Source organism: Apium graveolens, chromosome 4, assembly GCF_009905375.1.
Source record: "Apium graveolens cultivar Ventura chromosome 4, ASM990537v1, whole genome shotgun sequence".
Lineage (NCBI taxonomy): Eukaryota > Viridiplantae > Streptophyta > Magnoliopsida > Apiales > Apiaceae > Apium > Apium graveolens.
The window spans coordinates 40709106-40781194 of NC_133650.1; the positions used below are offsets into that span (position 1 = coordinate 40709106).

The 72089-nt window shown below is 35.8% G+C and overlaps 2 protein-coding genes and 1 non-coding gene across 4 annotated transcripts; 2 read left to right on the plus strand and 1 right to left on the minus strand.

Moving 5' to 3' along the window:
• The first annotated feature begins 28708 nt into the window (after nucleotides 1-28708).
• LOC141717951 (glutamate decarboxylase-like) lies at nucleotides 28709-34006 on the plus strand. The gene is made up of 7 exons (XM_074520253.1): nucleotides 28709-28779; nucleotides 28856-29005; nucleotides 29329-29533; nucleotides 29767-29967; nucleotides 30299-30767; nucleotides 33071-33123; nucleotides 33281-34006. Exons 1-7 carry the CDS (start codon nucleotides 28751-28753, stop codon nucleotides 33794-33796), a joined length of 1623 nt encoding a protein of 540 aa, XP_074376354.1. The 5' UTR covers nucleotides 28709-28750; the 3' UTR covers nucleotides 33797-34006.
• A 1422-nt stretch (nucleotides 34007-35428) lies between these two features.
• LOC141717950 (uncharacterized) lies at nucleotides 35429-57620 on the minus strand. Of its 2 annotated transcripts, XM_074520251.1 has the most exons (11): nucleotides 57111-57620; nucleotides 54844-55597; nucleotides 53241-53847; nucleotides 50495-50666; nucleotides 38784-39144; nucleotides 38198-38308; nucleotides 37293-37644; nucleotides 36811-37036; nucleotides 36409-36630; nucleotides 35889-36036; nucleotides 35429-35804 (listed from the first exon to the last, which is right to left on the minus strand). In XM_074520251.1, exons 1-10 carry the CDS (start codon nucleotides 57530-57532, stop codon nucleotides 35889-35891), a joined length of 3375 nt encoding a protein of 1124 aa, XP_074376352.1. In that variant the 5' UTR covers nucleotides 57533-57620; the 3' UTR covers nucleotides 35429-35804. The 2 variants fall into 2 exon arrangements, with proteins under 2 accessions (XP_074376352.1, XP_074376353.1); XM_074520252.1 differs by having other exon boundaries at nucleotides 35429-36036.
• A 12141-nt stretch (nucleotides 57621-69761) lies between these two features.
• Nucleotides 69762-69868, plus strand: LOC141722556 (small nucleolar RNA R71). The gene has a single exon (XR_012575571.1). It is a non-coding gene; the product is annotated as a small nucleolar RNA R71 (small nucleolar RNA).
• Nucleotides 69869-72089: the final 2221 nt, after the last annotated feature.

A 72089-nucleotide genomic window follows, 5' to 3' on the forward strand; every position in this document is an offset into this window, starting at 1 on the left:
TTCTCATATCAGTGTTGTTTTATCATGGCACAGAAAAGGGTTTTATGAGCTTTAAACATGGTTATACGAAAACATGGTTGTATTAAAACATGGTATTGAGAGCAGTTTATGAGATAATTAGGGTGCACAATGGAAAGCAAGACAATGCATTTATTTAAACAAAGGGTACATAAAGATAGTTCTGGCTATCACAGGTTCTGAAAAAAGGTACAATAATATAGCAGGGTTAAATAGAGGAAAAACTGAAAAATATCCCCCTATCTACCCCTAACTTCCAACAACTACTACTACGATACCGATCTGAAATACAAAAAAATAAATGAAAAAGGGATCTCGACATCTGACCAAGTATCCCAAAGCCTAACGGCGCTGAAAAACAACAATCTACAGGTTCAACCAACAGTCCCGTCTAATCATCTAGAATCTCCCTCAACACAACCAACATCCAGTGAATGATCTTATGCAGCCTCCGGGCCTCAGCATCAGCATCACTAGTGGATGGTCCCTCATCCAATCTCCTCCTGGCAACCTGCTCCACCATCTTCACCCGAACTCGCCACTCATCATCCATAACTGAAGCATTCTGCCTAGACTCTCTGGTTAGCCTATCCACCAAAGCTCCCAACTCAGGAATGCGGGAGTACACAAAGTCTCAATCCTGGGCTAACTTGCCACCAACACTAACAGGAACAGTCTTAGGCATCACGGACTCTGGCTCAGGGGCAGGGGTCTCTAAATCTGGCCTCAAGGGTGAAATCTGCATAGGGATCTCACTACTCTCAGAAGGGTCCTCCTCTGGGTCTGAACTAACATACACAGGCTCCTCTAGAGAGAGTTGAATGGGTCCACAGGGGTACCAGTCAAACTAATCTCTGAGTCTGAGTCACTACCACTACTAGGATCCTGAGAGAAAACACAAAACAGCAACCAAGAAACAATGTTAGGGTTAAATAAAGCTTCCAGCTAACTCACATCCTAACTTCTAGTTTCCACTTCACCAATAAACATTTTCCTTAGACTATACCTAATAGTCTAACTCAACTCTATATGAGTCGAACTCTCTCGCGATATAGATATATTCCCAAAATACCCCTTTTAAATCCTAACTTGTCTTAGGGACTAGATCCTGTAGCTCTAATACCAACTTGTGACGCCCTCAATCTCGGGGTTAGGAAATGAGGACTCACACACCTCTAATCTAGTAATTAAATATGCATAAACCCCGATTAAATACTAACAGGATCAACAGGATAAAGTATGAGACAAGATTACAACTACCAATCATAAAATATAACTTACAAACCCAAAATATTATTAAATAAACAATATCGATTCCGGCTGGGAACCGACAGATAACCCATTATATCTTTAAACATTTCCTTCTAGGCACGAACTCACTCTTAATTACCACTACCTGCTCTGGCAACCGGAAGCCCTCAACACGGTAGGGACTACCAGGTACGCTCTTACGAGCAGTGTGCCTAAGCATGGCCATCTTCTTGCTTAACTGCCATGGTTAGATTAAAACAAAACAAATGAGTATAAAACTCAGCAAGTAACTATATAGCAGTTCTACAATATCAATTCACAATATGTTTTACCAAACTCAGGGAATTCTACTTTATTTGATCTAGGTGGCAGATTTCCAGCTTTTGGGTTAAAGAAAGGTTTTGAAGGATAATGTGGGGCTTTCAAGGAACAAGGCTCAATGCAGGACGAAAGCCGACATTCATCACAAATCATTAGAGGATCAGAATAGATCTTTCAAAAGAGGAAAGCAACAGTATTTCATTATATGGAATCAATCATATGATCAACAAATTCAAGAATCAGGGTTCTCGAGCTTTAAGCTTCACATTGACATAATCAACTCTTTTCAAAACAATATAAACCATTTTCATTTTCATGAATAAATTTTTACTGAACATATAGTTTCAGTTCCCTTTTTAAATAATCATTTAGAACCCTTGGTTGGATCATTTCCTCTTTCCATTTCATTATAATACGGGTGTCAGCCCGTACCGACCTCCATTCCGGTCTTTTAAGGTACCAATCGGCATAATTTCAGCCTTAAGTTGGACTAGCCCCACTAGCCTCTTACCATGACTGGACTAGTCCCACTAGCCTCTTACGTCCCAATCCAATCCATCAGGATTCATTTGTAAAACCTTGAGTTGGAAAAACGAATAGGTTTTCTAAAACTCATTTTATCATTACCAAGAATTTGAAATCATTCGGACTCTTTCAAGTCAAAACTCATTCTTAATTCTGATTTTAAGGAAACAAATTTCAGGGAGTAATTCAAAGATAAACAAGGAACAATTCATAAGGATTCTGTATCAAGGATAACAAGGCACTTAAGTTAGAATGATCAACATCTGTTTAGGGATCAATAGGGTGATCAGGAAAATAGGGTATCATTAAACAGGGTTAACAAGGATAATCAGAGGGTTCAATATAATCCATGGCTTAATAAATAACTTGAACAGAAAGAACAGATTATCAAAGGGTTGAATCATTAAGCTTATCAATAACTGTTTATCAAGAACAAAGGCAGGGTATCTCAAATCAATATCAAGGTTTCATAATTAAACAGTTCAATACTCTACATGGTATGAACAATATTCTCTTTATAACCATTTACACAAGTAATCAGAGTTACTTGCTTGAATTTGCTTTCCTGAAGGTTGAACTACTGCCACCTAGTAAATCCTTTCCTTTCCTAGCCTGAATGCCCTCACGCTCTGAATCTACAATCAAAACCAAAACCTTAATCAAATTCTCAACTCTCATTCCCGGAACGATCACTCGATATGATAACTCGATTATATCCTTGACTCGAGTATATGATTATAGCTTATACACATAAGCACATAGCACATAGCATATAGCATGACCCCTTTCTCGCAACTTTTATATCCTTATATACTTAACAATCAAAGCGTACTTGCTTAACCTTAGCTATTTCCTCAAATCACACTAGTATAACTCTTTTACAACCATAACTATCACTTATAGCTCTTAATATCAAACGATTTAATTCCCTTCTTAATTCGAATCATACATACAAAACACGACCACATATATTCAATTTCAATCTCATATAATCATGCACAACTAATGCAAATCACAAGAGTCATTTACTCATTTAACCTCATCTTTTTTTATCAAAAATCTGAATCATAAACACATTAAAAATCGAAATCAACACTTTCTTTTAATTATCAAAATTCCATAAAAACCGCTCAATCTTTATCATGTCATCAAGTTTTCACTAGCCATTAAACCAACTTAATTCCACCTTTTTACTCCTAAGACCCATTCGGGTTTTTCCATAAATCAAACATGCAAGAATCAATTTTGCCATGCAAGGTTATATATCACATTTCCCACTTGTTTTAATCATTTACTAGATCATTCCATTCATTTAAACACCAAACCATGCATTACCTAGTGACTTCAACTTAATCAATCCATTCAATCAACATGCATCCACTTAATCATCAAATTAATCCCTTTTTAAACTCATTTTCTGTTCGGCAAGAATCAAATTCACAACTCAAGGACTAAACAATGGCATGCACAACTTGATCTTCTTTAAAACTAACATGCAATCACTCTTTAGGCTATATAAGCTTAGTGTTCACTAAGTTCAACTTACAAAATCAAATTCCTCTTTTGATTAGCATAAATCCGAATTAAAAACTCACATGCAAACCTTAATTTTTGATTTTCTAAACAATAATCACTTACACACATCCATTTACTTCCTAAAACAATCAATGGAATCATCTTATCAATCACATATTCGAGTTTCAACAAAAGAAACAAAACCCTTTTTCAAGCTTTCAAGAAACCATAACATGCAAAGCATAAAAATCAAATTATCATATCATAGAAACTCCACCGGCTCTCCTTTGGATCATGGCCGGTGGTGGTCGAACTTGAGAGAGCTCATAACGGGTCTCCTCTCGAGTTTATGACCCAAAAAATGGAGAGAGCCGAGAGAGAGAGTGAAAGTGTTCGAGAGAGAAAGAAAAGAAAAGAGAAGGGGAAAGTGGGTGCACGGGAGGAAAAAGAAAAAGGGGGGAAGGGAAGTGGGTTTATATACCACTAAAAACAAGGGCAAACTTGTAATCTACTAATTCCATTTTATGCTCATTGTCCCTTTTCTTTTTACTCAAATGCAACAAAATTTAAATATAAAATATATCTCTCTCGGGAAGTCGAGAATTATTGAAAATGACAATTTTAATACGTAGGCCTCGAAATTAGCTTTTTGACCATTACTCATAATAGATTTTTGAGCAGACGGTTAATTTTATATGAATTTCGCAAGCTTGCTTTAATAAAAACATTTTCCACATAAAATTAATTTAAAAATGCAAAGACCATCAAATAAATCCACTCTTCTTTTTTTTAAAAGTCTCTGGGACTACTAAGAAGATATCAGAACAAATCCCATGTTTTTATCTTACTCTGATGATTTTATAAAAATGTGCGGAGGTTAATTAAACCTTTATTTAAATCACATAATCCCTAAAATGTCACAGAACACATAGTCATGCACACAGTCAAGCAATCAGACATATAAAATCACATAACGACTCCGGTCTGATCATAGAATTTATCCCTCTTTTATCCTTTTCTACGCGTATCGGGTCACGTTCAACCTGACGGCCCGACGCTCAGCGTTTCGATTATGCTTCTCATTATCATTATCAATCGACACGTCACTTAGGATGAAATACTTTATTTACACATTCATTTCATTCAATCACACATAATTCACATTTTATATTCTTTAACTCCTTATTAGAAAGGGTTCTGTTCTACCTGACGGCCCGACACCACAACTTAACTTCTAAGCTGACTCTTTAAATTGGAACGTTTTTATCTACGCTCCTATATTCTAATATACAGAAAAGACAATTAATCAGCACTTAGTCACATAATTATAATTACATCACATAACACATACTTTATTGACTTAATTACGTCACAAAATTCTCAGTCGTCACAGTTATTTCTAAATATCGCATTTTCTATGTCAATGAATGTTATTGGCCCAATGGTGTGACCTTGGTGAGTTCGGATAGCATGATACTAGTCAGAGCCTGCTATGACGACCAAGTTTATAGTGAATGTGGATCAGAACGGGAGTTGGTATCTTTGAACCCTTCTATTTCTTTCTTGAAATGTATTTTGTTTCCAGAGTAATTGTTTCATATCCCATAAGTTGCTTATTTTTCCTGTGAGAAAGTTGAGAACTCGGAGTAAACCCCTTAGGGTTCTGCTGGTTTAATTATAAATCAGATTTTCTACCTTCTTATTTGTAAATATCTATTTAAACATTGTTTTTTTCTTGGAGACTCTATCGGTCGATTGGGGCAAATAATGCATATGAGTTGACCATTTTTCTGTGTGACAAAAGGGTCTGGTGGGACGCCACCGATGTATGTTAGTGAGCTATGCGGTACTAAGACTGGCCATCTTATGTACTTGTATGGTTGTTCTCAGTTACACCTATATTTTCTTCATTGTTCAGTCTTATTCGATTCACTTGAGTTGGAAATTTCATTCGATATTCTGTGATAATAAATTTCTGCGATAAGATGGTCCTAGCTATTGAGAACAAATCAGAGTGATGGTCGGGAAGAACGAGAGTCCTATATCAGGATACCATTTAAGAATAATGGTAACCACGAGAGTTCAGGACCTAATGATTGAATTATAGCCTCAGGAAAAGTAAATAAATGGTTGATGGATTACTTGCGGGTGATAAGAAATCATCCTTAGATGAAGGGTTGGTTGAAACATGAACGATGGTGTTTAGTAGAGTCAGTGTTCCTTAAGCTTGACTCGATTTATCGGCTTGTCCTACATAGTGTGTGGCTAATATATTCAGCCGACTTTTATGGTATGTAGGATAAATTTAGTTGTTGTACCTGAGCAGTGATGGGAAGTTGATCAGTTGCTGTTATATTGAGGAATCGTGCTACGGTGTTTAGTTTCTTTATATTTTAGATTTCCAGAACTGTTGTTGATTCTGTTACTGTCATTGTTGCTATGATTTCTAACGCTGTTAATCTAGATTTCTTTGTAAATGGACCCCGATATTTAGGACATGGGTACTGTGATTGGGCAGCATTTTCCTAATACAGGTGCACCGTTTAAACGGTGATACCTTCTGTCGAACATTTTGTTATATTTTGAATAAACTCATTTATATATCTCAGGAAAATGCCACCCAAGAAAGCTACCCAGTCTAAAAAAAATAGTAGTAGTTTTACAGAGGGCCCAACTATAAATGAAATTTCAGATTTGTTGCGCCAGCATTAGTGACAACAGTTGCAGTTAATCCAACAGATTCAGCAACAACAACATCAACAAGAAGAGCTAAACCAACCTACTAGTTTTAAATCCTTTCAGTCTGCTAAGCCCCCAGAGTTCAAGGGTGAGGTGGATCCTGTTATTTCCAGAAATTGGCTTAAGGAAATGGAAAAGGCATTTACCCTCACGCATGTAAGTGATGAGCTTAAGACAGATTATGCGAGCTATTTTCTTAAGAATGAAGCAAATTATTGGTGGGAATCCACTCGTGCATTAGAAGGAGAAGGCCCTGTTTCTTGGACAAGATTTACAGAATTATTCTGGGAAAATTATTTTCCCGATGGTTTAAGGAATCAATTGGAAGTCGAGTTTCTAGGACTGAAGCAAGGTGAAAGAAGTGTGTTGGAATATGAGGCCACATTTACATAATTGGCCCTATTAGTTCCTGAGTATGTAAGTACGAAGATTTAGAAAGTAAGGAGGTTTCAACAAGGATTGAAGCCTGAAATTCGTAGAGGAGTTATGGCATTGCAATTCAAGACATACTCCTCTATGGTTTAGGCCGCCCTGATAATAGAATATGACTGGAAGTTGGCTATTAAGGATGAGAATGATAAGAAAAGGAAGTCTGGTGGTGCTATTGGCAAGGCAGATCAATAAGAATCAATTCAGGAATTTCATAATCAGTTTGGCCGAAGCAGGAGTAAGAGATTCCGGACACAAAGTTTCTCTCGGGCTAGATCTAGTGCTACTTCAATTGTTTCCACTCCAGCTCAGTCAGTCAAGTGAACAGTGGACTGCAAGTCCTGTGTCAGGAAGCGCAGTGGTCCGTGCAAAAAGAATGTGCGATGTTTCAAGCGTGGACATAAGGGTCATTATGTATCGGAATGTAATCCAGAAAATCCAGGAGTTATGTATCACAATTATGGAAAGAGTGGGCATATTGCAAGGAGTTGTAGAACGGGTATAAAAGATACTACATCCCAAGGGCCAACATCCAGCTCATCTAGAGATAGAACTTTCAAAAGAACCAAGAAATCAAGCGCTTAGAAATTGGACGTAGTTGCAGTTGATCTGACACCCTCCGAGCTAGAGGGGTTTGATGTGATTTTCGGATTGATTTGGTTGTCCTATCTTATGGCAAGGAGTGGTTTTAGAAGAAGCGAAGTGTAAAGTGTACAGAAGCCAATAGTAAGGTAAGTTTCTGGATGCAGAAGCAATATAAGGAATTCTTCCAATCATGCGAGAAAAGAAGTAATAAGCTAAGGATATAATATAGATCCACCATCTATAAAGATACGAAGAAGGGAATACTTAAGTTGGGGGAAATTTTGGGTAATAAATAAATGCCCTGGAGTCTCTGGAGGCCAGTGGAACGAAATAATTAGTTTGATAACGGTAAAAGTTATTAGAAAGGAAAGTGAGCATACTAGATATAATTCTCTGGGGTGCACTAGTGATGTTGCTGGGAAAGAGGAATGAAATTACGAGATTGTGTACTGATTATCGGGAGTTTAACAAAGTGACGAATAAGAATAAGTAACATCTATAAAGAATTGATTACTTATGCGATCTAATTCAAGGAGTGTGTGATTTCTACGGGATTGACTTAAGATACAGCTTGAGGACATGTCAAAGATTGCGATTAGGATGAGTTATGAGCATTGCAAGTTTTGGTGATATTATGTGGAGTAATAAGTGCATCAGTTATCTATAAGTAATCAAGGAACATGGTATATAAGGATTACTTGGATAGGCAAATTATATTTATTGATAATATCCTCAGCTATCTAAGGAATAAGAAAGTCTGTGTTGAATGCCCAAGGATTTTCCTACGAAGATTAGAAGGGAAGCAATTATATGATAAATTTTAAAGTATGAATTTTGGTTGAAAATAACAAAAGATTTTGAGTATTTCACTAACAACCATCTAAGCAAAGCCAGTATAGTAGTTTATGCCTCATGTAGAGAAAAATGATTAAATATGGTTAAGATTGCTAAGGAATCAGTAAAGGAATTGGAAACTGTGGGAATTGAAGTTGAGTATCTGAAGGAGATGAGAAGTAGTATATAAGATTATTTCCCAGCCTTAACTGATGGAAATGAGTAAGAAGCGATCGGATGTTGGAAATTAAATTAAAAATCAGTACTACCTATCATCCTTAGACAGAGGGTCAAAGTGAGAAGATGATTCGAACAATATAAGATATGTGGAGAGTATATATGTTGGGTTTAAAAAGGAAATTGAGGTAATCACCTACCATGGATTGAGTTTTTTATGCTAATAGTTACCATGTTAGTAAGGGAATGCTACCTTGTGAAGCCTTGTATGGACATAAGCGTGGGTCCTCACTCTATTGAGAGAAAGTGGGAATAGAGATATTGATAAGTCCTAAGCTAATTCAGTACATCAAGAGTGTAGTGGTGTTGATTCGGAAGAGAGTTGAAACAACTCGGGATAGATAAAGAAAGAAAGCGGATTTGTATCGAAAGAATATGAATATATAGAATTAGGATCATGGTACAGGTAAAAGTTTCACCTTGAAAGAAATTGGTTAAATAGAAGGGACGAGTAGAGTCCTAAATGTGTTGGACCGTTCGAGTATAAAGAAATATAGGTAAAGGTGTCTAGGAGTTGGTGTTGTCACTGCAGTTGCAGTTTATGTATATAATGTGTTCTGCGTATCAATATTAAGGTGATATGTATCTGATTCGAACCAAGACATTGATTAGGATCCAATGGGCTCTTATCAAAATTTATTCTGTGTGGAATGATCGATCCTAATCATGGATCGTTAATAGCGAGTTTGTAGGAAGGAGTTTATATCTATAATGAGTATGCCTTGAATAAATCCTTGAGTCGAAAAGACTACCTGGAAGTTAGAGTCAGAACTGCTTGACAAATATCCTCACTTATTAGGATTAAATCAGATTCTGAGGACAGAATCTTTTTAAGGGGGGAAGGATGTAACGACTCGTATACTTTTATATTTAACTAAAGTGTAATTATGGAATTAATAAATGAATAATATATGTGTATAGCTTATGTCAGCTCAGTGTTGTTTTACTTTTATCTATGTGTGTGAATTATGGTATCCGGGGTGGTTTGCGTAATTAATTATGGACTTGTATTGAATTGTTTTCACTTTTAAGAGTGGATTTAATACAAGTTTATATGTGTAAATATGTGGATTGTCTCTAAAATTGTTTTTATGACTTTATAATTTCAATATTTATTTTTTGGGATTTTTATAAAATTTAGAAATCAATATTTCATCAATTATTTAACCCTGTATGATTTTCTAATTTCATTTAATTGTAAAATCTGTATTTAATTCCCGAATTCTTCAAAAATTATGAAACTCATATTTATTAAAGTTTGGAATATTCCGAGAATTTTAAAAAAAAATTGGAAATTTTCGGGATTAATTTTACCCGCGCGTTGATTCGTTTAATTGTTAAAAAGCGGGTATAAACTGTGTTTCAAGAATTGTTTTAAAATTATAAAAATTATGTATTCAATTACTTCAGGATATTTCTAACATTTTAAGACTATTTTCATGATTTTCAGAAAACGTTTTATGTGCATCTCGGTTCGTAGATATCGAAACGCGGATTAAATAAAAGGCTTTCAGGAAGAATAAGGACACGTGTTAAGCTTACAGAAATTCATAGGCTTTGTGTACTGCTGGGATTGGCTGCCATCTGATAAGATTAATAAAATAAAAAAAATTATAACATAGAGAACTCTATGTCTCTCTCTCGACTATCACCCCGGTTCTATTCCTTTCTCTCCCAGCAAATTCTTACAATCCCTCCCTGTAATCTCCTATTTCCTTTCTCTTATTTTCTATTTTCCCATTCCTTCCCTATTCGTGGCAATTTTCCGTCACCGGATTCTTGTTTTCCGGCCAACATCTCCACCTTTCCGGCTGTTTGCGGTGGGTTCGATTGCCTGCTTAATCCTGTCGTTATACGCATACGTATATATATACTTGAGTGTGTATATATGCTTGTGTGTGTCCGTGTTCGTTTATTTCCGATTGCCGCCGCCGCCTTCCCTCGCTTTTCCGGTGAGGAGATTGTTGTGGTGCGTGGGTCGTGTTTGCGTATATGTCTATGGTTAGCTGCCCTGTACTTTCTTTCTGTTTCTTGTGCGTGCGGCGCGTATAGATATTATTCTTGGCCCTGTTTGTTTTTGCAGATTGTAAATGGGGAATTATTATATAAATTTTTTATGATAATTTTCTGCAGGAATTTCATTGACTGATTTCGTGAAATAAATAAATATTTGGTGCGGTATTATTAGCAATTAATCGGTGAAGTTCGTATGGAAACCCGAAATATTCGGGCACCGACGAATTTTACTGCCGTCGGCGATGAGCCTCGGCGAGCCGACGGTAGACCGTGATGATCGTTATCTGAGTCCTAGAATTTTTAAAATAAATAAAATTAGTTTTATATCTTTATTTTAGATCGAAATAGTTAACTAGTAAATATTGTAAAAAAAAAGAAGACGATTGAATTCGTTGTGATTATTGAATTGTTCAGTTGGTTGGGAATTTTGGGAATGGTGATGTATTGTAGTTGTTGTTGTTGTGAAACTTGTGTTGTGACGTCGAATTGCTTCGACGGGTAGTCCGATAAACAAAGAAGACGCTGCCCGATTTCCGGGAAATTAACCTAGGGAATACAGGAGTGTATCTGATGATTATCGGGACGTCAAGTGGCTATATAAATACATATGTATTTTATACGAAACTTGATTGTAAGATGTGATGAAATATTTTGTCAAAACCAATAACCCTAATTTCGTAAAATGAAGAGTATACGTATTTTCTGAAAACGAACACCGAACCAATTTTTGAGATTGTGAACCCTAATTGTTGCGTGTGTTATTATAATATACATAGTTACGAGTCGGGTTTGAATATCGTTGGGTAGAATTGGTATCGAGGATATGTCAAGCATACCTCGACACCTAACGTAAGGTATTTCGGCTCTGTAGGTTCTAGATGAAAAACCTGAAGTTGAAAGACCCGAGAGTTGGCATTGGACTAAAGATAACCTAAATCGACAAGCGCAGCGAGGTTCGAAGCGAAGGACCTGAGTGTTGAAGTCAAATCCAGGATAGTCTAATAGTAAGGCGATAATGCCGAGTGTCCAAGTCAGTCCAAGGTCAATCAGAGATAGTCGTAAGTTCTGCAAGGCAAGTACCCCTAACCATTATTTTATGGTTCAGTACATATGAATAGCTAAATGTTTTATTCTCGTAATGGAACAGAAACGTTTTAAGTTGTGTATCCCCTGTAGTTATAAATCACTGTTTTCAAATTATTTTGGGGAAAAGTAACTTCTGAAAGTACCTATCTCTAAAGTAGGATTAAAAATGGAAAAGAGGTTTTGAATAGTGTGCTGTGAGAGAATTGATTTTAACAAGAGATAGGTAAAAATGATTTTGAAAACTGGATAAAACGATCAGATATGGGATATATTGGGGCTAGAGTAGGCCTATTGAGGTGGCGTAAGCGGCTAATTCGGTTGCGCGCAATATATAACCGATTAGTCCAGCAGGTCAGAGACCTAGCTAGTCTCTGAGTTCCGGAACAGGTATATAAGATGGCAGTGAGAGCCGTCCAGTGTTGATAGCCTGATTAGCTGTCTTCACCTATCCGTAAGTATCTGATTTGGCTTTGTGATTCTCGTAACGGAACAAGTGAGTTATACAGTGTATTTGGAAATGAAAATGGCATGCTAGAATTAAACTCTGGTATGTGTACACTGCACACTACTGACGTTATTGTTTTACAGAGCATGCTAGTTTTGAGTATCCAATTTATGAATGTTTTACATGTTTTGAAAATGAGCTATAATCTCTGTTCCTATCACTGCTTTATTATAAACTGATTTACTTGTTATTCATATAGTGGTACTGTTGGGCAATTGATTGCTCACCCTCGCAGAATGTTTTATATATGTATTGCAGATGCCTTAGAGATTCTTGCGCGGTAGTCAGAGCAGAGTTCCAGCTCCTTTTGTGTCAGGCTCCTCTGAGGTAGTTGTGCCGGATTAAAGATGGTCTGTTGAGTTGCTGCGTTAGGTTAGTTATGTCAGGATTGGTTGCAATTAGTTGGGTAGTAATAGTTGTAACTTAAATCATACTTAAACCTGGCAAAGATCTTGGTAAAGGGGTCGTAGTTATATCTTATTATTGAACTGTTTATCTTATGGTTGTTGTTGATGACGTCAACTCCTGACTCCGGGGTTGAGGCCGTCACAAAAGTGGTTCTGAAAGGTTACAGGCATGGTAACATTTATGAAGCTAGACTTTCAACAAGTCCTGATGGTTTTGTAATCTGTCTATTGAGTAGAGCATCAATTGAAGAAAGTTGGAATTGGCACAAAAGACTCTCTCATTTAAACTTCAACAACATAAATGAACTAGTAAAGAAAGATCTTGTGAGAGGACTGCCAAAATCAGTATTTGCTCCTGATGGCCTTTGTGATTCATGTCAAAAGGCAAAATAAAGAAAATCTTCTTTCAAGAGCAAAACTGAATCTTCAATTCTTGAGCCTTATCACCTATTGCATGTTGATCTATTTGGTCCATTCAATGTCATGTCTATTGCAAAGAAGAAATATGATATGGTTATAGTGGATGAGTTCACAAGATACACTTGGGTGTATTTCTTGCACAAGAAGAATGAAACTGCATCTACTCCAACTGGTCATGCAGACAGCTGGATAAGTTGGTCAAAGATTCTGTTAAAATTATAAGAAGTGATAATGGCACGGAGTTCAAGAATTCAAACATGAAAGAGTTCTGCAAAGAGCATGGAATCAAACAGGAATTTTCTGCACATGGAACTCCACAGCAAAATGGAGTTGTAGAAAGAAAGAACAGGACTCTCATTGAAGCTGCACGAACTATGCTTGATGAAGCAAAGCTATCAACCTACTTTTGGGCTGAAGCTGTGCAGACTGCTTGTTTCACACAGAATGTTACACTCATAAACAAGCATGGAAAAACACCATATGAGATGGTGAAGAAAAAGAAGCCAAATCTGAAATACTTTCATGTATTTGGTTGTAAGTGTTTTGTTCTTAAGACTCATCCTGAACAGCTGTCAAAATTTGATCTAAAAGCTGTTGAAGGAATTTTTGTTGGATATCCACTTTCCATAAAAGCCTTCAGAGTCTACAATTTAAGAACAAGGGTTGTCATGGAATCTATCAATGTATCTTTTTATGATAAGAAGATTACTGGACTTGAAGATTTCAATGATCATGATCAGCTTAGATTTGAAAATGAAGATTTAAACTCTGATACTGTAAATTCTGATAACTTAAACTCTGATCCTGTAAGTTCTGACGGGTTAAGTTCTGATGTCATTGAAACTGTGGTAACAACTCCAAAGGAAAATGCACTTGTCCAGAGGGAGCAAGCTAAAGATCCTACTATAACTCAAGACTCTTAAGAAGCATCAGAACCTGTCACTAGCTCTTCAAGTTCTGATTCATCAAGTTCTGATGAGCCAAGTTCTGATAATTCTGGAAACTCTGATTCTTCAAATCCTGAAGGAACCAACTCAAATTCTGAAGTTTCAGAGAGCATAACTACAGGGGGAGCATCAGAAAATGCTGATGGAGATATCATGGATCATGGGGGAGGATCCAGTTCTAGAAATTAACTTCCATCTGCAAGGAAGTGGACCAAATCACATACACCTGACTTAATAATTGGAGATCCTAAAGTAGGTGTCAGAACTAGAACTGCAACATCAAATGAATGTCTCTATCATTCTTTTCTATCTCAGACTGAACCAAAGAAAGTGGAAGAAGCTATTCAAGATGTTGATTGGGTGCAAGCAATGCAGGAAGAGTTAAATGAATTTGAAAGAAATAAAGTCTGGACCCTAGTGCCAAGACCAAAGAACAGATCCATTGTTGGCACAAAATGGGTGTTTAGAAATAAAACTGACAGTGATGGCATAATTACAAAGAACAAAGCAAGGCTGGTTGCTAAGGGTTACTCTCAACAGGAGGGTATTGATTATGATGAAACATTTGCACCAGTTGCTAGATTGGAAGCCATAAGAATCTTTTTGGCTTATGTTGCCCACAAAAAGTTTAAAGTCTTTCAAATGGATGTGAAAAGTGCTTTTCTCAATGGAGAATTGGAAGAAGAGGTATATGTTGAACAACCTCCAGGATTTGAAGATCCAAAATTTCCAAATCATGTCTACAGATTAGACAAAGCACTTTATGGCCCTAAGCAAGCTCCAAGAGCATGGTATGAGACTTTAGCTCAATTCCTTATGGAAAGTGGATTTCACAGAGGTACGATTGATAAAACTCTGTTCTACCTAAACCATGGAAAGGACTTACTTTTGGTACAGATATATGTTGATGATATATATTTTGGTTCTATAAATGCCAAGCTCTATAAAAGATTTGCAAAGCTAATGCAGTCAAGATATCAAATGAGTATGATGGGAGAACTTAGCTATTTTATGGGACTTCAAGTCAAGCAAAATGAAGAAAGTACTTATATCAATCAATCCAAGTACACCAGAAATTTATTGAAGAAATTTGGAATGCAAGATTGTTCAACTGCATCCACTCCCATGGCCATTGCAACCAAGTTAGATAAAGATACTGGTTCATCAGTAGATATTACTAACTACAGAGGTATGATTGGCTCATTACTCTATTTAACTGCTAGTAGACCTGATATCATGTATGTTACCTGTCTTTGTGCAACATTTCAGGCTGATCCAAGAGAACCTCATTTAATAGCTGTGAAAAGAATTTTCAAGTACCTCAAGGGTACAGCTGATCTAGGATTGTGGTATTCTAGAGAATCAGACTTTAAGTTAATAGGTTACTCGGATGCAGATTTTGCAGGATGCAAAATAGACGGGAAAAGCACTAGTGGAAGCTGCCAATTTCTTGGAGGCAGATTAGTTTCTTGGTTTAGCAAGAAACAGAAATCAATTTCCACATCAACTGCAGAAGCAGAATATATTGCTGCAGGAAGCTGTTGTGCACAGATTCTTTGGATGAAGAATCAATTACTGGATTATGGGTTAGAATTTTCTAAAATACCTATTTACTGTGATAATCAAAGTGCTATTGCTATGACAGGTAATCCAGTTCAACACTCAATGACAAAGCACATCAACATTAGGTACCATTTTATAAGAGAACATGTGATGGAAGGTACAGTGGAATTGTATTTTGTTCCAACAGATCAACAACTATAAGATATCTTCACAAAACCACTATGTGAAGCTACTTTTACAAGACTGGTAAATGAACTTGGAATGGTTTCAGGTTCTTTCTCTAAATCTGCTTAGTTTTTGTTCTCATGCATCAGACTTTATGATCAGTGTTTACCGATTGTCTTATTTTCATGTAATTTGTGCTTAAACTGTTAATATATTAAATACTGATTATTACCTGATGTTATTCTATAAACTCTGATAGTGATTTGAATGTTCAGTGACTATTCAATCCAATGAGGATTACTGTGCTAGATGCTGACCTAGTAGTCTTTAACATACTAGAAATCCCATGTTTGAATTAGTTGTTTATGTGGAAATTCATTAACACAAGAAAATTCTAATTTTGAACTTAGTCAAATTTACTTTGTGTATCTTATTACTAAGTCACAAACTATATTCTTGCTTTTTATCTATCAAATTCTGATGTCAGTAAATCTTAAGGATGAACTAAATGCTGATAAGCCTCACTTATCTAAAGAAAAGAAAAGAAAAGAAAATTAAAGACAGGTACTCCTTTGAGATCTAGAGTAAATATATGGAAGGGAAGACCCAAGTGCATTGCTGGTATTAAGTAATATGCATTAGAAAAGCAAATAAATTTTTCTTAGTGACTTTTCACATTCTCTGATTACTGGAGAAATACTCTGATAATAGCATAAATTCTGATAGCAGTTGTGACTCACTTACACTGAGAAGTCACTGTAAAAAGGAATTTCAAAAGATGCATAAAATGAGCACAAACAGTTAAGGTGGACTTTTGCATAAATTCATTCTATAGTAGACTTCATTATTAATGACATATTTTAAGCACTTTTCTTAGTTATGCCTTATTTCTAAGATGTACTGAAGTTTATCAGACTTTAATCTTTATCTGATATTTTGCTATTGCACACACTATCACTCCATATGAATGATGAAAATTATTGTGGTGATCAAGTTGTTTCAGATAAACAGTTAAGTGTCATATGCATACATTCTGAGGACAAGTTCTGATGGAAGTTCTGATGATTAAACTCTGAAGAAACAAGTCAGTATTTGTATGAAGAATCACGAAAAACAGACATCCATTTTTTAGTACAGAAGCCATGTTCTGATGACTGTTAAAATCTGATAATAGTCAAGTTCTGATATTAAATCCTGATGGACACTCTGATGCTTACGTGGCATTATTCTTTACTTGACTTATTTGTGGTAAATACTGAAACGGTCATATTTAATCAGAATATAATTAGGTGAGATAAAACAGTCATAATCATTTGGGTTAGTGGTAAATGTGTTTGTCTTGAAAAACTACATGTGCACAGTAATTATTACTTATTTCCCGTGCCCATTAACTCTTGCTTCAACTATTGACTGTTCACATATTTCCTAAATCATTACACATCGGTCTAGGGAGACGCTCATTAAGTTAACTCTACACTTAATCATTAATCAGTCATCTAGTCCCTTGATATTCTATTGGCTATTTAACCGACATTTCATCTAAGACATATCATCTTCTATTCTCATACAAAATCATTCTCTCTCTTTTAATTCTCACTATTTTCCTCCTTCATAAAGATGGTTTTTGTAAACATGTTTATGAACTATGAAAACTTCAACGTCGAGTTCAGTTGTGGTGACTGGGAACAGGAATGGCACGTCACTGCCATTCCTGATGAGATATGGAACTTGGTTCCACAAGAGGTTCGGACAAATCTCTTGTTCTTTGAGATGGACTATCAACTCCATCTTGATTTCTTGGAAGAAGAACGGAGAGAGGCTCTTCTTCAGCAAGAATGGATCATCTGTCTTGCAGTGCTAGTTGTCAGCAGCAGCAGGAACTAATCGATAGCTTTCCTTCTTAGACCAAGGTTGTTAATGTTCATCATCTTAGACTAGGATTATCTTGTAATCTTTTGCATGTAATCTACAAATTTCATAAAATGTACTCTTTTGATATTTTTATGAAATTTCTTTTAATTGCAAGATTTAGTCTTTGTTTATCTCATATTATGTGCATGTGAATGTTCTCATTGAAGCCTGTTAATCTTTACTTCATCTACTTAAACTGTATTTATTGATGACTATTTTGATTAAAATTGTGGTTACTAATAATTTGTGATGATTTGACAAACAAATGTTGAATTCGAATCGACATATCCTAACCTACAATTGAAAAGTAGAAGCAATTAAGAAAGCTCAAGAGAAGAAGCATGCCCAAATCTCTGAGGTCCTGGCTAATCAAGCTTCTCAACAGGCTCAATTGGATGAGATCCAATCTTCAGTTGAATTTATTCTCTCACTCCTACTATCAGATGATGCCAAAAAGGGGGAGAAGATAGTTAAGTCCAAATGCTCTAATGATCAAATACTGAAGAAGAAAGATAATGAAGCTGATAGCAAGTACTGAAACTCAAAATCTGATATCAAGTTCTGATGAGCAAAGTCTGATGACAAAGCCTGATGTTTTGATACAAGGTGGAAGTCAAGATTCTTAAAAGTTCATGCAAACTCTGAAGATAAAGGGGAAGCAGACAACTGTCTACTACAAGGATCCCAAGATTCAGACACTTGATGAGGAAATTGCTAGAAGATTATTTTTGAAGCATAATCCAGGAATGGATTTAGAAAATCTCAAGGAGGGAGAAGCTAGATTTAAAGCTAAAAAAGAAAAATCTAAAGCCAAAAGCTTATGTTGCAAAGAAACCTTCAAGGCCTAAGGAAAAAGGCATTGTGATCAAGGAGAAGTCACATACTGAGGCATCAAAGCCCAAAACAAGATCACAATATGAGATTGATCCCAAAGACAAAGGGAAAGGAAAAGTTGATGAACCAACCAAGCCACTGGAGATAAAAATTCCTCAAATTCTGATAAAGCCAGTGTGCAAAATGGTTCAAGTTACTGATGATAATCTTTCTGAAGATAAAGATGTTCAAACTCTGAAAAGAAGGAAGATTTCTGAAAAATCAAAGACAACCTTTGACAAGGCTCAAGTTGTTCAGAGTGAAGAACTGTAAGCTATAACAGAAATAGCAAGTTCTGATAAAATCATCAAGACATCAACCTCTGACAGTGCTCAAGTTGATTTGGACAAGATGAAAGTAGCTGACAAAAAGAAACTCCTATGGAAAAATGTCAAACCATCAGATCCAAAGAAAAGCCAATTGTTATCTGATTTCATGACTGTTGGATTGAAAGCCAGAGAAGCAAAAGACAGAGCTGGACTAGGTTCTGATGAAGCTAAGATCAAAAGAGGAGTTAAAGTGCTGACTAGAGATCCATTTCTTTTAACTGATCAACCTCTTGAAGATGTTACACAGAAACACCTTGATAAGGTTATCTCTGTGCAAGTGGTACTGGATGCTCATGACAAGCACAATGTCAAGGAAAATCTGATTCTATTTCTTGAAGATGGAAGGACATATCAGATGTCAGAATCAGATGTGCTAAACAAATCACTGAAAGAACTTCAATTATTTCATTATCTTTTAGAGGTAAAGTCTGATATTACCAGGAGATGGTCAAACTTCATATTGAAGACCATCAGAGATAAAGCAAGAATTTCTGGTTCAAGAGTTACAGGTTTTCATTCCTAATATTGTTGAAAATGTTGGAAGTGAGATTCCAATGAAGAAGAATTCTGCTAAGCTTGAAGTGATTCTGAAAGGGAAATGTCTATGCTACAATGAAGATTCTTCTCATCCTAGAGTAATAAGACTGAATGATGGTTTAAAAAGAAACCATATCTCTGTTTTAAGGACTGTAATCTATCAGATTGGAAGTCAGAATGAAGAGATGAAGCAAGTCAAGACTACACTCTCTCAAGTCCTGAGGATTAAAGAAGAAAAGCTGATATCAAGCTTTGTCAAGAATCATTATGGATTCTGATTGACTCAGTGAGATTGGTAAAGGCTACAAGGACTGTAAGTTGTAGTTAGTTATCTAGTTAAACTCTTATTTGCATTTGTACTTAAATATTTTTGACATCATCAAATCTATTAACTTGTATATTTTGCATAATTTACAAGTTGAGGGAGATTGTTAAATATATTTGAGATGTCATGTCTAATATGATTCATGTTTAGTTTTCAGATCTTAACAAACAGGACATATCAAGACTTACTGAAATCAGGACTTACTGGAAGTCAGAACTTAATATCAGAACTTAAGGTCATATCAGAACTTAAGTGCGGGAAGACTTTCATATAAGGAAGGAAGCTGATTTACAGTAGAAGATCGAGACTAAAATAAAAGAAGATATGCATGGAAAGAGTTAGAAGACTGGAAGACTTGTAGAAGATATCTGATTGATATATTTTAGGAGACAGAATTGTATTCCATATCAATTAGGAGTTATCTTGTAACTATGTACTATATAAACACAGACTTAGGGTTTACACTAGATGTGTTATCATTATCGAGAAGATTATACATTGTAACCTAGCAGCTCTTAGTGATATTTGTTCATCACTGAGAGAGAACAACAGTTCTTATTATAACAGAGTCTATTCAATATACTTGATCTTTGTTACATACTTGTGTTAAACCGATTTGATTGTATTAACACTGTATTCAACCCCCTTCTACAGTGTTGTATGACCTAACAGACTCACTTGCAATGGCTTCGAACCTTATATCTCATGACCTTCCTTTCTCTCATTTTCTCTCTTTCCTTGCATAAAGGGCTCCACTAGGCTCAGAACCCTCACCTTCACCATCTAAGGTGGGGCTCCTCTCACTCTCTTCTTCCATTCTAAAAGAAATAGCATGCATAGTTTCACTTATTTCCTCTCCTTTTGCCTTGGAGCAACATAGCCTCTCACTCAAATCACTCCCTTCCCTCAAACCTAAGAGTGATTGGACAACTACTAAATCATCTTCACATGTGATACAATTTTAAATGTCAAATTGTGCAATAACATTCAATGGATGTGAAATATCTGTTAAAAGTGTAATTGGAATTATCAACGGATGATTGATGTGATGCATATCCGTTGAAAGCCAATCACTGATCAACGGATGATGGATATTCATTGAAAGAATAGAAGAAAAAGGAATAAAAGTTGAAACTACTATAGATTCTATAGAGATTGATTTGAGATTTTGTTGCACAGACTCTCCAATAGTTTATGAAAAAATTGGCAAGTGATCCAACAAATCATCAATAAGATGTTGATCACTTGCTTGAGATTTTGGCTCCTTCATGAATTTGAGAGATGGAGAATCAGGAATTGATGTGTTTATCATATCTACATCCAGAGAATTTGTTGGAGAATTTTGTGTGTGTTGTGTTTCGATTATGAGAGAATTTGGCTGTGACTCCATATTTATTGGAGCTACATCAATCTGACTTTGAGATGGTGCAGTAACTGAGTTTTTGACTGCAGTTGGCACTGTGTGTGCACCCTGTGACTCCCCTATAGATTTAGCCTTCTTCTTTCTAATGTAGGTTTGTGTTTGGTCAGTATCCCTACCCCTCTTTTTTTGTGCTTTTGGAGGAGAGCTTGTTTCAATAGTTGCATCCTTTTGGGAGGATGCAGCTAGAAATGAGGTTATTTCCTTTTGAACAACTATAGTCTTTCGGGAAACTGTAGTGTGGTTGGTTTGGGTGACACTAGCTTCACACACCTTATCCTTGGGGCTTCTTTGATTTCCACCGCTTCCATCACCATGCTTACTACCCTGTACACTCCCCTCAAGGATTGTGGTAGTTTTTACAACTGGTGTCTTTTGAGAGACGTTAGAGAGACAGTAAAATATATTCATCGTAAACTCAATCATTATTGATACGTAAAAACTCGTATTTTACTATCATGGAAAACATGGTATTTGTACGAGAGACAGTAAAATAATCTTCACAACACAATAGTATATGGAGTCTGGTTCGTAAACTTTCCTGGGTGCTTCGAGGTGAAGGGTCCTCTAGAGTTTTTCTGGAAATATAAAATCAAGAACATATATCGTTCCGTTATATTCTAATCGTATTTATCGTCACTTGATAAATACGCAATATTTACTATCCATTTTCATGACTCACTTTACCCTCATCATTTCAATAAGTACGAGTACTTGTTAAATTCGTTTTCTTTCATAATCTTTTATGTCCATTAATCTCTTTTACATTTTGTCCCTTGCCTCAACTCACGATTTTTAAGAATTTCTACTCGTGCGATCTCGGCTCCAATATTTTTATAAAATTAAAAATTCCATATTTTCACTTAAACTTTTTATGAAAGTTAATATATTCCAATTTCTACTCTCTGTAAAAATTTCATAATTTTTTAATACTTTTAAGTCGATCATTTCTATTTCCAAAATTTGTAATTCGTAGCAGTTTTATCGCGTAAATCGTTTTCACTAAAACGGGCGTAACTTTTGAACCGTAAATCGAAATCAAACGATTCAAGCACCTAAATGATCCTTACAAAAAGCTATCTCATTTTAAATTCTAACTTTTCAAGAAATCATGATTTACAATTTTTGTATTTCTGCAGAAAACTTAAGGTTACGATTCACTCATTTTATCGACGTTACCCTCGTGATTCGAGTTTCGTTTTCACTCTAAACTACTAATCAATAACCAACAATCATTATAATATCATCTTAACAGTTAATCCTCTCAAAAATATCAAGTTCTTGAGGCTACAATATCAACCTTAGCATATAACTAACTAGTCATCAAGAAATCAACATATCAACCATCGAAATTAGGTTTATAACTAAGATTCATGATTTTCTGGAAACGTAAACCTTAAACAAAGTTTGGGTAATGATTTATACCTTTATTTATAGCTAGGAAGGTGTTCTTATTGATGGATGAATCTTGGTGAGGTTTGGGTGTGCTTAAGGATCCTAAATCTTTCCATGAAAATTAAGAAATCAAAATGTTACTATTTGACACTATTCATCATCCCTTTCATGGATTATTTAACCATCCAAACCTTAATGAAATTATTTGAAAATTTTATATAACTTTACTTTGATATGTAGGAATCTGAGAATTAATTGGAGCATTTAAATAAGGCTAGAAGTTGGAGTTTGAGTTTTGATTCCTTGGTTTTTCTTCATGGGCCGAATGGGAGCTTTAGGAGAGAGAGGGAGAGAATTTTGCTTGCTTGCTTGGTTCGCTTCTTGAATAAGTGATATCTTATTTGTGTATATAATCCTAGATATGCATATCTTCATCATATCTTTTTGGCTATTTTTAAAGCTAGTTTACTAGCCAAGTACTTCAAGTACTATTCATGCTACTATTTGCCCAATCTAGGTTACTATGTTCTTAAATTGGTTACTATTTAGTTTCCAATCCTTGGTTACATTCTTAATAATTAGTTTGCATGGCTTGCATGAGAAGTTGCATGACTTGATACATTTTATTTATTCGCTTATGTATTCGTTTGGTCGCTAATTCATTTTCGTAATAAATCTTATTAAGGGGTTCGTGGGGTAAATCCTTTCGTATAAGTCCTTTATGCTTTGAAACCTTGTACTTGGGTTTTGATTAGAATTATAGATTTGTGATTGAAATGTGATTCTCGTATTTCTTGATGATTCGTAAGATAAGGTTGTATTTACAAAGTTCATTTTTTCGAAAACTAACGGCTTTTACATACACTCATTTGGTACGTATTGATAATCACATATTTTTGCATAATTTTTTACCTATTTATTGCTTGCTTTCATATTTTAAATAAATTAATTTGTTGCATTCTCATCATTTTGTAGATATTTGGAAAAATGAGAAATGTGAAGAAAATAGGAGAAAATGGCAAAAATGGAAGAAATATAATGTCAACAAGCAACTTGGAGAAAAAGCCAAAAGAAAGAGTTGGTGGAAATCAGGGTCAAGATTATCACAACACACCTCTCACTTGGATGGCTAAGATTCACCCAACTCTACCCTAAACCATATTTTTTAGCTATAAATACCCCATTTCCCCTTATATTTAATACTCTAGTTTTTATCCTAGTTACCCTAAATTTAGTAGTAGTCTCTCTTTAAATTTCTAAATCTAGTTTTTATTTCTCTTGTAGTTGCTCTCTTGTAAACACTATGTTCAATTAATGTGATTCAAGCCTTTTTATTACATCTTCTCTTCTACTTTTATGTCTTGTAATTTTTATTTTGGGGTTATGATATCTTTTAAAGTTCCACAAATTATATATTTAAGGATTTGAAACGAGCCCTTTAGTGAATTTTATTGTTAGTTTTTTTTATTATTATTATTATTTTCTTTTGTGTTATATTTTCAAGATCTACTTTTATTTTTCGGCAATTGTACTTCTCCATCAATAAGTTTGGTGTTCGAGGTGTTATTTCCGATTAATAGTACGTTTTATTTTTCATTTACCAGTGATTGTAAAACTTCTCCGACAGGTATAATCTATAGTCAATTCGTAATTATTATTAATTTTTGTTTGTAATCAGTACTTGTTTACTCGTTTCATTTTTACACGTGCTCGTGATTAATTTGGTTTCATTAGTTTTATTACCATATTAAACACTGCAATTTTTTTACCCATTGTTTTGCTCTGCGTACTGCTAAATTAGCTCTGCTCAATTTTTTTTCATGCTTTTATTTTCTTTCTTGCTCCGTTAGTGTGGTTTCCCTTGTTTAGTATAAACTTGATCTTAATTTGTTAGTTTTATGTGGTCCAAAATCACTTTGTCGAGCCCATTTTAGATGTTCCTGGCCAAGCCCATGTTCTATGCTCTTTTTCTCAATTTTTTACTTGTCCGTAGTTATAGTAGTAGTGCTAGTATTTAATGGTTATTAACTTCTGATTATTAATTGCTATGGCCATATTTATTGCTAATTAATTGACATTTAAGTGTAGTTAATATTACCCTTCACATTAGTTGACAAGGTCTAGTGATTCTTAGTTCAGTAAATTATAAATAGAAATTAGTTTAATTTCTTGGTTATTATTGTCCATTTCGTACCGTGGCCCAACTTCGTTTTTATGTTAGTATAGTTTGGGCCCATATTTCACGGATTCTGTAACAAGCCCATCTCCGGTCCATTTCCACTTGACCCTTTTCTTTTACTATATTAGTTAGTTTTAAAATAAAAAGATCCACTCCAAATCACTTGTTCTAATTCGCCTAAATTAGAAATTGAGGAGTTGGCGAAATGTATTTAATCTCTGCGGAACGAATCTAAAATATTGAAACGAGAATTGTGCGCTTGCAATTTTAAAATGTATATTTTTGGCACATCACATATAATCACAATATCGACTCGGAAACTAAATTTTTCCATGCATAACATAGTGTGTGCTAAAAAAATTTCCCCGACCATCAGTTTAATATTCATCGAACGTTTCACAAAATCTCAAAAAATTGGGTTATTACAGTCTTCCCCTCTAAAAAGGATTTCGTCCCGAAATCAAATAGAAAATAGGTGGGGATATCTTTCATTCATCGCGTCCTCTAGTTCCCAATTTGACTCTTCGACATTCTGGTTTCTCCACAAGATTCTGACCAGCTTGACAGTCTTGTTCCTCAGCACTTGTTCCTTCTGGTCCATCACTCTTACCGATTGCTCGATGTAGGTTAGGTCCGGTTGTAAGTCTATTTGTTCGTACTCTATCACGTGTCGCGCATCGGCATGCTATTTCGTTAGCATTGACACATTGAACACATTGTGCACTTGTTGAATATTAGAAGGTAAGGCGAGTTCGTAAGCTAGAGGTCCTATCATGCGACAAAATCTTGGTCAGTGGGTCTACAACATTATCAATAATATGTACTTTACATATATATCTCCTTGATCATTAATCTCATTAATGAGGTGATATCGCCTAAACACATGCCCAAACAGTCTTTTTGGTTATTTTGAAAGCATCAATATATTATGCTTCCATTATAGAATCATCAATGTTCTTACTGTGAACTATTCCAGCTAACATTACTTATATTTAAACAAAACACAAACCAGACATAGAAACATAATCATCCCTGTCTATCCAGAAATTAGGTTAAAAAACTAGCATCAGTGTAACCCTTTACAACCAGTTCCCTATCTTCTCCATACACCATAAATAAATCTTTAGTCCTCTTTAAGTATTTAAGAATATTCTTAACAACTATCTAGTGACCCTCACCTAAATTAAACTGTTTTCTGTTCGTCATGCTCAAAGCATACGAAATTTCATGACAAGTACATATCATTGTATACATTATAGATCCAATTGCCGAAGCATATGGAGCCTTTCTAATACGGCCCTTATCATCTAATGATTTAGGGCAGTTATCCTATAAGATCACTATCCCATGAGACATCGGGACATATCCTATTTTTGCCTCCTGCATCCTAAAATGATGCAATACTTTATCAATGTATGTACTGCGACTAGATCGATTAATCTCCGCAATCTATCTCTATAGATCTTAATGCCTAATATATAGGTAGCATCGCCTAAGTCTTTCATCGAGAAACTATTTCTCCACCAAGTCTTAACATCCTATAGAGAAGGTATGTTATTTCCTATTTGTTATATGTCATCTACATATCATACTAGGAATATCACATGGCTCCCACTAACCTTCTTGTAAACACATGGTGTTAGTATTTGTGCCCTAGAGACAACACTATTATGTTTATATTATGAAATATTTGGATTATTAATTATGATTCTATGGATTATTCTTTAATAATTTATTATATCTTTATATTCTGCCATAAAATGTTAGATCCTTGGAATATGATATGTAAATCTAGATCTCTAAGTACGTGACTTAGAAATGAGATTATGAGAATAATATTGATATTTCTAAAGGTCCCTAGTCAACTATTATTATTAAGGGACGATAATAAATACATTGAGACTAGTGTGTTTGTTGACTGATGATCACATCTCATTGATCATAGGTATGGTGATACTAAAGTCAAAACACAGACACATGTATTAAATACATGGTGCTGTATTGCCCGTTGTCAGATACTACATGTTTAAAGTGTCATAAGTTAATCTTACAGTGATGATGATGTATTGGTCATTTGACCTGAAATCATTATATTTCTATACGCTAATTAATATACTTTGATACTATTAAAAATTATCCTTAAGCGAGTAATAATAAAAGTAAATATTGGGTATATTATAAATCGTATGAGAAATATGAATAATCTGGATGGGATTAGCCCTCCTTTATTAAAGGAGTGATACTATTGGTCTCTTGATTGAGTAAGACTATAAAATGCATGGCCATGCTCAAATACTGATTTGTTTAATAGTTTACTAATTCATCAAGGAAAGAAGGATTAAACGTTAACAGAGGATGACACAATGCATGCCTCGAGTTTGATCAATAATATAAGGTTAAAGGGATTATATTACACTGTACATTATTCACGAAAGGTTTAATTGAATCACCAATTATTATTATTACTTGGGGAGCAATGATGTATTACTAGATGACTCTCATTGTTTATAATTTTATTATTAGAAAATAAAATTATTGACAACGTAATAATAACCTAAAAGGTCACACACAAAGAACGTTTAAAATGGAGTGTTATTTAAATTATGAATTTAAATATTTTATTATTGTTAATTCGAATTTAATTATTAAATTAATTAAGTGAGACTTGATTAATTGTATATATATTAGAATTCGAATTTAATAAATATATAAACCCAAAATCAGAATGGGTCCTTTTAGAAGCCCATAATGATTAAGTTTAGGCCCGAATCTCCTCTCTCCATATATATAAATTTAGATGTATATTTTTAGGATTAAGAAGTTATAAATAACGTTTTTAGAGAAAAACCCTAGCAACTCTACATCTTAGAGAGGCTAGAGAGAGAGAGAAGGAGGCAACCAAATCGGCTAGTACCGGCTCCGGTGATTGTTGGACGATCGGGCGTTCGTGTGGATCACTTGGAGAGCAGATCTTCGAAAGGAGGGTTGTTGTGTTGGTTCATCAAGATCAGAACGTTCATCATATTCAGAAGGAAAGCTTCATTAAGGTAAACATCTATTCTCCATAATTATCCGTTCATTATACATAGATCATGCGATAGGGATTCAAAATTTTTTATTTTTTCGTTGCGTTTTAATGCTCGAATCCCTAACAATGGCATCAGATCTATGTGTATAATGGGATAATTTGGTTACGTGTTTAACAGTTTTTCAATATATTAAGCATGAATCAGATATGCCATGTATGTATGTGATACAGTTTATGTGTAAGATTTAATATGCATGATGTTATGTTGATTTATGATCGAACTGTTATGTAGAGCTTTCTGGATGTTCACGTGATGTATATGCATATGATGATATGAGCACGTTATATTTTGTCATGACTGATCAGTATGCGATTTGTATGTTATGCATGATATCTGGTTTATAGATAGTGATCTAATCTGTTGGTCGGAGGGTGTGTTGACATGATCTATGTTACAAGGTATGTTTAGCATGTATATGATACATGCTTCTGAAACTGCATATGATGCAGTAGAGGCAGATACTGGTTTAGATATGATTTGTTGTTCCGAAATTGAGATTTCTGTACAAGACTGGTCTTCCAAAAAAAATTCTTTTTAGAGCTGACCCCAGCCGAAGTCTGCCGCCCCCGGACCCCGCCTGGGGGTTGCCCCCGAACCCCCGCCCGGGACCCCGCCCGGGGCTGCCGCCCCTGGACCCCGTTATATATTATTTTTCTGAAGTTCTTTATTTGTTTATTTGAATATGGTGCTCAACATTTAACAATAGAAATTTAAAAAAAAAATTAATTTGATTCTACTATGAAATGATTTTGGATAAGTGTGAGTTTACTGTGATTCTACTACGGAACCACTTTAAACTATTTTATCAAATTTCAATGATTTTTTAAATAAAAAAATTGTACAACTTTATTTTTAATCTAGTAATTAAAATTTGTAATTATATATAATAAAAATGAAAAAAATTATATATTTACATTTTTTAAAATAATAATTATGTACGGAGCCGTACATGAATTGCCCCCATAATATAATATAGAAATGCCTTGTGAACTTTTAGTTAAGGGGTTATTTATTTTAATATCGGAGATGTTCTGAGTACGTATTTTATTACCCCTGGAATAGACAGAAGAGGAAGATAGGTGGCAGCGAAGGCCCTTGTAAGAGCCACACGTGTGGTGGGAGAAATGTAATGTGTCCTATTTACGGAGAAATTGTGAGGTGAGTGAGGTGTATAGATTTACATACATATATAAGGTTGCATCCATCCATCCCTCTAACATTTATGTTTGAACAGTAAAAAAAGAAAGTTGCAAGAAGAAGAAAGAGAAAACATAAAAAGGAGGAACAAAAGGCAAAGGATGGTGATAGCCACGACGATAACAGACAGCAGTGAAGAGTTGCATTCTACATTCGCTTCTAGATATGCCAGGACTTCTCTCCCCAATTACCCCCTTATAATTCCTTTACTATCCTATACAATACATGTTTTTGCATTTCCATGTATCTCTATCTCATTAAGTAATCATAACAAATAACACTAGACTAATATATTTATGTTCTATTGTTTGGATTTGCTTGCTAGCTAGAATAACCTATATGTAATATATGTATAAAAGTAGGTCTCCATCTAACACCCCTTAAGGTTAACAACATAGAGTGGTCCTTGTTCCATTACGAGTAGGGGGGATAATACTTGTACAACAAAAGGTGAGAACATTTGAATAACTTAATTGAATGTGTGTACAACCCCCTTATATCTGGTGGTAGGTTTATGATGCCTGAGCAGCCTATTTCCAAGGATGCTGCCTATCAGATCATAAACGATGAGTTGATGCTGGATGGTAATCCAAGGCTCAACTTGGCCTCATTCGTCACCACTTGGATGGAGCCCGAATGCGATAAACTTATTATGTCCTCCCTCAATAAGAACTATGTTGACATGGATGAGTACCCTGTTACCACTGAACTCCAGGTACCTACCCCACTATTTATCACACTTTTTCTCTCTGTTCATCAGTCATAGGATTTTTCTTAATTTTATTTATCTTACAAAACCTTGTTATTTCTATTTATGATTTCTGTCAAGTAATCAGTAGCTGACTCATATATTTATATATGTATGATTATGGATAATTTTATCAGTATCGACTTACAGTGATAATGGATAATTGTGGGTCAAACTTCATAGCCCAATATTGTATGCAGAATCGTTGCGTCAATATGATAGCTCATCTATTTCATGCACCTGTGCGGGTAGATGAGACCGCCATTGGGGTGGGGACAGTAGGTTCATCCGAGGCCATAATGTTGGCAGGACTTGCTTTTAAGAGGAAATGGCAGGCTAGGAGGAAATCTCAAGGTAAACCGTGTGATAACCCCAACATTGTAACTGGAGCCAATGTTCAGGTGAGTTTATCTTCCCCCAGTTCTCCTTAACACTCCGTCATTATATATGTTTATACTTCCTTACTCCTACAAGGTATAATTTGGTTACTATTTCACTTATAAAAATTAAATATTTAGTACTCTAATTACTACTACTAATTACTAAACTGTAGATTAGCTATCTGGTTAAATCATACATTCATCACTATACTATTGGGGAGAATTTGAAGAGTGTAGTTTATTTATACATGTCATTCGTGCAATATTTATATTCTTTATGTACTGTTGCTCTTTCAAGAATGGTAGACTTCTTAATTCTCACGAGGTGCATGACAAATGATATAACGAACAGGTATGCTGGGAAAAATTTGCAAGGTATTTTGAAGTTGAACTGAAGGAAGTGAAACTGAAGAAAGGGTACTACATTATGGATCCTGTTAAAGCAGTAGATATGGTAGATGAGAACACCATCTGTATCGCAGCCATTCTTGGGTCTACTCTGACAGGAGAGTTTGAGGATGTGACGCTACTAGACGAGCTTCTGATGAAAAAAAATAAAGAAACAGGATGGGAAACCCCGATTCATGTTGATGCTGCTAGTGGAGGGTTTATAGCTCCATTTGTTTACCCAGAACTCGAGTGGGATTTCCGTTTACCATTGGTAAAGAGCATCAACGTAAGTGGTCATAAGTATGGCCTTGTCTATCCAGGTGTTGGCTGGGTAGTGTGGAGGAGTAAAGACGACTTGCCCGAGGACCTTGTCTTCCACATCAACTACCTTGGATCTGATCAACCGACATTTACTCTCAACTTTTCTAAAGGTAATTATGCCTTTTTTATTGTCTGATCTATGTATGTATTTGTTCTGTTCGTCTTAGTCATCCTTTCTACACAAGCCTTTATATGAATCAGTATGCAAGAGATGATGCAGTGAACTTGGATAGTAAATTAATGAATATACATTATGGGTGAGGTATGAGAATGTAAATTGTATTGGATATACTTCAAACTTAACGAGATGGGAGGCGGGTTAATAGTTATGCACAAACATATAAACCTTGGTACCATATTATGTAAGCAAACACAGTATTAGTATATTCATATCTCCATTTTTCCAATTTTAGAACACGGGCTCTGAAGGTTTCACATCCCTGTTTTTCTTTTGAGGTGCACAACCAGTGATTAGTCTCTTTAAGAGCATTTCCAACGGTATCGTAGGGTATGACTTATAAATATTATAAAAAATTAGGCTTTTTCGTGATTTAGGATAGTATAAGGCATGACAACTTCAACAACATTACTTACTTAATGCTCTCTATTGTAATTAGTATAATACTAATAGTTTTAAATTTAGATCCCACCTACAGACCTACTCTGTATCATTTAACATCTCCACCGGATTAGCTAAATTGTCCTTTCAATTCAAAATGTAAGGAATTTGGCATATTTTGTCACTCCAAGGAGCTCTTTAGTTCTATCTTAAAATTTTGACACGCTATCGTCTCCCTTATTTTTAAGGAATTTTGTCTCATCCCTTATATCATTTATATATCCCTTATATCATTTATATGAATTAAATATTCATTTCCCTCCTTCTCTAATATTCTCTTTCTTCTTTCTCTCTTTCCATACTTAACTTAATATTATAATAGTAATATAAAGAATATATATTTAAGGAGTATTGTTGGAGATACCTTCCCTTGTAATACCCTAAATCACTAATATCCTAATATTCTAGAGTATTTATAAGGTATAAATTTGGAGGCTCTCGAAGACCCTCTAAGGAACTTACCCCTCGCTCCACATTTTAAAAAATGAAGGAAAGCAAGTGTATGGTAAATAAAGTAATTTCACTTGCATTCATAATTGTACTCCCAAGTTTTTAAAAGGAGCGAAAACAAGTGTTAATTAATGCAAATCTAACAAAATTTCACTCCAAAACATTCACTCCAAAACATTCACACCAAAAATGGGATGAAAGTATTTTACCTTCTCATCACTTACTTCCTTCACTTAAAAAACTCGGGAGTAAGGCCTAAGATAAAGAAAGGAGAGAAGACATTAAATAAGGAGCCGATAGTTAGTCTTTTGGAGCAAAATTTTGTTTGGATCATTTCTTATATAATTCCTTATAATTAAATATGGTTCAAATGTAAAGAATTTGGATCAAAATTTTGTTGGATCATTCCTTATAATTCAATATAGTTCAAAGTATAAAGAATTTAACATAAAATTGCACTCCAGCTTGTGTGTCTTAGTAGCTCTTCACGTTAGTAAGAACATTCTTACCAAGGAACCACTAATTTTCCTTATATCATTTTTATCAATAAAAATTTCATTCTTTCTTCTTTTTACTTGTTTCCTCTTTCTTTCTTCTATATCTTTCAAATTTAATAATAATAATTATTATTATTATTATAATTATTATAACTATAATTATTATTATTATACTTATTATTATTATTATTATCATTATCATTATCATTATTATTATTATTATTATTATTATTATTATTATCATTATATTATTGAAGTTGAAATGCAAAATGATATACTAAATTACTAGGATTTGATATTTTATAATATTTATAAGGAGTCAACTAAAACACCGTTGGAATTGCTTGCTCGCTTGCTCTAAGACACTTAAATATGTATTATAAATTAATGGTGTTTTTCCTTTATTGTACAAACTTTTACTTTTCATCCTTGACGATGACAAAAAAGAAAACTTTTCATTCGTGAGAAATGGAAGCTCCTCCAGTTAAATATCACTCCATGTATCATATAGTTTCATCTAAAATAAAAATCATTAATTATTATGTTTTGGGCGAACATGAATTTTATTATTAAACATTTTATAAAATGGACTTGAATCTTGATTAGATGTTTTCATATTTCTCACGTCAAATCATAAAATTACATCACATTTGGTTGATGTGAACTTTTTAAGAAGTATTTGCAGGGTGGCATTTCCATACAGGACTTCATGTACGCCTTAATTTACTGTCATAGAATGGCTTTAACATTGGTGAATGTAAATCCCAGCATTTTTTTGTAGTTGTTGCCAACAAATTAAGCTATCTAAATTTTGTTGTAATTTTATGTGTGGGGTTAAATGTTTCAGGTTCTAGCCAAATAATTGCTCAGTACTACCAGTTCATAAGGCTAGGATTTGAGGTAATTATTCTTATAAAGATGTAACTTTGCAAAAATTGGACAATTTTGTGACAAGGAGACTTATACATGAAAATTTAACGTACTAACCTGACCAATAAATTTTGTCTGGATCATATATGTTGCTTTATAAATGAAAGTATGTTTTTTTTGGTATCAGGGGTATAAAAACATAATGGAAACGTGCTTGGCAAATGCCAGAGTTCTGAAAGATGGACTGGAAAAGATGGGTAGGTTTGAGATAATCTCTAAAGATGTTGGTGTGCCGCTTGTGGCATTCTCCCTCAGAAATAGCAGCAAGCACACTGTATTTGAGATCTCTGAGAGCTTACGTAGATATGGGTGGATAGTTCCGGCCTATACAATGCCTCCAGATGCAGAAGAAGTAGCTGTTCTTCGAGCAGTGATTAGGGAGGACTTTAGCCGTAGCTTGGCAGAGAGACTTGCTAGCGACATTGAGAAAGTCTTGAAGCAAATAGAGACCTTGCCACCGCGAATATCTGCCAGAGCTGCCCTTTTAACGGGTTCGGTGAATGATTTTCCAGAGGACAAGACTGTGGCCATGGGTGACTTTGAAAAGAGTGTTAAAGAGAGCCAAGGAGAGGTTACAAAAGAATCTAGAAATGTTGGAAGAAAGAAGGTAAGTGGAGTCTGCATTATGCCCTCAGGAAACTAGTAAATGCCTATTGCCCTGTCATTTAGTGTTGTTCGGTGTGTCTTAATTTCATTCTATTGCTCTGCCTATATGTTGTTCATGATATCACATGTGTGTAGTATGTAATCCAAACCACAGGAGTTGGTTTTATTTACAAAATCTTTTTGAATTTCAAATAAAACTGTTTTTTTCTGGTTAAAAGGATGGTTGAAGTGGTTTGAATTTAATTCATTGAAAATTACCGTACATGAGCTTGTTTTTCAAATATTTGTACACGCGTTTTCACTGTCCTATTATGAATTATCTTCTCTACCAACCAAAGGTGACCTCTATATTTTTGTTTTTATTTGTTTGCTAGAAAAGAGTTTTATGCTAAGCCTCATTTGTTAATTCTTCTTATTATTATTATAAACTCATTTGCAATAATTTTATATCAAAAAATTTAATATAAATTATTTTATACGATTAATATAAATTAAATTTTATACGATTAAATCAAAAATTAATATAAATTTGATATGATTTCTCATAAATTATTTTATTCCTTCTCAAAACTTAACTCAAAAATCAGATTATCTGAATTTTAAGTATGAACTTGTCAAATTTTGATCAATCTATTTTTTAAGGTTAATCTTTTCTCATCAATTTTCCCCCAAAAAAATTCATAAGTCGTTAGCATATAGATGACAAAAAAAATTTAAACAAAATATAGGAGCTGATTTATGTACGTAGAGCCGGCAATTTCATACGCGACACGAAAATAACGGGTTTGGTTTGACATTTTTGATACACGAACACGAAAGTATATTTTCGTATATTTTCGTATGAATTTAGTGCCGGTTTTGGGTTTACACTTGGGTACACGAAACGAAAATGAACGAAATAAATAAATATTTAAATAAATTTATCAAAATTATATGAATACATATATCTTACAATAATATTTTACATATAATTATTTTACATATAATATGTACATAAAATAGATTTAAATTTAAATTTCATAATAATTGAATACACTTGAGTCATTATGACTTATTAACCTAAGACTCGACTAATAAAAACTTAATATTTAAATATATATTTTATTTATCTTTATTTTTATTATTAATTTTAAATTACATAAAACACGACACGAAACGTACACGAAATGAAGGTATACGAACACGAAATGAAACGAATCCTTAATGGTTCGGGTTTGGGTTGGACATTCATGACACGAAACACGAAATTACACGAAACGAACAAATTATCAGCTCTATATGTACATCTCAAATCTATTTATATATATTCTTAAAGGTTAATATTGTCCATATAAAATTTAGCCATGACCCATTTTTTTATACATAAAACTTTATAAGAAAATTTTTATGAATACCACATTTTTAATGGAAAACTCGGAAACCACCTATATTCTGCAATCAAGATACTATGAAATATATTATTTTGTAAATTATATTTTACAAATATCACTAATTCAATAAAATTGTTAAAAATCATTTAAGTTTAATAAGTATAATGTGTATCATCGGTAATTTAAACAAACGTTCTGCAACATAAACATGTTTCATAAAATAAAACATATTTTAATATTCTACATGTGGTACATGTATGATATTCAAGATTTTGAATAAAATAATGATCTCTGTAAAATATAATTTACAAAATAATATATTTTGTAATACTTTTATGTAAAATTTTAGTTACAGAACATAAATAATTTCCCTAATCTCTAACAAAAACGTAATCTAAAATCTCAATAGAATTTGACTCAATAATACAAATCTAGGACTCCAATTAGTGGACTCCTGTGGACCCCATGAAACTTTAGTCGTATACAGTTCTTCTCTAAAGACTTTTTCTAGTTATCTAGGGCTCTTTATAACGGGATCGGTCACTTGACCCACTTCTGTAACAGAACACACATATTGCACTACTTTCAATTCGAAGGAATCTTGATTTTGCACTGTTCCGTGTAACTTTGCAACAAGAGTTAAGAAAGCTCAAGGCCTCAAGCTACAAGTGACTCCTACAACAGGATTTAAGAAACAAAGTGCTTAGTTCATTATTGACAGACCTTGTTAGACGTTGGATATTGCAATTCCATGTATACCTAAAGCTCATCCTGTAATAGAATCTCATATATGTCCGTCCTCAAATTCAAATCCTTGTCCCGCATCACTTCCTGGAGATCTGACAGCTCTTTAGCGGTTAATATAGAGTTCAGTTTGAGGAAACCATCAAGCCAGAGCTTTTTCGACCTAAAAACATGTTGAATAGAGTTAAGATCAGAATAGCTTTTTACTAAAATAAATCTTATTTAAACAAACATAATATACGAAAGGCATCTATCCATCCAAGAAACCAAGCATTACTTTTATGGACACAAGATTACCACGTTCTCTTTAATAAACACAAAATTTAGTTGTTTCGACTTTCCCTTTAAAATACTTCGTGAGTCTCATTTCACTATCCTGAAAAAATTAATAATCAAATATGGATACCTACCTGAACAAAAGAAACAAAACAGGGAAAACATCTCCATTTTATATATGATAGACCAGGCTTATTAATTCATCTAAGATGTGTCTCGCTTGTTTTCATAATATTGAAAGAAAACACCTACAACGTACCATGGGCATGCATGGATAGCCCGAAAGTAAACTCTCCTAGCTGCAGAAGGATCGCATGCAACATCCATCTCATATGATATATAACAACGCCAGAGTATTATAGAGTTACGCGTATTGTCACTTGCCAGTGCTCTCTCAAACAGGCCATGCACACGATGATAGGAACTTCCTCTACTTATTTCAAATGACAGTGCAAATAACCAAGCTATCACGGATGGCTTCCTGCAATTTTTGACATGAATATGACATAAAAGAAAAATTGATAATCAAATTGTCACTGGTTACATTTTTGTCGGTCTAAAAGTGTTGATCTAAGCTTTGAAATTATGATTTCCTTGTCAGTAAATGGAGGAGATAAAGAAGTTGGTAGTCAATAAGAGACGGAAAATAGACACAACTTACTTCTGACAGTTGTCATCTAATATCAGTCGCATTTTACTAGGTGTAGTATGAAGATGGCCTATTTCAATAAAATTGCTGTAGAGTTCTGGACTGAGAGAATATAACTGCAACCCTTGCAGAATTTTACCCCACACGTTTGATAATTGAGAATGCTCACGATGTTTCCACAGCATCCTCACGTAATATTTGAACAAGATCTCAAACTGATGACTGTACACTCTTCTCTCTGCCATCATAAATGTATGTCAATCAACTGCTAGAGATATGAGATATGCTGTGAATTTTTAGAATTGAGACTGTGAACTACTAGAATAGAAAATTTTGACATTTCTGGAGAAAACATGAAATTCACAACATGATGTCCACTTGCTTAAATGAATTATCAACATGTGATGCCTAACATGCATAGCAGTACTCAAAATGAAGACTACTGCTTTAAAAAAACTAGTAGGCAGTTCATACATAATATATTAGCAACGTACCAGGAAGGACCATGGAAAAGGCTTGATCAAAAACTTTACTAGCCGCTGTCCATCCAGCAGTCAACTCTTCAAATAAGGCAGCTGAGCATATCAAGGCTGTACAGCGATCATCAGTGACGATATGTGCCCCCATTGACCGTATCGCCCGAATTCGTTCTTTAAATCCTTGACGTGCTCTCAACTGTTGCAAACTTGACAGCTGACATGTAAAAGGATTGTACTTCACTCCACTTCCAAAGCAATATAAAATGTGCATTGCTCGTAATCCTGATTCTGAGCTGCTATCAGAACTGTTTGCAAGTTCCACTTCAGCATACCATAGATATATTAAGAATGTATATGACAGGGATTCCTGTTTCACATTATAGATAAATTATGTCATGAGCACAATTGTGCAGCATATAAAATACAGGGAGTATATTGACAACATGAAGTGCCGAAGAGTATAAGATCCTGTTGGGGCCTTCCTTTACTACCTTAAGGTTTTAGAGTGACTGGTTACTTAACAAATAATAATAGTAACTTATATTACCTTTTTTATTAATCATTAAAGATCCACCTTCACATAAATGAGTGCATAAGATTTCAGAGATATGAATATGCAAAGCAATTAGTAATTTTAAATATAAGAGATAAAAGCAAAGAGAATGATGCCATCACAACTATATTCCCTAAAATTTGTCGTTCATGACGGTCTACTACCAACACATACAGTTTCTCGATGTATGTCTCCACAAAGCTTAATAATCATTATCATTATCTCATTTGAATCGGATTAGGTAAAATTTAACATATTAAACTTAAAATAATTAAGTGAAAATTGTATTTAGTAAATGTACGACTTATACATAGATTCATATATTCACAAATAAGCACGTTAAACACTGAGATAAAATGAATCTTACTGGTTTAACTGCTTCGCTAGAAGATAATGCCATGTCAAAGACCTTTCTTGCATGATCAATGTTCCCAAAAACTGCCTCCCTGCGAGCATAAACTCCACACAGGAGCGCATCCTATATGAACAATGTTCAGAAAGAAAGATATTAAGGGAATCAGTTACAGCCTTTAACTACAAAGCATAACAAAAGCAAGGCAGTTTAAGGCAGACTAGGTAAGAAGCGATCAAGAAGCAATGAGAACTAAAATAAACGATCAAGCTAGCCACATCTTTTTTGTATCCAGCAAAAAAAAGAACCAAGAAAAATTAACAGCACTAGAATAGAAAAAAACATGGAGAATATAAAGCCCTCTGCTGCAAGATACGACTTAAAAGGAATGCAACAATATCCCAGAAATAGAACATGAGGAAAGGCAAAGGGCTTCCAACATTTATCCAGTAAAAAACACCTCAGGAGCAACCAGCAGGAGACCCAAAAAATCTTAAAATTTTATGTTTTCCATCTCAAAGAGAAAGGCGTGGAACTCTTAAGACCTTCAGCAGAGATTCAAACAGAAGACAAGAACTTTAAAAGTAATACTAACATTTACCTGGCGATTTTTCTTTAATAGGCTCTTTGCTAAAGGTCGACAAGGAGTCACCGAACTGGATAAAGTGCCCATTCTTGTATGTGATAGCTCATCAGCAACCAGTGCTGCTTCTTGCAATAGGTGGTTTTTAGAAAATACACTCAGACAAAGTAAGGTAGCGTTCAGAAGAAATTTCATCATATTAGTCCTCATGGAAGTATCCTCGGAGCGATCCAGTAGACATTCCAAACTGAAACTCTTTTGAGTGCTCTCTACTCTAGTTAAACCTTCATGAACCTTCCTCAACTTATCCAACATTATATCTGGCAGAACCTCTAAGCTGAGTATTTTCTCAACCCATGCTGAACTGTTTGTGGAGGTCCTGCAATTTTAGGGATGCAAGAGTTGAACCATGTCAATAAGTTTATTTATTTTATGAAAAATTTAAGGGGGCAAACACCAAACCACAGAGGGAACAACAGATGGGAACAATATGTAAAGTTTGCATTTCACAGAACAATTTAGAGCATCTCCAACGTGACATTATAACAATAAAATGGTGTAGAAGTTCACACCATTTTTGGGAACACCGTTCATTTGAAGTAATTTTAACATCACATTTGTTTATCAAAATTCACATTACATCCTGGCACTCTTCTAACTGAAATATATATATACATACATATATATATGTATATTTAGGGGCCTGATTAAATAGAAACTACCTTAAAATAAAAACTAGAAACTAGCCTAATCAACTAAATAAAGCCCAATCCAACTTAATGCCAAACCCACTTGTGTTCATCAGCATCACCTTCTTTATCTTCCATTACAATCAACCAATCACTCCCTCAAATTATCGTCACCATCTCTAATCACCCTAACATCTCAGATCTACCCACGCCATCTTCCGTTTTCTTCACACCGTCAATTTGAAATCTTCAAATTGTCAAATTTAACTTTTAATCACTGTTTTTACATAAAATCGCTAACTTGTTTAACATGAAATGATGAAAATGTCAGGTTCTCCATGACAATATATGTGTTTTTAGGTATATTTTTGGTATTTTCAGGTTTATAAGTGCAGAAAAGAGAGATTAACAGCTAATAGAGAGAATTAAGAACAGATTAGAGAGAGATCAGCAGAGAAACAGAGAGATTCAGAGAGATCGTAGACAGAAATGAGAGAGAAAAGAGAGTTCTAAGCTAGAAACCCTAGAGAGGGAAAGTTTGTTATAGAGAGAAAAAGAGATTGGTGGAAACTTATTGCATTTTCATATTCAACATAATGAAACAGAGGTCCTCTTTATAAGTATTTATAGACACTGCTGACATATAACTAACTAACAGTAAAAGACACTACTACCCCCACTCAAGTAGCACAGACCATCCTATATACCATTCAGGACACATTACTTTACTAGCACACTACTAACACCATACACCATACTACTATACTGCTACTATACTAATGATCAGTAATCCTGACAACCCTTCCCCCATAAGTTTGAACCATGTCCCCATGGTTCACTTCTTGAGTTAAGTCTGAAGGACCAGGATCATCATGCATCCTTGACAAAGCATCAGCAACAGTATTGTCAGTACCCTACCTATACAAAATAGTATTGTTGTATCCCATAAGCTTGCTGATCCACTCTGCTGTAGAAGATTACTAATCTTCTGCCCAGCCAAAACTTCAATGCCCAATGGTCTGTCTTGATGTAAAAATGCTTGTCCATTAAGTAGGGAGACCGCTTTTTAACAGCTGCTACCACAACCATCAATTCCTTCTCATAAGTAGCCATAGACTTCCCTAAGGCCTTACTGAAATAAGCCAGAGGTTGTCTTTCTTGAGTTAGGACAGCCCCAATTCCCGTATTGCAAGCATCTGACTCCACTGTAAATTCTTTAGTATAATCTGGCAATCTAAGAATAGGGGTACTAATCATAGCTTGCTTCAAAGTTGTGAATGTAGTAGTGGCTTCCTCAGTCCAGTGGAGGTTATCTTTTTGCAACAAATTAGTCAAGGGTTTAGCTATGATTCCATAACCCTTGACAAATTTTCTATAGTAACCACTTAATCCCAAGAACCCCCTTAAGGCCTTCAAATTTTGAGGAATAGGCCAAGCTAACATATCAGCAACTTTAGATTGATCAACAGCCACTCCTTGTCTAGAAATCACATGTCCTAAGTAAGCTACCTGGCTTGTCATAAACTCACATTGGATCCCTTAGCAAATAGCTTGTGTTGTCTCATGAGCTTGAAGATCTGCTCTAAATGTAGTAAGTGATCTTCAGCAGACTTAGAGTAGATGAGGATGTCATCAAAGAAAACCAGTGTGAACTTTCTCAAATGTGGTCTAAAGACATCATTCCTCAAATTCTGGAAAGTTACTGGTGCATTTGTGAGCCCAAATGGCATCACAGTAAACTGATAATGTCCTAAATGAGTTCTGTTTTTTTCACATTTGTTTCCTGCATCACAGTAAACTCAAAATGTCCTAAATGAGTTCTAAATGTTGCTTTTTCCACATCTGTTTCCTTCATTCTCACCTGATGGTATCCATCTCTCAGATCTAATTTAGTAAAGCATTCAACCCCACTCATCCAATAATTCTTCAATAAGAGGAATTGGAAATTTATTCTTGATGGTTAAAGGAATTTAGCTTTCTGTAGTCAATACAGAATCTCCAAGTGTCATCCTTCTTCTTAACCAGCAAGATAGGAGATGCAAATGGTGAGCTACTAGGCCTGATTACCCCAGATTCCAGCATTTCTGCTACCAGATTCTCAATTTCATTTTTCTGGTCAAAAGAAATCCTATAAGGTCTCTTTAAGTCAATAGAATGTTCAATATCTCTTTTTGGAGGTAATACAACTGGAGGTTGAAATATATCATCATAATCTGTTATGAGCTGCTTCAGCTTTTCTCCTTCCTTACCCGTCTCAACATCTCCTTCTGTCTGATGAGAGAAAATAGAATCACTCCTGTTATCCACAACATCTAACACAAATATCAACCCGTTTTCCTGTCTCTGGCAACTACTCATACTGATGAGAGAAAATAGAATCACTCCTGTTACACTCATACTGACTCACACTTCAATTGAGTAGCAGTTTTATCATCAATAAAACTATGAGTACTCCCTCCATCAATGAGTATAGAAAAGTGTTTTTTCCCTTCATACCAGTTAGTGTGATGGTTTGACCATCCTGGACTCCTCCAATTTTATTAACTAAAACAGCCATGGGCTCATTAAGGTCTGATTCAATCTGTTGTCCTTCCTTTGCATCATGTGAATCAGCTACTTCATTATCTTTTAGAGCTATTTAATTTTCATCCTTTACCACTTGTCCCCGCAAGGTGGATCAGATACTCTTATCTTTTGTTGGCTTCCAGTTATTAATAGCCTTCCTTTCCATCAGCCTTGATTGCTCGTAACATCTAGCTTTCTTGTATGCATGCTCAACTGTATCTGGCCCAAGCAGTTGTTTAACCAGTTGTTTAACCACTTGTACTTTTTGTAATCCACTGACAAAACACTTCAAGAAATAGTCTTCTGTTAGTGATGGTACTCGCTCCTTCAACTGGTCCATATACCTCTCAAACTCATTATAAAAGTGTTCCACAGATGCTTAAAATTCTCAAAAAGTAACTCATGTTCCTCTTTACTGAATCTTCACATAATTCCTTTGGAAAATTGTTTCCAATTTATCAGAAAATTCTCCAATGAATACACCTGATACCAATTTTTGGCACTTCCTTCTAAGTGCATTCCAGCAATAGCTACCTTCTTTCCTTCCTGAACTCCATAGATGTCAAAATACTGATTGCAGTCATGTATCCAATCCTTCACTGCTTTACCCTCATCAAACCTTGGAAACCTAAGCTCCAAGTACTGTAAGTTACCAGAATCTGCCTTATCAACAATATTGCTTTTCCTATACTTCTTTTTACTCTGAGAACCAAAAGATTAACAAAAGCTTCTTCACAGTCATGAGTCTTCATTTGTAACCATTCCACCATCATTTTCCTGGCTACTTCAATATTAGCTTCCAACTTCTCTAACTTCTTAGAGGTTTTTTCCTTATTAACCTTAATCTATTGCTTAACTAAAGATACTGCTTCATCAAAAGCCAGATCTTCTATTCTGCAAACAACTGAGTCCATTTCTCAAAAACCTGGAGTGCAATCTTCGTACTGCTAATCAACAATCACTACAACTCCTTCAATACTCACTACTCAAGACTTGTTACTACACACACTTCTACTTAACAACTGAGATCACAACACCTCAATTCAACCAATCCACACCAATACTAACAATACTAACACATAACAGAGTATATAACTACTAGAAATGTACTAAACTTGCTGTTTGTTGTACTTTTCTCCTTTAATACCAACTGCTTTAATATCAACTGATCCACAAGTAATCACACACAAACAGCTGTCACAACTACAACTTAGCTAATACTTAACAGTAAATTCACATATCTAGAGTATACTGAGTGATATTGCAAAGGTCTGAACTTTGATGGGAGATTACTGTAAATCTAGGCTCGATCTACTCGGATTTGAGTGCTCAGCATGATAGAAGCAGTGGTTGATCTGATTATAGAGCTCTGATACCAATTTGCCAGGTTCTCCATGATAATATATGTGTTTTTAGGTATATTTTTGGTATTTTCAGGTTTATAAGTGCAGAAAAGAGAGAATAACAGCTAATAGAGAGAATTAAGAACATATTAGAGAGAGATCAGCAGGGAAACAGAGAGATTCAGAGAGATCTTAAACATAAATGAGAGAAAAAATAGAGTTCTAAGCTAGAAACCCTAGAGAGAGAAAGTTTGTTATAGAGAGAAAAAAAAGATGGGTTGAAACTGATTCCATTTTCATATTCAACATAATGAAACACAGGTCCTCTTTACAAGTATTTATAGACACTGCTCACATATAACAAACAAACAGTAAAAGACCCTACTACGCCGACTCAAGTAGCAGAGACCAGCCTATATACCATTCAGGATACATTACTTTACTAGCACACTACTAACACCATACTATTATACTGCTACTATACTAATGATCAGTAATCCTGACAGAAAATGATCGGAGTTGAATGTACAGAGTATTGGTGGATGGGGTTTTGAAAGATTACTGCGAAATAGGGAAGATATATGTAAATGAAATTTATAATCATTAACAATCACCGATAACCACCATTTTCCAATAAAAATCAACAGATCTGAAATTTGAACATGATATATGAATACAGATAGCAACTGATATGAAATAAATCACCAGATCTACACCTTTATCACTAAATTGTACGACGACAATCACTAATTTATATTACACAAATCACCAACTTGTATTATGAAAATTACCAAGTAGTATATACGAGACATATACTTACGATCATATATTTTTTACAAAGATAGATCAAAATCATTAATCTTCTTGGCCGGAGAAGCTAGTGATTATTTATTGCAATCAGGGGGTATAATTAATTTACTAAGAAAGAGAAGTGATGGAAAAGTGTTATGATGAGAGATCGCTAGAAAAATTAGTCGGAAAAGAGGTGAGTGAGCTTGATCGGAGATGATAACTGGATGATGAAGGAAGAGGTGGGACGTCGGATGATGAAGAGGCGGGACGCACTGTTGTCACGTACTAGTCGACTAGTCGCCGACTAGTCGACAAGTCGACATGCCTGAAAAAGTCGAGTAGCGACTTGTGAAAAAGTCGTCCATGGGTTTACCCGGATCCGACCCGGAACCCAGCCCGAAACCGGCCCAAAACCCGTACCCGATTAAAAAAAAAGGTTTTTACATATATAGATACACTTTTTGTCCTAAACACAGGTATACACTTACGCGCCGACACCATCTCCGTCTCTTCTTCTCGTCCCTCCGGCAAATCATCTCCATCTCCAGCAGATCGATTCCATCTCCGGTAAGTCTCTTCTTCCCTCCTCTCTATTCATCTCTTCTTCTCTTCTCTGTATTCATCTTTTCTCTCCCCTCTGATTGTATGTATATACTTGTATATATATACAAACATAACACAGTCGTTTCTTTTCATTTTCACCGTTTTTTCCTTTTCGTTTCTTCCCGTTACTTGTAAAAATTATTTTGATTTTTTTTCTTTTCACTTCTTTTTCGTTTCTTTTTTTTTAATTATTTTGATTTTGATTTTGATTTTGTTTTTTAATGATTGTTTTATCCTTTGCAAATTATTTATTGTAAATTTTAAAGCAAATTCTCCTTTATTTTATAATTAAATAAATAACTTTTTCCTTTTCGTTTCTTCCCGTTACTTCTAAAAATTATTTTGATTTTTTTTTCTTTTCACTTCTTTTTCGTTTCTTTTTTTTTAATTATTTTGATATTGATTTTGTTTTTTTAATGATTGTTTTATCCTTTACAAATTATTTATTGTAAATTTTAAAGCAAATTCTCCTTTATTTTATAATTAAATAAATAACTTTTTAACTGTAATTTTTAATTTTTAAATTTCTCCTTTATTTTCACTACAAAAATCACTGTGCTTATTTGTAAAGCAAAAGAATGTTGCACTGTGCTTCACTAAAATTACAATAATAATTTATTAGAATTACAAGCTTCTCTGCATTACTTTCACTCTGCCCCTACCCTCTGCTTCACTGCCTTCCTCTGCTTCACAGACAGAACACACACTTTTTAACACACATTACTGCACCTGTAATTAAAAAACACAGTGCACATTAGTTAACTATTTTTAATTTCAAAATATTTTTTGCAGGAACAAATGGACACCGAAACTGAAAGTACGTGGAGAGAATTGGCTAAAGATCCTAAAAGAAAAGCTAGTAGATCAAATGATCCGGGATGGAAGTATGCATATTATCCGATGCCAGAAGTTAACAAAGACGTTAAATGTATTCTTTGCGGGAATTCAAATCATCGGGGAATTAATCGGTTCAAACAACACTTGATTGGTGGCTATCCGGATATTTGTAAATGTCCCAAAACAACCAAAGAAATTGCGAAAGAAATGACTGAGTTTGTTCAAAATAAAAAGAAGAGGAGTAAGAAGAATGTGCAGATTGTAGAAGAGGACGGCAATGATGATGAAGTCCAGGAAATTCCTTCAACTGCAGCCTCAAATACTATTCCAAGTTCAAAATTTGGTGCAGCCTCAAACAAAGGAAAGGCTGCTGCCCAGCCCTTTAGCTTCAAAAAACCAGCAGTGAGCAGCAAAACAGTAGCTTCGATGTCATATATGAAGACCCCGGAACAGGTTGTTGAAGAGAGGCACACCAAGGGAGCAAGTCAAACCACTTTGGAAAATCGCTTGACAACTCCGGAAGAGAAAGCAAAAGTCCATATGCATATTGCAAATTTTTTCTATGAATGTGGTATTCCTTTCAATGCCGCAAACTCTAGGAGTTATGAGGTGATGGTTGAGTCCATTGGCCAATATGGACCGGGTTTGAAGCCTCCAACATATCATGAATTGAGGGTGCCTCTACTTAAAAAAGCAAAGGAAGAAACAGAAAAATTGAAGGAGAAGCATGAGAAGGCTTGTAAGAGGTATGGCTGCACTCTTATGTCCGATGGGTGGACTGACAGACGAGGAAGGAGTCTCATTAACTTCCTTGCCAACAGTCCTGAAGGCACTTTCTTCTTGGGTTCGGTGAATGCTTCAAGCGAATCACATGATGCACAAATGTTGGCCAACTTGCTTGAAAGCAAGATAAAGGAAATTGGTGAGAAAAATGTTGTGCAAGTTGTGACGGACAATGGGGCGAACTACAAGCTAGCCGGTCAGATCTTGGAGATAAGGATGCCTACTTTGTTTTGGACTCCATGTGCTGCACATTGTGTTGATTTGATGTTGGAGGATATTGGCAAAATTTCAGCATTTAAGAAGACAATCAACCAGGCAAGAAGATGCACTACATTTATCTATAGGCATGGGCGTGTTCTTGATGCTATGAAGGAGAAGACTACTGGGAGGGACCTAATCAGGACTGGAGCTACGAGGTTTGCCACTGCTTTTCTTACATTGGATAGTTTGCAAAAAAAACAGGAACCATTGCGTTTCTTGTTTTGTGGGTCGGATTGGACCATGTCAAAGTTATCAAAATCAGAAAATGGAAGGAAAGTTTGTGACACTGTTCTCTCATCCGTCTTTTGGAGTAATGTTGGAGATTGTGTAGATGCATCACTGCCACTTCTTCAAGTGTTGCGCATTGCTGATGGTGATGAAAGGCCTCTTTGGCTGAAATTGCAGCTGCTATTGATTATGCAAAAGCCGAAGTTAAGAAGAAATTTGGAGGTGGAAAAATGGCAATCCGGAACAAAGTGGTGAAAATCATTGATGATCGTTGGAATATTCAAATGGGAAAACCATTACATGGAGCTTCTTTGTTTCTTAATCCCGGGAGATACTTTGATCTTCTTGAAAACGATCCCGACTATGTCTCACGACTTAGAGAAGATTTCAATGATGTGCTTGAGAAGATGGTCAAGGATAGGGATACAAGGAACAAAATAAGTGATTATGCGGATGCCTAGAAAAATACTCGGGAAAGCTTTGCAAGGGAAATGGCAATTGAGCATAGAAAGTCAAAAAGTCCTCGTAAGTTCATTTCAAAGCTTTGTAAATTTCATAAAAAAAAGAATGCTTATTTTGTGTTATTCTTGTTTATATATTAGTTGATAGGTGGGATGCATATGGAGGTCGTGCGATTGAGCTTCAAGCATTTGCTAGGCGTATTGTTGGTTTGTGTGCATCATCTTCCGGTTGTGAACGCAATTGGAGTACATTTGAGTTTGTAAGTGCCTCGTCTTTTTTAAAGTGTTTATTACTTTATTGCCAATTTGCAATTATTTCTCCTATTGTTGGCCTAATTACATTTAATTAATTTAGATACATACGAAGAAGAGGAATAGGTTGGAACATCAACGTTTGAATGACTTGGTGTATGTCCAATACAACCGGAAGATTGATTCAAGATTCAAAAAGAGACGTGAGCTAGGAAGGAAATTTGATCCACTTGTATTTGAGGACTTGGAAAGGGCTAATGAGTGGGTTGGCATTGAGGATAGGTTTTGGGAAGCGGTGGATAAAGCTTCGGGTGCATCCGAATCACTTGAGGGACGTAATTTTCCGAGGAGAGCTAGAGGTGGTTCCACTCTAACCTATACTCGACGGAACACTAGTTCGACACAAAATCGGATTGATGAAGAAGATGAAGATGAAGATAATATTCCTTTCGATGAGGAAGTGGAAGATGATTATGGTGTCCCACCCGAGGAGAATACCCGAGGAGAATACCCAAGGAGGAGATGGAGATGATTCCGAGATGGATGATTATGAAGCATTATTGTTTTTGTTTAGTTGATTTGACTCTTTAGTTATGTTTTTATTTGATTAGAGATGTTTGACTTTGGGTATTTGAACTTATTATCTATTAGTTTTTACTTGAACTATTATTTTAAAGTTTGTTTACTTATATTATATATTATAATTACTCTAAATAGGATATTGTCGACTATTTACGACTTTTTACGACTAGTCGAGTGACTTGTCGACTAGTCAATTCCACGATACTCGGGCTCGACTTGTCGACTTAACAACCTTGGCGGAACGTCGAAAGTAGAGTTGCTATAGTGGACCAGGGGAGGGGTGGTTGTAGATAGTAATGTAAATATGTTATTTATGAATGGTTCTAGTTTTTATTTTAAGGTTGGTTTCTATTTGACCATGAGCATATATATATATGAACATTCCTTTTTAATGTAAAAGATGTGTAATGGTTTGGTTTTGTTATTGGAAATAATGCAAGTTCTACACCAAAATAGTGTGGAACTTGCACTATTGAGGTGTAAAGAATTGGAGATGGTCCTTAGAATACTTGAGCTTAAGCACAAAACGAAATTGTGCATGGTGGTTACAACTACATACCTATCCTACCACCATACTCGTTCAGACGTAAAGACGAACGACACTCTACTGCCTAGCCGAGACGGCTAGGCACTCGCCTAGACGATCATTAGGCGGATTATACGGTTACTATTGGATATATTTTATATGTACATACATTTTATATATTATAATTAAATAGAGTAGCAATAATTAATTTTAAAAATGAAACCTTATAGAGTAGGGAAAAGAAAAAAAGTTTAATGCATACAAATCAAGCAACTACTTTAGCTAAACTAGATAAACTCATCGAGGTCATTTTATTAGCCTTTGTCTTGAATTTGGTATTTCACCATAATCATCTTCGGTATATTCATCATCGTTGTAAAAGAGTAAAAGAAAAGAAAAGAGAAGAAGATGAAAAGAAAAGAACAGAAGAACATACATATATACATATATGTATATATATATGTATGTATGATTAGGGTTAAGTAGTGAGAGCTGTAGCAAGTGAGTCATCTTATAACATAAATATGAAACTGGGTTAGACTAGGCCTAAAATAGAATGGGCTACACTAGGTCAAAATCGGCCCATGTCAAAATAAGACCGCCTAGGCAAATCTGGACGGATTAGGCTGTCTCCTAGCCGCCTAGACGACCATAGGCGTCACCTACCCACTAAAAAGGAAGACGGGTTGGACGTCTAACCGTTTTTTGCCGCCTAGTCGCCTTAACAACTATGCCTACCACAAACATTGATATACAAGTATATTGGAAATATTTCAGTCCGGATGAGAGAAAGATTTATACTTATTCTGATAATAAAGAAGTGTTTAGAATTGGAAACTAAGAAACACACTCGTCGTAAGTAAAAAAGTACACCATGATCTAATGCAAGTGATCATCTTAGTAACTTCGAGCAGAATCCTTCAAAATAAATTAAACTTTGTTGTATCTCATTACAGATACAGATGTATAGTAGCATAATATTTATAAGATCTTCTTGGGTAGTTTTTCTGTTTTAGTTAGCAGTAATTTAAAGTATCAATATAAATTACCTTATATTTTATCCATGCATATATGCAACACTATCTTATTCTACCTAATCAGTCACCTTACCTTTTTTCTTCCAAAAATTTTAGATCTACAATAACTATTCAAGGAGTAAGTGGAGAAACTTCGTATAAATTTGAATCTACTACCAGATTGTGGAGATATATCTGAGTTGGAAAGATTTTAAGAATCATACAGATGTGTAATGATTAATGAATTTGGACAAAGAAGGCAAATTCATCATTAAAGATACAAGGTAAGCTGGTATTGATGCATGAACCAAACAGGTACACTACTATAGCATCTGAATGTAGTAATTAATAAAAAACTCAAATTTTGAAAAAGACTTTGGACTGATGTAGTAATGTTTGTTTCCATGCATAATAAAACAGTTAACACAGACCAATATTATCATTGCAGTTTACGTATCTCTTTTCCATTACTGACAAATTTTCATTTGATATCATGATTAACCAGATTTAACTTAAAATGTAAAATAGGCTAGAATATTTTACTAAAAGCAATTACCCTATCCCACTCCTTTGCGTAAAGAAGACCCACGAGAAAAGACTAAGGAAGGCTTATGATGAAACACATGATACCTAATACCCATAAAAACTATGGTACCATTATAAAATTTGAATAGGCAACTTAACTCCATTTATACAAAAATTATTTCAAATTTAATGAAGATGTGCACAGCTCGGACGAGCAACGTAAATAAACAGTAATTCTAAATAAACATTGAAAATTGATTACTAACCATTGGGATATCTTGCCACCAAAAAAATCAATAAATTGGTATAATAACGACAGACGGGCTTCCTCTGAGGTCAATGAAAACAAGAATTCACTGATATCTTCAAATAATATAACCCTTGAAATGTTTTCATCAACTTCACCATCTGATATTCCATCACCATGGGTATTTCCAGCTGCTTTCCAGAAATTTTTTGCATTACTAGCATTATAGAGAATTGATATACTAGATAATACAAGATTCCACAGGCATAGGAAAACAAAACACTAAATTCAAGTAACAGATATGCACTTGATAAATTTAGGCAGCTACTTGGGCGTAAAATACAAAAAGCTTGAAGGGGTGTTCTCTTTAGATCTTACAAGGAAGTGCAGCAGTTTTTTGCATGTTTAATATTTATGTTTTAAATTGTTTCTGTGTTTTTTTAGTCTTGATTTGTTTGTAGCAATGGGTTTCATCGGCCATAATTGAGGGCTCTAGTAAAATTTTAAGAGGTCAGCCTAGACCAGAGGCCTCAATCTCTTTTTTCAAAATATTAGAGAGAGAAATAAGTATGTACTCGAACAGGTTAAGTATGTCATAGCGGATAAGTTCATGTTCTTCCATTTAATAATTAAAAAGCAAGGAAAAGAACACACTAAAGATCTTCCAACGAATTGTCACGTGGTAATGACATAATGTATATATACATATTAAGCAACAGAAATGCTAGTCTAGCTATGCCTATTATTCATAAAGTTGGCAAAAAAAGAGAATTAAAATTTTTTTTGATGTGTCATATAGAAACCAAGAGAATTATCATAATCATAAAATCCAAATGGTTTTACTGGTATTCTACCAAACTAATCTGTTTATTCTAAATTTTCAACACTCCCCAAAGTTGGTACATATGCTCTCATCCCAACTAGCAGAAAATAGTGTAGGAACATGGGGGGCATGAGATCCATGGTTGGGGAGAAAAATAACCAGTTTAGTTGAGCCTCCCACACTAGACTCGAGACGCAAGTGTGAATCTAATTGTTGGATTATTAGTTTAAATGGAACTGAAACCAGACATGAATATGGGGACTCAGGTCACTCAGCAGTCAGCATATAAGTTTGAAATTATATACAGTATTATTTATTTCACCTTACAATACATAGTGCCTTCCGCTAATAAAACTTAAACACGTAGTTACAATGTCAAACCCATAGTATAAAAGCAAACGGATAGCATGGAAACAGTCATAAATGTTCCTCACTCTCTATATCCAAGTTGTTATAGAGCCTTACATTATCATTATGAACTTAGAACCTAGGTTGCTTCATGAAGAAGTGTATGGTATCACTACGAAAGTTCCGAGTCAGATCTCATACCCACGGCCATGTCATGTCTAATCGACAAGGAAATGAAAACAAAATTAGAGAGTCCAGGTAACGGTGCATAGAACAACACCAAAAACCTAGCCATCTGGAGTGGCAGGTGGATCAATGTCGTTATGGACTGTTGATAAATGTCGAAATTTTTTGTTTGGTCATTCTGGACAAGACTATCCGCAATATTAAGTCTCAATGGTGATATTTGAGGGACAACTCAATATCATAATAAATATCTAAGCCAGACCGTATTAAGTAGAGACAAATATAATATAGTAGGAGTATATAATAAATGCAAAAAATCACATGCAAACTCACTTATTTATTAAGTCTCAATTTCAAATTCTATGATATTTAAGTTGGTAGCCAGGAAACTAAAATTATCATTGAAAGGAACCTTTTATATAGATTATAGAACTCCAAAGAAAATTTACTAGAATTCAATAGTCAAGATATTGCACTCCTACTCGGGTCACCACTGCATAATTAGTTATTGACCTTTCCGATTTCCACAGTGCAGAGATCAATACTGTTAGAATTAAGCTTTGCTTCTTAGTATTTTAATAATTGTTTAATGTTGACCACATCTTTAGGAATTAGGATTAGTATAGGATCAGTTTAAATATTTTTGGATTGTTACAGTTTTGTTAGGGATAAGATTGTTTGATAGATTTTGGCTTCATATAAAGCACACCAATGATGATAATAAGACGTATGAAAATAACGTTTATATTTTTCTCCTGTCTTCTTCCTCATGTTTTAAAAACACCTGAAAACCAGCAAATGGTATCAAGAGCTCTCTTCACAACAGACCTGTGAAACACCATGACCCATAACCCATGCCATGATCCGTAACCTTAACCCAATCATGATCAGTAACCATAAACCATGCCATGACTAAGAAGTCATAAACGACGACCAAAACGATAAAATCACAACATATTAACGAATGGAGACAATTACAATTTTTTATGAGGAGTATGCACAATAACAACATATTTTTGGAAGTACAAAAGAAGATGATAAAGAAGTCCAAGGAAAGACAGGCTACTACACAGGTGCAGGAGCATGAAGGTGATGATTTGTTTTGATGGAAATTAAAACATCAAAGCAAGGAGGGGAGAGTTAAAATTATGCTTTGATTTTAATATTTTTATTATTTTAATAGTAGTTTAATTTTTACCACGTCTTTAGGAAATAGGATTAGTTTAAATATTTTTGTATTGTTACAGTTTTGTTAGGGATAAGATTGTTTGTTAGTTTTTTTCTTTATATAAAGCACGCCTATGATCATATTAAGATATATGAAGTTCACGTTATATTTTCTCTTCTTCCTCATGCTGTTTTATACACCTAAAACCAACAAATACCACGGCATTTGAAAGAGTTTTACCGGCTTTTGAATGAAGAGGCATCCATTGGTCAGTATCTCGTAACATCTCTTCTCGGGACCATCTAGTCCAAGTTGCAGCATCTTTGACCTCATCACTGGCTTCTGCATCAGCATCAATTCCAAGCATTTTCAGCAAAGTGGCAGCATCTTTTTCTGGCTCGTCTCCACTCACCTCAAGTTCATCATCAAATTCCTCCACTTCTTTAATATTCTTGCCTGTAATTTCCCGACTTCCATCAACTTCTTTAGTTCTCAATGGTTCCGACCAACCAGTCCAACCACCTTCATTTATTTCATCTAAGTCTTCATCAATAACTTTCTGCTTCTGTTCTTCCGCTTTCTCGAGCCAGGTTGACCAGCCAAGAGCCCCATCTTCCCCAACTCTAGCACCATTACTATCCCAGAAATACTCAAATAGTCTCAATTTACTCTGTTTCGAAAGAAGTAGAGAAGGACAAAACAAACAATATTCTATTTCTGCCTGTAATAAAGCTGTAGCCAACTCTTGATAACCAGCTTGCCACTCAAATCGGCATAGATTCACAAATATATCAACCAGATGAAGTTCTTCTTGAATAGAAGCACTATCATGCGAACCTCCATGAACCTGTATCAAAACGAGTGGATAAGATTATTAAAAGAATGTGATCAGTAATTAGCTCCATGAACCATACAAAAATAGAGAATACATAATCAAAGAAACAGGTGTAATAGAGTCTGGAAGGCAGAGAAGAGACAAACTCTATCGGTAGTTTACCTTGTTTTGTTTAACAGTACTCACAGTACGAACCCCCGAACACCCATAGACCACAGTTAACATCTGAAGATCCAGATTTGCTCAAATTTTGTTCCCGTGTCATGTCCCAGTACATTTATTTAATAAGGATTTTAAGCTTTGTAATTAGACCAAATCAAATGTCCAGTATAGTATACAAATTTTGGGAAGTAAAGATGAATAGACCAAGTTATGTTACACCCCCCTCCCCCAAACAAAAAAATACACAAGCACCTATCCTTGATGACATTAAATCCTGACAAACATAGAGCTTTCCATAGGACAGTTTTAAGTCACCTTCTCAATTAGCTTAGAAAAAGGAAAAAACTATATCCTTAATTTAACAGTAGGAACACTCTGCTGATTTGGTGGGTATGCTAAACCACCTCAAAATTTGCAGCAATAATCACTACCCTACCACAAAAGTCTTAACACAAGGCCACAAAAACAAGTGCTGGCTAATCCGGTTTGTTATACGCATGCTCTAAGTTGCTATACCTATGTCAACAAGCAAACATCTGGAGAATGACGAATAAGAAGTTACTCTATCATCTATTGCATTGCATTAGCTACTTCAACTAAATATCATAATACCTTCTGATCTTACTCCACAGACCACTATCTTAACCTATCAAGTCGTCTCAGGCACTAGTCAACTATCAAATACATCTCAAATTGACGAACAAATCTCATACTAATTATCTGCATTAAGTTAACAACAGAAAAACATGTTTTCTCAAATGGTCCTATTAAAAATGAGTAAATGGGCTTTTTAAAAGATGGGAACATTGCAGATATTAATATACATAAACATCAAAATTTGAGAACCTGCCTATGCTGCTTGCCACGTGTAGAAGATAAAGCTCTAATTGCATTGGCATATATTCTCCTCATTTCAGGAATCTTGAATCTAGAAAATTCTCCCTGAACAACTTGCAAAAATTCTTTCCACAACTTCCAACTCCCAGAATGCTGCACAAGTAATTTCTCCCACCTACTGATCAAGACATCTGTGCTATCTCTACTGCGATATGCAGTTAAAAGACGAACTAGTAGCTCTTCATTATCCGGATTAACCTCAACTGCCTTCTCCAGTATACTAATTTTTTTTTCAAGGGTCTGCAACCGAACACCTTTTTGAGGTTGCATACTTGCGACTTGGTCTTGGAAATTAGCAAAATCCAACCAACCCTTCTCACTGTGAGGATATTCTCTTGTCAATTTGTTGAACTCCTTTGTTTTGCGTAAAACTGTATCTTCCCATGACTCCTCAATTACTGATGCTCCTAATAATGTTCTACCATCAGAATGTTCACAAAAAGTATCATCTGACAATGGAATGAAATATTCAATAGCCATTACACATTTTTCAGGTGCATTTATCCGCATTCGCTTGAAATACTTATGCCGTTCCACTGCAGCGTACCTAGCCGACCAATAACGACCTACAGATTTGAGTTTTCTATCCAAGACATTTATATCATCTCCATCAAATTCCCATCTATTCTGAGTCCAGTGATGCTTTTGATGAGTTGTACTGCCAAATGTAGATGGGTGAGGCTTGTAGCGTGCAACATCCATTCTGCATACACGAATTATATTGCTTGTTTTAGCGGACAAATAACATTACATTTCAGGCTCAAGGAAATTATATGAAAGAAAGCCAACATCAGTTTCATCTACAAATTCTTCTTATAAAGTTCCAACAAGAATATACTCACGTCACATTAACTAATTTGGAACAGCAGTTGTTTTGGAAAAAGAGAAAGGTTGTTTGTCTAATTCAGAAAAGAACTTTACATCACCATATTTTAACTAATGATAAAAAACAACTTTCTTTTCTCTCTTTGGTTAGAAAAAAACCAGAGATAAGCTTCACTTGCATATTATCTTTATTTTGTGTGCCAGGGCTAGTAAAATAAGTTCGTTATCCTCTTTCGATATTTATATAAGAGCAGTCTGATGAAGTTTATAACATTACCTTATGGTTCGAACTAACACCTAATAAATAATCTTCACTTAGCATTGTTAAATCCTTTATAAAACCTTAGAATTTATTTATAACACGACTAGCAAAAGCATATATATATAGTAAGGTTCTAGCGAGAACCTAAGATTTAAAATGAGATTCGAATTTTTTTTAGCTATTTTAACATTATAATATTTTAAAGAGTAAAGTGCATTTTGGGTACTTGCACTTTGCTCGAGGAACCCCTTGCAATACCGTAGTTTGAAATCGAGCACCTGAAATATTACAGTTTTAAAATAATTGCAAACTGTATACGTCCGTCAATTTGATGCAACTCCGTTATTTAAGGGTAAAATGAGCTTTTTACTCTAATATAAAACAAATGCATCTTCGTATCTCTGTTACCAATTTTTGCTCAGTGGCCTATCTAATTCAAATAATCTATGCTTACTCGATCTCCAAGATATCAAAAACTTGATTCCCATCTCCTCATTAAACGGGTAAGCTTTAACTCTGTCATACCTATGTACAGTGGGAGGATATATAACAAAATAGCCACCAATTTCCCACAAAAGCCTCTGCCCCCAATAACCCCTCAATACATTAGAAGCCATTAAACTCACAGTAACAGGAAGCATCAGACCCCAAAATGCCGATGAAAGGTACATAGTATTAAAAAAATTAATTGGTGCCATAACACCTTGTGGCAATGCTGCTTTTGGAGAACGGTCATCAAACCTAATATTAAACCCATCCAAACCTGGTTTCCTCATAAAATAAAAAATGGAATCAATATCAGGAAGACCATTTGATATCCCCTGTAAAATAAACTGCTTCCCACCAAATAGTATAAATTTAAAAAATGCATTTAAGAATATAACACTACCGGAACTAAGGCAATGCAACAGAGTAAAACATTCAATTAGAAACACTAGACAAACACATGAAATGCAAACTCTAAGTAATAGAGATTAAAAAGTAATAATCCATGTCCAATTTATATATATATAATACGAAATGGTAAAAACAAAAGGAACTAACATAATGTAACAGAATGTAATATGGAAACAGAAGTATCATAAGAGTGAATATAAACACAATATAGAAGGAGGGGGGATAGAAAGACCTGTAAATAGAACCGAAAGCCAAATTATCACGATCGCCGCGAGAATCGAAGAAATAGTCCTTATCAGTGGTGGTATTCAGCCAAGGGGTATCTGATTTTGTAGCGTAATTAGAATCCAAATGAGCTGATTGCTTCTTCCTCTTCCGGGTCTTGTTATCGTCGTCAAGTAAATCATATTGTGAACGCTGCTGATTGTGTTTGTTGTCGGTGTCGGTGTCGGTGTGGGTGTGGGTGTGATGTTGGATTGGAGTGGTGTGGTACTGAGATGAAACGACGTCGTTGATGTCGGTGGTGAAGCTGGAGTTGGAGAGCCATTGAGGTGGTGGTTGTGTTGAGGTGGGGATAGGGATAGGGATAGGGGCAGGGGTGGTGGTCAAGAGAGGGAATAAGGAGGAGGAAGATGAACAAGGTTTGTCTTCCATGGGTTTCTTTATTTCAATCACTTTTCCATTCACCGCCACTGCAAATCCCAGGTTTTATACACTGCCCCAGCGCGATGGAATAGGCTAGCCTTGGACAACGGGCTTTCATTGGGCCCGCCCATAACGGAGCCCGACTTTTCGGTTCTTGACTTTGACACATCGGATTGTGGAAAATGCGGGAGCTTGTTTAGACCCTCGATGTGGGCATTACTGGGCTAAATTCGGATCGGATCGGGCCGAACTTTTTTCTAATTTAAATCAAAACAGATTTTATTAGAGATTCTGAAAATTATATATATTATCAACTAGATTATTACAAAAATGTATAGTTTGCATAAAATATTTTATCAAAACAGTACTTCATTGAAAATATTTAAGTGCTACCAAAAATGAACATGTGTTAAATATAATTGATGATATCAGGATAAAAACTATCAGGATTTACTGAAGGTGGCGTCATCAGTACGTGCCTATCAGTACTTGAGGATCAGCAGTTGATGTCATCAGGATTTAGTCATTTCAGTAGATATTCGAGAAGGAAAAGGATTGCAGAATTCAAGGCGGTGAAGACTAATTCAGAAGCAATCATACACGAATATGTATTAGGTTTCCTTATTGTAATAGAATATGATTCCTTATTGATTGTGAAAATGTGCACTATATAAGCACATATTAGGTTTACATTATAAGTGTTACGAATTGTTATATCTTTCAGATAATCTAGCAGATCTCAAGGATAATTGTTCATCCTTTGAGAGAGTACTTGTGTAATAGTTTTTATCAGATTAATATAAAAACTGTTGATTCTGTTAAACCTTTATCGAATTGTTTGCATAAACTGTATTCACCCCCCTCTACAGTTGATTACGGACCTAACAATTGGTATCAGAGCTTGTGTTGACATACAAACAGTTTAAGATCTAAAAATCAATCTTTAATGACAGACAAAGAAGCACCACATAATCCACCTCCACCAACCCAGCCACATCACAGATTAGTAGTAATCAGGTTTGAAACTATCAAGGTTCCAATCCTAAAGATACATGAATATCCAATCTGAAAAGTTGGGATGGCCATGTGCTTGGAAGGAACAGATCCTGAATACCTGAGCAGGATTTATGATGGTCCTCATAGACCAATGAAGGTAGTTGTTGTTGTTGTAGGAGAAGAAAAGATGGTTGATAAGGACAAGAAGGACTATACTCATGAAGATCTTTCATCTATTATGAAAGATGCAAAAGTAAGACATATCTTGCATAGTAGTCTTGATAGTGTTATGTCCAATAGGGTTATTAGATGTAAAACAACAAAGAAAATTTGGGATGCTTTAGAAGTAAAGTGTCAAGTTACCACTTCTATCAAGAAGAACAGGAGGACAGTACTTACTCAAGAATATGAGCACTTTGACTCAAGAGATAATGAGTCCTTAACTGAGATCTATGACAGATTTCAATAGTTGTCAAATGACTTATCTCTTGTCAACAAGGAATATGATTTAGAGGACTCAAACTTGAAATTTCTATTTGCACTCCATGAAAAGTGGGACTTTAAGGTCACATCAATAAGGGGTAATTATGAACTTGATGAAACACCTCTAGATGAGATTTATGGCATATTGAAGACTCATGAACTAGAGATGGAGCAAAGAAGCAAGAGAAAAGGATCCAAGACTAGACCAATTGCACTTAGAGTTGAAGAGAAGCCAATGGAGAAAGCTAGGAGAAAAGAAACTGAGAAAACTAAACCAGTAAATACTGATACTAAGGTTAAACTGAAAAAGGCTCAGTTGAAGCCCATTAAGTTTAATTCAAGTGTTGATGATGTTAAGCAAGTTAATGAGGTAGGTTCAACCTCAGCACCTAAATCAAACTTAAATACTGATAAGAGTGAACAGGTTCACACAAGATCAGTAAATATTGGTGTAATGGCTCAGAAACAACTTAAGAAAAAGCTAAAGGAATTACACATGAAAGATAAGGTGAAAAAGCCTAGGAAAAACAGAAATGGTAAAGTAGGTGTTAATAAGAATGACAATTATGTAACTGCTCCCAATGCACCTAGGAAAATATGTTGGAACTGTGGTAGTACTCATCATCTTGCTAATTCTTGCAGGAAGAATAAAGAGATAAATATTGTTCCTCCCAAATAAGAGTTTAGAAATAGAACAGTTAGATATAAATCACAACATCCTTGTTTTCATTGTGGTAGTGTGTGGCACTCTATGTATACATGTAAAGAGTATCACAGTTTATATTATAATTATTATGAACTGAAACCCTCTTTAAATAAAGAAAAATATGTTTCTGCATGTGTAAATACTGATAGTAAGAATGTTAACATAAACTCTGATGTGAAGTCTTCTGCAGCATATGTTAACAACCTTAAAAAGGCCAAAGGATCCAAGCAAGTTTGGATCCTTAAAAACACTAACTGATTTTAAATACTAATTGCAGGGTAACAAGAGAAACTCTCTAGTCTTGGACAGTGGATGCTCAGGACTGTTAGGGCGAAAACACGCGCTAATTAAATCACGCAAGTATACGCGTTTGCAAGTAGTATATAATGATTTCTAGTTCGTTCCCACAGAGACTCTGATTAATTATATTTAATTAACACTTACTCACCAATGTATGATTACTCTTCAATGTCAAGACAATAACAATTAAGGTTGATTAACTAATATTAACTACGAGAATTAAACACTTAAATTATCAATATTAAACACACATGAGATCATAACTTCATTACTACTTCATTCAATAGTTATTGTTATTACCCTTAGCATGTAATGGTGATGATATTAATCGAACAACACGAAACTGATAAACGCCAACTTTCGTTGTACGAATACCATTCCACCAAGCATCCACAATTAAGAACCTATGCTAGCATGGCAAGTTACCCACTAATCATGCATATAATACATGAACCTATGCTAGCATGGCAAGTTCTAAATCTCAAGATTCACTGTCGCTTCACAAGAGATTAACAAGCTATCTTACATGTTCGCGACGTACATAAGACGAATAAGCACAACCTATGTTAGATATCATACAATCACCACTTACAAAGGTATTAAACAATTAACTAAAGAAATCCATAGTAAATCCGCTATGACCTCATGATCACGATTAGCCCATGATAGAACTCATCGTCACCATGGGTTCATATGAAAACATGATAATAACACAACAATATAAACTAATAAAAGTACTTATTAAAAACAGAGTACGTCACAAGAGTATTAAGGTTCAAAAGTAAAGAAAACTAGCATCCACTGTTACAACGAATTAAAAGAATCACAAGATAAACGTATGCTTCCTCTTCTTCGTTGTTGCGTGCTAAAACGGTCTTCTTGATCTTCTCTCCTTGTTACTTGTTGTTGAAAATGTCTCCCCAATAGGTTTATATAAGAGTCCACAAGAACCAGCGCCAACAGAAGCCCATTAGAACTTGAATTCTAAAATCCAGAATTTAATTTCCTGCACCCAGGCGGCCGCCTCCTCCTTCCAGGCGGGCGCCTGCTACCAGGTGGTCGCCTGCTCCTTCTAGGCGGGCGCCTGCAAGCCTTCTGGAAAAATCCAATTTTTGCTTCTGATTTTGCTGAATTCTTTGCACAACTCCTCGAGACTAATTCCAAGTACTTCCTAAAGCTTATTTTGATGAAATCCTCCTATTTAAGCAAGTTATACCCTGAAATGCAAAAACACTCGAAAACGCGTTAAATACACAAAATACTCGAGTTCAAGACATCAATTCAAGCCATTATAAGACGCTCTAAATGGTATAAAATGCCACTTATCACACCCCAAACTTAAATCGATGCTTGTCCTCAAGCAGCACAGACTCAAACTCAGAATAAAATATGCATGAATGCAAACTATATGAATGCAACAATCCCCATCGCGATGACTAAACCAACCAACACATAACATATCAACAAATGCAATTAGGCGACTAGAGATCAATCAAATCACGCAAGCTAACATACAACTAGAAATGTGGTGTGTGCAAATGCTTAACAGATATGCTTCGAAATTAGATCAATCATCATAACTTAACTATCCTCAAGGCAATCACAAGATTATACGAAGAATATATTCTAGACACAAAATAACTTATAACACTTCAAGATCATAGGAGTTTATTACGGAATAATGCTTTTATTCAACACATAAATAAATGCTTATTTGATCGTGCAATGAGTGAGGTCCACAAAAGATTTATGCAATAGTATCCATTTAGTGAGCGTTACGTTAGCGGATCCCAAACTATAAAAGCCTTAGGTCGCTAGGCACAAAGTCCCCTAAGAACTTAATAACTCGAATACCAAAGAGCTCACTCGTGATCAATTATGCATTAAACCATATTATTTTTTCTTCTCTTTCATTTTTTTCTCTTTTTTTATTTATTTTTTTCAATTTCTGAGCAAGTGCATTTCGCTCCATCTTGCTCAACCCTAGACTACTCGTATACAATACGAGCCGGCTACTAGCCATTTGACGCCTAGCCACACTAACAATGAATTCCAATTTTTACTCCAATTTTATCTTTTCATGCCTTTTATCATTAAGAGCCTATCATACATTCTAAGCATAAGCAATAGATTAACCTCAAAAACCATCAAACCATGACAACAATCTAGTCCTTAAGCATACTCTAAGACTTAGTGAAATTACAAGTGTTTCTAGCACGCATGCCAACCTAACAAGATTCAACATCACTCTAACGCTATCACTACACTCACATCAATATCACATATCAATCGGTAAAGCAATAAAAAAGGGATCATGGTATATGCATGAGCTATATGACATGATAAATAAAGTTATAAAATAAAAAAAACTACATGGCAAAAATATGCAACTATATGAACTAAACTAACATGAAAATGCAACTACATGACACACACACAAATACGTTCCTTAACTACCACCCCCAAACTTAAAATCTTCACTGTCCCCAGTGAAGGTAATAGAAAGGAACACAGGGTATACCTACTCAGAAGAATCATCATCATCATCACCCTCAGAGGGTGGAGTGTCAGGAGATGGATAAGCAGAATCCTCACCAAAAACGGGCCACTGGATGTCAGCTCCAAGGCCTCTAAATGTAGTCCCAAGTGCTAGGGTGAGCTCCTGCGCAAACTTACTCTGCGACTCATACATCGCATCCATCCTCCTGAAAAGCCTCCTGTACTGGACATCAGCCAATCCCGAACCATCTCCTCCCTAGGCTCTCGAAGAACCAGCCTCTCCCTGAGCCTGACTGGACCTAGCCATGGTAGCCCCAGCTGCTGGACGTCCTTCTGGGAGGTGATATCCCAAACCATGTGACTCGGGCTCTCCACCCATCCACTCCTGCATCGCATTCAGCGTCGCTGAATCAATGGGAGCGGCCGGCATCTGCAGCTGCTCATAAGAAGGTCACTGGACTCCAACTGCCTTGCACAAGTTTGTGACAATAGAGGCATACGGGATATTGTATTGCGACTTCCCCCTTCAAAACTTCAAAATCCCTTGGTAGATGAATTCACCAAGGTCCACATAATACTCCTCATTCAGAATCCCCCACAACAACCTGGCTCTCTCAACTGTGACCTCATGTGCATGCGAAAAAGGAAGAATATTAGCACAAATAAATGCATTCCAAGCACGAGCATACATGTTCATTGCGACAATAGGGAAAGAACGATAATTGTTGGATCCCCTCTTAAACTTCCACACCGTGCCCGGCTAACAGAGAGTAGCAATAATCAAGTCTGAGTCAAAATCCTCAGGGGCCTTTTCATTCCAATTCTCCACCTGTGGTTTCCTTTGTCGATGCCCAATAACCCGGCGAATCGCCTCAGGCTGATAATCAACAGTAAGCCCACGAAAAACAGAAAACCCATTCTTGTCGGTCTTGGCGTTCGCATAAAACTCGCGAACAAAACTCATCGGGACCGCCTCAAGTGACTCGCAGAAGGTCATCCATCCCTTCTCTGCAATCATCGGTAACAACTCACCATCCCTCCCCGATGGCAAAACCCCCCATTTCCTTCATAATCGGCTTAGTAAACAGCTTGGTATACTCCTCTTTAGCAGCCCTATCCAACAATCGGGGCCTCGCAGGAGTACTCCTCGAAGAATCAGTAGCAGTCGGATTGGTGCTGCTGCTACCCATAGTTCTTGATCTCTTTGGGGGCATGGAAATTGAAAATAAGGGCTTGAGAGTTTGTGTTTGGTGTGTAGGAGAGAGTTTGAGAGTTGAAAGTATATGAGATGTGTAATATAAGGTTGTATATATATATAGGGTAGGCTTAGGGTTAGAAATTGATTTGGAGTGGGATTGTGGCTAATTTGTAGGAAGAAAATCGTGGGTAATGGGGATTGTGGTCTGTGGTTTTTTTTTGTTGTTTTTCTATTTTTTTATAGGCTGAAAATCGATTTTTTTAAAAATTCAGGCCTGCAGGCGGTCGCCTGGTCCTAGCAAGCGGGCGCCTGCTAGGTCTCTGGAAAAAAAAAATTCTGCCACATTTTTCTGATTTTTTTGGGTTTTTGGATAAAGTACTACATTCTAAGGGTTCCTATGGTTTCATATCTTGGGTTGCCTCCCAAGAAGCGCTTCTTTTACGTCATTAGCTTGACGTAGAGTAATGCGATCAATTTGACAATAAAATGGCACTAACCACTTCCCGATTTGTCGTATCCCCATTATAGTGCTTCAATCTCTGACCATTTACTTTGAATGTTTGGCCCAGATCATTCTCAAAAATCTCCACCGCTCCATGTGGAAACACAGTTTTGACGATAAATGGTCCAGACCACCTCGATTTCAACTTTCCAGGAAAAAGTCGGAGACGAGAGTTGAATAGAAGAACTTGTTGCCCCGGCACGAATGACTTAGGAGATAGGTTCCTGTCATGCCACCTTTTTACTTTTTCCTTGTACATTTTGTTGTTTTCGTACGCTTGAAGTTGAAATTCATCAAGTTCATTTAACTGAAGCATTCGCTTCTTCCCAGCTGCATCTAGATCAAGGTTTAACTTCTTCAATGCCCAATAAGCCTTATGCTCAAGCTCCGCAGGTAAATGACATCCCTTACCATAGACAAGTTGAAACGGGGACATCCCAAGTGGAGTCTTGTATGCTGTTCTATAAGCCCAAATAGCTTCATCGAGCTTCAAAGACCAATCTTTCCTTGACGGAAAAATGACTTTCTCTAGAATGCGCTTGATCTCTCTATTAGACACTTCAGCTTGACCATTAGTTTGCGGATGATAGGCACTAGCAATGCGATGATTCACATTGTAGTGTTGCATCATGGAAGTGAACTTACGATTGTAGAAATGCGACCCTTCATCACTTATGATAACTCGTGGCGTTCCAAACCTTGTGAATATCTGCTTATGAAGAAAACTCAACACTACCTTTGCATCATTAGTCGGTAGAGCCTTGATTTCTACCCATTTCGAGACATAATCGACTGCCAGCAAGATGTACTGATTATTGCAGGATGAGATAAATGGTCCCATGAAATCGATTCCCTAAACATCGAAGACCTCAACTTCAAGCATCACATTTAAAGGTATTTCATCCTTTATGATAAAATTCCCAACTCTTTGGTAATGATCACACCTTAAAATGAACTGATGTGCATCCTTAAACAACGTAGGCTAGAAAAAACCTACTTGAAGAATACGAGCTGTTGTCTTTTCACCACCATAATGTCCACCATAAACTGTGGAATGACAGTCTCGTAAAATCCCCTCCATCTCACAGAATGGGATACATCTCCTGGTGATCTGGTCAGCTCCTCGTCTAAACAAATATGGCTTATCCCATATGTACCACTTCACCTCATGCAGAAACTTCTTCTTTTGAGCTGCATTCATGGTATAAGGCATTATATTGCTAACAAGATAGTTCACAATCTCTGCGAACCATGGCTCTTCCTCTTAAATTACGAATAACTGCTCATCAAGAAAAGATTCATTGATTAATGTCTTATCATGTGAAGTAGAATCGGGATTCTCCAATCTAGAGAGATGGTCAGCTACTTGATTTTTAGTACCTTTTCGATCCTTGATCTCTAACTCAAATTCCTGTAGCAAGAGCACCCAACGAATAAGTCTAGGCTTCGAATCCTTCTTTGAGACTAAATAGCGGATGACAGCGTGATCAGTGAATACTGTCACCTTTGTCCCAAGTAGATAAGATCGAAATTTTTTCGAAACCAAAAATATAGCCAAGAGCTCCTTCTCAGTAGTGGTGTAGTTCAGTTGAGCTCCATTTAGTGTATTACTAGCATTGTAGACCTAGAGATGCACAAAAAGTCCGGGCCCGAAAGTCTGGCCCGGCCCGATCCGGTCAAAGCCCGGTCAAGCCCAGCCCGGACAAAGCCCGGCCCGGTCTCGGCCCAGGCTTCGGGCCTCGACGGGCCCTATATTTTTAGGCAAAGCCCGGCCCGGCCCGGTTAAAAGCCCGGGCTTCGGCCCGGCCCGGCCCGATTAAAAGCCCGAAAAAGCCCGGTTATAATTTGATTATTCTAATATATTTTCTTATATATTTATAAATTCACATTTACTATACATATAAATAATACTTTAAACACATATATATTTATATATTTGTGATTAATAATATTATTTATATACTTCGTTGCATAAATAATGAAAGAAGATATAATAAGTACACTATATATATTTGGATATCATTGTCATGAATATTTGGATATCATTGTTATCATAACAATGATATCATTGTTATCATTGTTATCATAAAAATGATAAAATATATCATATAAACATGTTTATTTTTTTCCGAACTTAAATGTTTTCAACGAAGTAATGTTTTCCTAAAATATTCCATGTAAACTAATACATTTTTACGATGATCTAGTTGCTAACACATGTATTCTTCGGAATCTCTAATAATACTAGATCCGATTTAAATTAGAAAAAAGCCCGGCCCGATCCGATCCGGCCCGAAAAAAAGCCCGGTTAGGGTCGCCTCGAGGGCCCAAACGGGCTTTGAAATTTCCGGAAAGCCCGGCCCGGCCCGGCCCGGTCAAAGTCAAAGCCCGAAAAGCCCGGCCCGGTCAAAGCCCGGGCTTTTTAAGGCCCGGTCAAGGCCCGGCCCGATGGGCCTTTTGTGCATCTCTAATTAGACCACATGAAAGATATTAGACTTTCGCTGCCCAAGAACTGCTCCCACTGCATAATCACTTGCATCACACATCATCTCAAAAGGTTCTCTTCAATCAGGTGTCGTAATAACTGGTGTAGTGATCAAACTCTTCTTGAGAGTCTCGAATGCTGCCAAACATTCATCATCAAATTTGAAAGGCACATCTTTCTCGAGCAAATTACACAATGGCTTAGATATCTTAGAGAAGTCCTTGATGAAACGCCGATAAAAACCCGCATGACCAAGAAAACTACAGATTCTTTTCACAAAAATAGGTGGCGGAAGATTTTCAATGACTCCCACCTTGGCTTTATCCACCTCAAGACCCTTACTAGAGACCTTGTGCCCAAGAATGATGCCTTGTTGCACCATGAAGTGACATTTTTCCCAATTGAGCACTAGATTGGTTTCCACACACCTATTGAGCACCAAACGGAGATTATTCAAGCATTCATCATACGAATGTCCAAAGACAGAGAAGTCGTCCATGAACACCTCGCCATTATTTCCAATCATATCAGAGAATATAGCCATCATACATCTCTGAAAAGTGGCAGGTGCACCACATAAGCCAAAAGAAACTCTACGGAAAGCAAACGTGCCGAATGAACAAATGAAAGTAGTCTTCTCTTGATCTTCTGGTACAATGCAAATCTGATTGTAGCCCAAATAGCCATCCAGAAGACAATAATACTCATGACCAGCCAACCTATCAAGCATCTGATCAATAAATGGAAGAGGGAAGTGATCATTTCTTGTGGCTTTATTCAACTTTCTGTAATCCATGCATACCCTCCAGCCTATGACTATTCGAGTGGGGATGAGCTCGTTCTTCTCATTTGCTACCACGGTAATACCTTCTTTCTTAGGTACACATTGCACGGGGCTCACCCAAGAACTGTCAGAAATAGGATATATGATTCCTGCATCTAGCCACTTTAGAATTTCTTTCTTCACCACTTCTTTCATAATAGGATTAAGCCTTCGCTGTTGCTCAACCGTTGGCTTGCTACCTTCCTCTAGCAGAATTTTATGCATACAGTACGAAGGGCTGATCCCTTTTATATCTGCTATAGTCCATCCGATGACCGATTTTAATTCTCTCAAAATCCTCAAGAGCTTGTCCTCATCACTACTTGTAAGGTCAGATGTAATAATAACAGGTAAAGTAGATGCATCACCTAAAAAAGCATACCTCAAGTGTTCAGGCAATGGTTTAAGCTCCAAAGTAGGTGCTTCCTCAATAGATGGTTTGAGCTTTCCCTCAGCTTTCTTGAGATCAGTATTACCAAGAGATTCAAATGGCATGTCTAGCTTTCGTTTCCAAGGAGAAGCATTTAGATATTGTGACTGCTTATTGTCTTCCTCATCATCACTGACAAATTCCCCCAATAAGGCTTTTTCTAAGGCATCAAACCTTAGCACATGATCAAGTTCTGAAATAACTGCAGAATCGACCAAATCCATCTTGAAGCACTCCTTATTTTCTATAGGGAATTTCATTGCATTGAACACATTGAATGTCACATCCTGATCTTGCACCCTTATAGTAAGTTCACTCTTTTGCACATCTATCAAGGTACGACCTGTAGCCAATAAAGGTTTTCCCAAGATTATAGGAGTCTTCTTATCTTCCTCGAAATCCAGAATGACAAAATCTGCAGGAAAGATAAGCTTGTCCACTTTTACTAGCACGTCCTCCACGATGCCTCGTGGGTATGTAATCGAACGATCAACCAATTGTAGAGACATGTAGGTGGTCTTCGGATCAGGAAAATTCAGCTTTTTGAAGATAGACAACGGCATCAGATTGATGCTTGCTCCCAAATCGCAAAGGCACTTGTCAAATGACAACTTGCCAATGGTGCAAGGAATGGTGAAGCTACCTGGATCTTTAAGCTTTGGAAGTAACTTTTGCTGCAACACGACACTACACTCTTCCGTCAAAGCAACGGTATCAAGATCATCCAGTTTCACATTCCTTGAAAGAATACCTTTCATGAATTTCGCATAACTAGGCATTTGCTCCAGAGCCTCTGCGAAAGGTATGTTGATGTGAAGTTTCTTGAACACCTCCAGAAACTTACCAAATTGCTTGTCCAGCTTTTATTTTTGCAATCTCTTAGGAACAGATGGTGGAGGATAGAGTTTTTTTCCCCGTATTACCCTCAGGAAGAGTGTGTTTAACAGTAGTCTTCCTTGGTTCCCCTTCTTTCTCCTTTTGCTTTTTTTCTTCATCTACAACTTCAGCTTCTCCATCTTTTGCTTTTTTAGCATTATCAACTTTTCCAGACTTTAAGGTGACAACTTTGACTTGCTCCTTAGCTTCCTTCCTGCCTGGCACTTCAGTATCGCTGGGAAATGTGCCAGGTTGACGATTGAGCAAGGCATTGGCTATTTGTCCAATTTGATTTTCCAAGGTCTTGATGGAAACAACCTGACTTTTGCACAATAGCTTTAACTCCTCGAAATCAGCACTAGATGGTGGAGCAACACCTCCTTGTTAAGGATATGATTGCCTTTGAGCATATTGCTGAGGTTGCTGAAATCCAGGTGGATTAAACTGTTTACTTGCAGCTTGCTGATATGGTTGCTGAACAGCATTCTAATTATTGCTCCAGCTGAAATTGGGATGATTTCTGTTATTAAGATGATAAGTAGCGGGTACAGGCTGCTGCGGTCGCTGATAATTGTTCACATACTGAACAGATTCATTAGCAAGAGAACAATGATTCGTAGCATGAGAGCCTGCACAAAGCTCACAGACAATAGCTATTTGATTGACTCCATAGTTGGCTAAAGAATCGACCTTCATAGACAGGGCTTGGAGCTGCGCTGCAATAGCTATAGCTGTATCAACTTCCAGAATACCTGATACCTTCCCAGGCATCATCCTTTGAGTTGGGTTTTGATATTCTTTTGCAGCCATAGTTTCAATGAGATTATAGGCTTCAGTATAGCTTTTGGCCCACAAGGCGCCTCCAGAAGCTGCATCGAGCATGGGCCGAGATTGGGCCCCCAAACCATTGTATAAACCAGTGATCACCATCCAGTCAGGCATACCATGCTGTGGACACTTTCTCAACATCTCCTTGTAGCGCTCCCAAGCTTTGCACATTGATTCTCCTTGTTGCTGTGCAAATTGAGTAAGAGCACTCCTCATAGCTGCAGTCTTGGCCATTAGATAGAACTTCACCAGAAACTTTTACACAAGATCTTCCCAAGTAGTGATGGACCCAGCTAGTAAAGAATGTAACCAGTCCTTAGCTTTGTCCCTCAGAGAGAATGGGAAAAGCCTCAGCTTGATAGCCTCATCAGTACCACCATTATATTTGAAAGTACTACAAATCTCGACAAAATTCCTGATATGCATGTTGGGATCTTCAGTCGCAGCACCTCCGAAAGAAACAGAATTCTGCACCATCTGAATAGTGCCTGACTTGATTTCAAAAGTATTTGCCTGAATAGCCGGATGAATGATGCTTGACTGAATGTCATCAATTTTAGGCCGAGAAAAGTCCATAAGAGCTGGATCAGCTTGAACTATATGATCACCCATTGTTACAGGTTCTTTCTTTTTACTCTCTTTATCCGAATCTTTAAAAACTATCTTCTCCGGAAAGTCAAGAGCTGTATCTGTCTCCTCAGCCGTATCTAGATTTCTCTAGCGGGTGCGAGAAAATGTTTGCATAAACGCTTGCTAGAGTACCTGAAACACAACCGGAAGCAGTAAGTAACAAGTCTTAATAAATGAATCCTAATGACCACTGATGGCAAGTACATAAACTAAAAAAATTAACACCGAGTCCCCGGCAGCGGCACCAAAAACTTGTTAGGGCGAAAACACGCGCTAATTAATTAAATCACGCAAGTATACGCGTTCGCAAGTAGTATAAAATGATTTCTAGTTCGTTCTCACAAAGACTCTGATTAATTATATTTAATTAACACTTACTCACCAATGTATGATTACTCTTCAATGTTAAGACAATAACAATTAAGGTTGATTAACTAATATTAACTACGAGAATTAAACACTTAAATTATCAATATTAAACACACATGAGATCATAACTTCATTACTACTTCATTCAATAATTATTGTTATTACCCTTAGCAAGTAATGGTGATGATATTAATCGAACAACACGAAACTGATAAACGCCAACTTTCGTTGTACGAATACCATTCCACCAAGCATCCACAATTAAGAGAGAAGTTGAATAGGCATCAATTATGTTGAGACCCTATATGTCTACAGAATTTGACAACATAACGATTTAAGCGCAAGTTATTCATTATGATTACATAGGGCAAGTAAAACGGTTAGAGTTACCCACTAATCATGCATACAATACATGAACCTATGCTAGCATGGCAAGTTCTAAATCTCAAGATTCACTGTCGCTTCACAAGAGATTAACAAGCTATCTTACATGTTCGCGACGTACATAAGACGAATAAGCACAACCTATGCTAGATATCATATAATCACCACTTACCAAGGTATTAAACAATTAACTAAAGAAATCCATAGTAAATCCGCTATGACCTCATGATCACGATTAGCCCATGATAGAACTCATCGTCACCATGGGTTGATATGAAAACATGATAATAACACAACGATATAAACTAATAAAAATACTTATTAAAAACAGAGTACGTCACAAGAGTATTAAGGTTCAAAGAGTAAAGAAAACTAGCATCCACTGTTACAACAAATTAAAAGAAACACAAGATAAACGTATGCTTCCTCTTCTTCATTGTTGCGTGCTAAAACGGTCTTCTTGATCTTCTCTCCTTGTTATCTGTTATTGAAATCGTCTCCCCAATAGGTTTATATAAGAGTCCACAAGAACCAGCGCCAACAGAAGCCCATTAGAACTTGAATTCTAAAATCCAGAATTTAATTTTCCGCACCCAGGAGGCCGTCTCCTCCTTCCAGGCGGGTGCCTGCTACCAGGCGGTCGCCTGCTCCTTCCAGGCGGGTGCCTGCAAGACTTCTGGAAAAATCCAATTTTTGCTTCTGATTTTGCTGAATTCTTTGCACAACTCCCCGAGACTAATTCCAAGTACTTCCTAAAGCTTATTTTGATGAAATCCTCCTATTTAAGCAAGTTATACCCTGAAATGCAAAAACACTCGAAAACGCGTTAAATACACAAAATACTCGAGTTTAAGACATCAATTTAAGCCGTTATAAGACGCTCTAAGTGGTATAAAATGCCACTTATCAAGGACATATGACTGGTTATAAATCCCTGCTATTAGAGTTTAAGGAGAAAGCTAGCCCAAGTGTTTTATATGGAGATGGCAATTTAGGAAAAATCTTGGGATTGGAAAAATCAAAATTGGGAATGTCATCTTTGAAAATATAGCTCTGG

What these genes read in the sequence shown, in the direction of transcription:
- LOC141717950 (XM_074520251.1), bottom strand. Translation starts at nt 57,532, where the DNA reads ATGGAAGACAAACCTTGTTCATCTTCCTCCTCCTTATTCCCTCTCTTG. An exon ending in GCCTCTTCATTCAAAAGCCG is followed by an intron (nt 50,667 to 53,240) that starts GTAAAACTCTTT and finishes TCTGGAAAGCAG; the next exon opens with CTGGAAATACCCATGGTGAT. An exon ending in GGTGGCAAGATATCCCAATG is followed by an intron (nt 39,145 to 50,494) that starts GTTAGTAATCAA and finishes CTAAAATTGCAG; the next exon opens with GACCTCCACAAACAGTTCAG.
- LOC141717951 (XM_074520253.1), top strand. Translation starts at nt 28,751, where the DNA reads ATGTGTCCTATTTACGGAGAAATTGTGAG. An exon ending in CTGTTACCACTGAACTCCAG is followed by an intron (nt 29,534 to 29,766) that starts GTACCTACCCCA and finishes TATTGTATGCAG; the next exon opens with AATCGTTGCGTCAATATGAT. An exon ending in TAACTGGAGCCAATGTTCAG is followed by an intron (nt 29,968 to 30,298) that starts GTGAGTTTATCT and finishes TATAACGAACAG; the next exon opens with GTATGCTGGGAAAAATTTGC.